The sequence below is a fragment of the Muntiacus reevesi genome, chromosome 7 (assembly GCF_963930625.1).
Source record: "Muntiacus reevesi chromosome 7, mMunRee1.1, whole genome shotgun sequence".
Lineage (NCBI taxonomy): Eukaryota > Metazoa > Chordata > Mammalia > Artiodactyla > Cervidae > Muntiacus > Muntiacus reevesi.
This window is the reverse complement of record NC_089255.1, coordinates 64,414,120-64,485,972: the sequence shown is the minus strand read 5'-3', so window position 1 is coordinate 64,485,972 and position 71,853 is coordinate 64,414,120. Positions and strand designations below refer to the sequence as shown.

Sequence of the window (71,853 nt, the reverse complement as noted above, 5' to 3'; positions counted from 1 at the left end):
GAAATTAAAAGACGCTTGCTCCTTGGAAGAAAAGCTATGACCAACCTAGACAGCATATTTAAAAAAAGGCAGAGACGTTACTTTGCCGACAAAGGTCTGTCTAGTCAAAGCTATGGTTTTTCCAGTAGTCATGTATGGATGTGAGAGTTGGACTATAAAGAAAGCTGAGCGCTGAAGAATTGATGCTTTTGAATTGCGGTGTTGGAGAAGACTCTTGGGAATCACTTGGACTGCAAGGAGATCCAACCAGTCAATCCTAAAGGAAATTGGTCCTGAATATTCATTGGAAGGACTGATGCTGAAGCTGAAAGTCCAATACTTTGGCCACCTGATTAGAAGAACTGATTCATTGGAAAAGACCCTGATGGTGGGAAAGATTGAGGACAGGAGGAGAAGGGGATGACAGAGGATGAGATGGTTGGAAGGCATCACCAACTTGATGGACATGAGTTTGAGCAAGCTCCAGGAGTGTGATGGACAGGGAAGCCTGGTATATGCAGTCCATGGCGTCTCAAAGAGTCAGACATGACTAAGCAACTGAACTGAACATAAGAAAGTATATATAAGCAAAAGGTAGAAAATGTCTACCAGTTGGAGAAACCCAGTGACATTTTTGTATATCTCTTCCCTTGTCTCTGGAGGAATTCTCTGACTCCATAGCATTTCGGGTCACTCTTAAGAATTATGGAAATGGAACTTCCCTGGTGGTCCAGAGGCTAAAATTTCCCGTTCCCAAAGTATGCAGGAGGCTCAGATTCAATCCCTGGTCAGGGGAATAGATCCCACTTGCTGCAACTAAAAATCCCGCATGTGGCAACTAAGACACAGAGCAGCCAAATAAGTATTTTAAAAAAAGAATTATATAATTAGGCTCAGTTTTTCAGGTAATAAAAATTCCAATCTAATGTCAAAACTTCAACATCTTACTTTCTTTAAACTCCCTGTCTTCCCTGTCCTTTTCCTCCACTCCACCTCCTTTAGGCTGGGAAACCTGCAGCCACGGGGCTTGGGGTGTGGCCTCTCCCTCATTACTGCCTTGCTTTTCTCTGCCATTCACTAGTCTCTCTGGGCCCTTGGGGATTAGAGGAAAGGGGCAACATAAGGGAGCAGAAAATGACTTCTTATTTCTGGTAGAGATGTAGTCTGGAGTTGGTGCCCTCCGGGGTGGTCAGTGTCAAATACTAACTAACACTTTTCCCTCATGAAATGATTTTGTGGGTTCCTTACCAATTCCCCCAGTGGGGGCTTTGGCTACAAGGTACTTGACTCAGGTCGTCCTCCTAGAGCTGGTGACTTTACAACTGTCCCTTCCAGCTCTTGGCTTCTAGGAGTCAACATGTTACCCTCCCTTTGTTTTTCCAGTCTGGCATTTTTTTTTTTTAAGTAATTTATTTTTTTTTTCAGTGGGTTTTGTCATACATTGATATGAATCAGCCATAGAGTTACACGTATTCCCCATCCCGATATCCAGTCTGGCATCTTGAGCAGGGTCCCTGGTTTTGTTCCCTTCCTCAAGACCCATATCTGGCCTATAAAAAACATGTGTATTTGCTTTGCTGCCGTAGGTGAAGCAGGAAGGGGGTTAGAATTAGCTTCTTCTGACCTCAGGGTTAGCTCTCAGATCTAGCTCTGCATACCTCTCTGATCTCATTCTCTCCTGTTCTATCCTGCTACATCTGAGCCAAGCTGCTTTATTTTTGTCCTCCTATAATAGCAAGCTCAGCCTTTCTCACTTGCTGTAGCTTCTTCTTGGGAAGATTGCCTACTCCCTGTGTCTACTCCTCACCACATCCCCTGCAACATTCCTGTGGCTGAACTCTTTTTTTCTGAACAGAGTTTAAATGGTGCCCCTCACCGAGGCTTTCCTATCACCCTTCCTAAGGTGGCAACACATTCACACTCACATTCCATCTGTTCCCATTCTTTGCCCAGCACTTAACCACCATGTGATATTTTTCTAATTTATGTAACTGGTCTGATGAAGGCGTCTCGAATGGAATGGTATAGCAAATTTTTGGTTGTTTTTAAAAAACTGCTATCTGTTCCCTGTCAAGCCTCTCTTTTCCCCCCTACTTAGAAAGCTTCCTTAATGATATAATGTTTCCATAATATGTCAGTCCCTTAGTCATTAAAAGTGCCTGTTCTGATATTAAGATGCAGGTCTGTTCCTTTTAAAAATTCCATCTCAGATTTAATTTAAACCTCTGCACCAGCACAGGCTAAACTTGTGACTGGGGGTTGGCAGGGGGGGTGGGGGTGTGGGGAAGCACCTGGCCTCAGTCCTTCTGCGTTGCTGCTTTCAATTATCCCCCTTGTGTGCGAATGGCGGAGGGAGGAGACAGGCAAGATGTTAGCTTAAGTGCCTGCCCAGATCAAGCTGACTCTGTCCTCCTGGTTGGGCTTCTTTCTTTGAGCATCTTGTGATGCTGGTGGCTAGGTTGCTTCTGGATGTCTTTGCTTCTTTATTTAACATCAACTAGTTGTGGGTCCAAGAGCAGGGTAAGTATTCAGATGATGATTCTTTCCTAGGGGTCATCCTTTGGATTTTAAGATGACTTTTGGGGGTTTCTTCATGATAACTTTTTCTACAACTTTTGCTTTTACTGGATTAATAATGATCATTTCCCCCATTTTTCTTTTTTTTCTTTTTTTTTTTTTTAAATGTATCCATTGCTATCCCCTCCCCCAAATACCCCAATAGATTAATAAAATGCCTAGACCAATGCTTCCAAATGCTTCAGCAGGTAAGAAAATCTGTCAGTTCTCCTTTTCTCCTTGGAGCTCTACTTCCCCACCTCCCATTCTCTCTCTAAATCTGCACACACACTGGATGCTCTGGAGGCATGAGGCCAGTTGTTGTCCAGAAGTTTCCTGCTCTTGTTCATTAGTTGAAGCCCCTTGGTTAGAACCCACATATTCCTTATCTTATTAAGTCATTATGCTGAGGCTCGTGGCATATGGGAGGACAGCTGTCATGTTTCTGAAAGTGTTTTTCCTCCATACTCATTGATGATTTGTGGTTTGGCTGGTGTGCCAGATGTTTTTTGTTTGTTTCTCCAGAACCACTTTCTTCCTTTCCCCTCACTGGTCTCTGCCCGCAGGAGGCTGATCTTTAGGAACTACATCAACTGGTTCCCTTGCCTTCTGGTTTATTCTTGAGTTCAGCCAGTCTTTAAGGAGGATAGAGAGTGGAGGGAGGGTATTTATTCCCTCAGTCACCCCATTAGGGTTTCTTCTCCAGGGTATGGACCTCCATTGAAAATCATTTCTACGACTTTCCTGGCTGTCCATGCTTCCAAGGCAGGGTGCACAGGTTTGTCCCTGATCAGGGAACTAAGACTCCACACGCTGTGTGACCAAAAAATAAAATAAGTTAAGAGAGGAAATCATTCCTGTACACCATGGTAGCTCTTGCCACATGATGTGCTTTCTTCTGAATCCTGATAACCACCACCTCCTCTCCATCCTTGGACCTGGCGGTGGGAACAGCAAAGCTTTTAGGATTGCAGCATCGCTTCCCATTCTTTACTAATTAATAGTCCTTCAAATCTTCCTCAAGTCATTTGAATTTAGAGTGCCATCTCTTTTCTGGGTATTAAATTATAGGGTAGAAATCACTTTCCCTCAGAATTTTAAAATCATTGCTCCTCCACCTTCTACCTTCAATGTGCTGTTAAGAGTCTGTTGCCTGTTGAATTATAATATTTGACAAAAATATTAATTAGCAAGGAAAGGATAATCTCTTCAATAAATAATGTTGGAAAAACCAGATATTCACATGTAAAGGAATGACATTGGACCCCTATCTAACACTGCTTACAAAAATTAACTTGATGTGAGTTAAAGACTTAAATGTAAGACCTGAAACTATAAAACTCCTAGAAGAAAATACAGAGAAAAAAGCTCCTTGACTTTGGTCTTGGCAACAATTTTTGGATATGACACCAAAAAGTGTAAGCAACAAAATAAAAAATAAACAAGAGGGTCAACATCAAGCTAAAAGCTTCTGCACAGCAAAAGAAACAATTAGCAAAATGGAATGGCAGCCTACAGAATGGGAAAATTATTTGCAAACCAACTATCTGACATGGGATTAATAGCTAATGTGCATAAGGAAGGCTGAACACCAAAGAATTGATGTTTTTGAACTGTGGTGTTGGAGAAGACTCTTGAGAGTCCCTTGGACTGCAAGGAGATCAAACCAGTGAATCTCAAAAGAAATCAACCCCAAGTATTCATTGGAAGGGCTGATGCTGAAGCTGAAGCTCCAATAGTTTGGCCACATGATGTAAAGAGCTGACTCATTAGAAAAGGCCCTGATGCTGGGGAAGATTGAAGGCAGCAGAAGGGGACAACAGAAGATGAGATGGTTGAATGGCATCACCGACTCAATGGACATGAGTTTGAGCAAGCTCTGGGAGATGATGAAGGACAGGGAAGCCTGGCATGCTGTAGTCCATGGGGTCGCAAAGAGTTGGGCGCAACTGAGCAACTGAACAACAACCAATGCATAAGGAACTTATACAACCCAGTAGCAAAAAACCTCAAACAATTCTATTAAAAAATGGGCAAAGGAAATAATTAATTAAAAATGGGCAAAGGACTTGAAAGACTATTCTCCAAAGATGACACACAAATGGCCAACAGGTACAAGAAAAGATGCTCAGTATTACTAGTCATCTGGGAAGTGTAAATAGAAATCACGATGAGATATCACCTTGTGCCAGTCGGAATATGTGTGTGCTCAGTCATGTCCAGCCTAGCCTGCCAGGCTCCTCTGTCCATGGGATTTTCCAGGTAAGAATACTGAAGTGGGTTGCTATTTCTCCAGGGGATCTTGCTGACCCAGGGACTGAATCAGGGTCTCCTGCATTGGCAGGCAGATTCTTTACCACTGTGCCACCTGGGAAGGTGCCTGTTAGAATAGCTATCATCAAAAAGACAGAGGTAAAAACCATTAGCAAGGATGTGGAGAAAAGGGAACACTTGCGTGTGTTGGTGGAAATGTATACTGATATAGCTACTATGGGAAACAGTGTGGATATTCTTCAAAAAATTAAAAATAGAATTACTGTATGATTTAGTAATTCCACTTCAGTTATCCAAAGGTAAAGAAATTACTTTCCTAAAAAGATATGTGCACGCCCATGTTGATTGCAGCATTATTTATAATAGCCAAGGCATGGAAACCACCGAAGTATCCACTGATGGATGAACGGATAAAAAAATATCACACCACCCAGCAGAGTATTAGTCATCCATAAAAAAGAAGAAAATTTGATATTTTGCAACAATAGTAAGGGACCTTGAGGGCATTATGCTAAGTGAAATCAGACAGAGAAAGACAAAGAGTGTATGATTTCACTTGTGTGTAGAATCTAAAACAGCTGAACTCATAGACAGTAGAATGGAAGTTGCCAGGGGCTGGGGGTGGGGTGGTGGTGGGAAATGGGCAGATTTTGATCAGAGGATATAAACTTCCAGCTATAAGATGATTAAGATTTAATGCACAGCGTGGTGGCTGTAATTAATAGTACTGTGTTATGTACTTGAATGTATTGATGTACTGTTAAGAGAAAATGGTAATTATGTGGAGGTGACGAAGGTGTTAACTAACCTTATTGTGTTAATATTGCAATATATTTGCATCAAATATTCATGTTTTATATCTTAAACTTATGTATAAGTCAATAATATCTCAATAAAGCTGGAAAAAAGCATTTTAATATACATTAGTTTCCTTTCAATCATTTCCCATGTATTTTAGAAAGATAATTGTGTATAGTATGTATCCGATTTTATGAGTAATGTAATATATACATTTTCCATTAAAAAAGGTACTGTTTATAAATATAATTAGATACATTTATAATATTTTTCTGAGTGCATATGTCATGGTTTAGTTAACAATTCTTTTATTGTTGGGATATTTTGGTGGTTTCCAATACCATTGCTAGGGATATTTTTTGTGCACCCATGTTTTGGGTGATTTTCAAGAGGGTTATTATCCTGAGCTGGGATCCCAATGGCTATGGACAAGGGACCCTTGCCGACACAGAATGTTTTCATTTAAAGTACTACCTAATTTGATTTAATAAAATGGAATATCTTTATTTTCAAATTGGCTTTTTCTTTGATTACTAGAGAAAGCTGACTATTTTCTCATGTTTGTTAATCAACTGCAGCTGTAAACTGTGTGATACTACCCTTTTTCCATTTATCAGTTTGGGGTTTATTACTGATTTTAGAGAGTTTTCAATGTACTTATTTATCCTTTGTCTTTTTTTTTTTTTTTTAACTGGGAGTGTTTCAGTTTCCTTATTTTGGTGTTTTTTGTATTTTGACATTTTTATTTTATAATCGACTTTGTTGATTGGGTGCAGTTATTTGTGTGTGTGTATGAGATATAACTGACTGGTTTTGGTTTAAAAGATACACCAACGCCCAGAGATTTGACAGCCTATTTGTTCTCTCATTATTTTAAATGGTTAGCCTTGAATTTATCTAATCATATGGTATCAAGAGAGAATTTAAATTATTAATGTATCTCAACAATGATTTTAACATCACTAAAAATATTTTTTTCCAATAAGTTGGGATGCCTCCTTTAAAAAGTATTCAACTGTAATGTGGAACTGGATATTTTTCTGGAGTTCTAAGATATTGATATGTTTGTTGATTTTTGTGCTTCAATCATACTTCTGATTATTACAGCTTTGTCAAATGTTTTCAAATCTCATAAGGCTAATTTCTTTTCATCTTCTTTTGTCTTCAAATATTAGTTTGATATTTTCATGTATTCTTTAAGGTTAATTTTAAAATAATGTTCAAAATCTCATTTCATTACAACTGTGGTAACATAAATTCATCTGAGAGAAAATGACATCTCTTTAAACTTCAATCAAGGAAAATCTTTTAGTTAGGTCTTCTACTTTTCTTACTTAAGTGGTATCATTTTGGTTTTTTTTTGCTTTTTTGTTTTCCATATTGGTGGCACACATTCCTTGTTGAAGGTTCTGGGTATTTGTTTTAATCCATCTCTAGTCATGGGATTAATTGTGAGATCTCTCCCAAATGCTCGCTGTCAGAAGGGTCTGACCCAGGGATGGCTGAACAAGTGAGTATCACTGGACTGGAATATGGCCCAGGAACTGGAAGCACCTAGCTTGACCTGCAAGACTGAATTTTCTGGTTTTCACATCAAATGTGGAAGTTTGTTGATCATCTACCATGAGGGTAATAAAACACCTCTCTGTCTATTGCACTGTTAGCGCAGTTGAACTGCCTAGCCATTGATTTTGTTTATCTTTTCTCAATCTCACCACTTTGGTGTTCTCAAACTAACTAGACTTCCCCTTACTCTTGGATCATCTTGGCCCTTCTTGCCTCACAGCCACTCTCATGATAAATTCAGATTCAGTTCCCATTACAACCTTTTCAGCCTGGGAGTGGTAGTGGCTCCTGGCTATTTCTGGCCTCAGTGTATGGCACATCCCGTTTGTCTCCTTCAGCCCTGCCCACACCACTGCAAACAGTCCAGTGCATTGCAACATGGTGACTGTCTAGGTCGGCACCTGTCTAGGTCAGCACCTGCCCTGGCCTGACCAGGTTGCAGCCCAGCTTCCAAAGGTGACAGCCCTTATAACCCTGGAGGTGAGAGGTGGAATCTCATTATTGTTTTACCAGCTTTGGGCAGGGTTCAATCTCTGGGTTGGGAAGATCCCCTGGAGAAGGGAAAGGCTACCCACTCCAGTATTCTCGCCTGGAAAATTCCATGGACTATCCACGGGGTTGCAAAGAGTCAGACACAACCAAGCGACTTGTACTTTCACTTTCAGCTTGGGGCTCTCTTTGAGAAACAAATGGAGTTGGTCCAACAGAACTGGAGGAAAATGACTTCTTTTAAAGTTGTAAACTTGTTACTTTTAAAAAATTACAAAAGATTTCTATTAACAAAAGTGTATAAAGATCATGAGAGGGTACAGTTTAAAGATTAACCACACGAGTGTAAAATCCAAAGGTTAACAGATAAAGCAGGTACCAATGCACTCATCGGGCTTCCCTGGTGGCTCAGTGGTAAAGAATCTGCCTGCCAATGCAGGAAACCCAGGGTTTGATCCCTGGGTCAGGGAGATCCCCTGGAGGAGGGAATGGCAACTCACTCCAGTCTTCTTGCCTGGAAAATTCCATCAACACAGGAGCCTGGCGGGCTGTGGTCCACGAGGATGCAAAAGAGTCAGACACAATCTAGCAACTAAACAACACAATGCACTCGTTAGCCAGCCTAATTACCACATGTAGAAGCCCTGAGAATGGCGCTACACACTAACTGAGAAGTACCTCCGTGCACCACGCCTTGCTGTGTTATATCTGCAGTTTTGCTCTCTTTATTTTTTCCTCTTTTTTTTTTCCTGAGCCAGTGGAGTTACTAGACTCCCCACATCAGGTTCTGTGATGTTTTAGGGTCCAATGAGGTCGGCTTAGGATGACATGGACAATGCATACCCAAGCAGCCAAGCAGTGAACATGCTGAGCTTTTGACTGTTACTGAGTTGGAAAACCTTGCCATTCTTGTTTAGGAAGAGAAACAGACTTCCAGTGAGGAAAGTGGCTACTTTACTTCTGCTTAGATATGGTTTTGGTCTACTCATACTTGTGTTATTTATGGTTTCAACTTACCCTGGGATTCCACTTCTGGGTTCTGTCGACTGCTTTCTCTTTAGCATCTCTCCACTTGTGGCCTGGCCCTCTGTTGCCTAATGCCCTTGTATAACTCACAGTCACACTCCCAGAGACACAGGGTGTGTGTGTGGTACACTTGGAGATGTGGTGTTGGTTGGGTGGAGCAGCTCCCAGGCAGCAGTTCCAGGTTCCTCTACCTGCCAGTCTAACTATAATAAACCTCCCTAAACCCACACAACCTGGGCACGACCCTGTTCTTTGCATCTCCAATGGGCCTGAAAAACCATTCACAGATCCAACTGGGAGAACATCTAGTAAAGGAAATTTGAGAGCAATGTGTCGCATAGGGAGAAGGAAATACAGAGGGTGTTCTGATTACAACCTCTCCTCACCCTTGTGAAAGCTCTAATCACACTGAAGAAACTGCTGCGTGATCCTGGTGGAGAGGGTGACATGTGAAGATTTTGGGGGTTGAGAAGAGAAAGAAGAGAGAATAGCTAGACAGTCTCCTAAACTGGAAAGCGATCAGAGGTCTGTGGTTTTGCACAGTTGTGGGTACCTAGCACCTAGGCACTGCTCTGCCCAACTAGGGCAACGTCCCCAAGCAGACCCTGTCTCTCAGGAGTTTGAATGTGAGATATTATAAGGACGCTCAGCAACAGAGGTGAAAGGGTTCGTCACTCAGTTGTGTCTGACTCTTTGTGACCCCATGGACTGCAGCCTGCCAGGCTCTTCTGTCCATGGAATTCTCCAAGAATACTGGAGTGGGTTGCCATTCCCTTCTCTATGGGATCTTTCTGACTCAGGGATCGAACCCAGGTCTCCCTCATTGCAGGTAGATTCTTTACCATCTGAGTCACCAAGGCCACAAATGGAGAGGCACTAGAGAGAACGTAGTCAATAGAACGTTGGAGTGGAGACCTGTACCCTGCTCTGTGGACCCTGGGGAGGTGGTGATGTAATAGAAAGGGGGACCCCAGGATGCTGGAGGGACCAGAGTTTCTAACATGGGCAAAGATTCTGATACCTGCCAGTTTTGCTGCTGTGACCACATACATTTCCAGGACACTGGTGTGACAATGGGAAGGAAGATCCCCAATAACACCTGGTACAGAAACTTCCACTAATTTAGTGGAAGCAGAATTGGAGTTGGAATTAAGTGATTTAAAAGCAGTAAAGAACACAGCACCTTCTCTATGACTCAGCAATTTCACTCTTAAGTATTTACCTAGGAGAAATGAAAATATATGCCTGCAAAGAAAGACTTGTACAAGAATGTATATAGCATATTTATCCATAGTAACCCTAGCCTGGAAATAATCTAGATGTCTTTGTGATATATTTGTATAATGGAATAATACAGAGCAACAAAAAGGAATGAACTAGTAGCACAGCAATAACATTGATGAATCTCAGAAACATACTGAAAGAATCCAGACATAAGAATACATACTGTATAATTTTATTTTTTTTTTCATACTGTATAATTTTAATGGTAAGGTACTCTAGAAAAGGCAAATCTAATCTGTAATGACAGATCATCAGTAGCCTTGGGAGGCATTGGGAGGAAGGACAGTGGAAAACTTTGGGGATGTTGCAAATGTTGAGCACACAGATTATGGGTGGTTACCTGAGTGTATCAGTTCAGTTCAGTTCAGTCGCTCAGTCGTGTCTGACTCTTTGCAACCCCATGAACCGCAACATGCCAGGCCTCCCTGTCTATCACCAATTCCCGGAGTCCACCCAAACCCATGTTCATTGAGTCGGTGATGCCATCCAACCATCTTATCCTCTGCCGTCCCCTTCTCCTCCTGCCCTCAATCTTTCCCACCATCAGGGTCTTTTCAAATGAGTCAGCTCTTTGCATCAAAATATTGGAAATCTTTCAGCTTCAACATCAGTCCTTCCAATGAACGCCCAGGACTGATCTCCTTTAGGATGGACTGGTTGGATCTCCTTGCAGTCCAAGGGACTCTCAAGAGTCTTCTCCAACACCGCAGTTCAAAAGCATCAATTCTTCGGCGCCCATCTTTCTTCACAGTCCAACTCTCACATCCATACATGACCACTGGAAGATCCATAGCCTTGACTAGACGGACCTTTGTTGGCAAAGCAATGTCTCTGCTTTTTAATATGCTGTCTAGACTGATCATAACTTTCCTTCCAAGGAGTAAGCGTCTTTTAATTTCATGGCTGCAATCACCATCTGCAGTGATTTTGGAGCCCAGAAAAACAAAGTCAGCCACTGTTTCCACTGTTTCCCCATCTATTTGCCATGAAGTGATGGGACCGGATGCCATGATCTTAGTTTTTTGAATGTTGAGGTTTAAGCCAGCTTTTTCACACTCCTCTTTCACTTTCTTTAGTTCTTCTTCACTTTCTGCCATAAGAGTGGTGTCATCTGCATATCTGAGGTTATTGATATTTCTCCTGGCAATCTTGATTCCAGCTTGTGCTTCCTCCAGCCTAGCATTTCTCATGATGTACTCTGCATATAAGTTAAATAATTTTGCCTAAATTCATTGATTGTGCACTTGAAATGGGGATATTTCATTTTATGCAATCCAAACTTTAATAAAGTTGATTTTAAAAATGAATGAACTCCTGTAGAAGAATCTCAAAGAAAACCCCCCAATATTATGCTGAGTCCAAGCAGCCAGATGCAAAGAATATCTATAATACGACTCCATTTAATGAAATTCAAGGGCAGATGAAGGTAATCTACAGGCATAGAAAGTAGGAAAGGGGTGGGGACGGGCCATGTGGGAACTTTGTGGGGTGAAGGTCAAGTTCTCTATCTTGTTTGGGAGTGGTCATTACAAGCATGTGTACATGTATTAAAACTCCTTATACTCTTAAAATATGTGTTTTTCACTGCTTTAATATTTTACCTTCTTTATTAAAAAAAGGCACACATAATAAAGAATAACAATAGACATATTTTGCATACATGAGATTGAGTCATTTTTGCACGTTGATTCTTCTCATAGTGGTTGTATAATAGGCACTCCTAGGGCAAAGGGCAAGGTGGATGAGAAACCACATCTTGCCGGACAGCCTAATGCAGTCCGTTTGTGTGTGGTGGTTTAGTTGCTCAGTTGTGTCCAACTCTTCGACCCCATGGAATGTAGCCCACCAGGCTCCTCTGTCCATGGGATTTACCAGGCAAGAATACTGGAGTGGGTTGCCATTTCCTCCTCCAGGGGATATTGCCAACCCAGGGATTGAGCCCACATCCCCTACATTGCAGGCGGATTCTTTACCGCTGAGCCACCAGCAGTCTATTTGATGTAGCCTTAATCCAATGATTTAGAAATGTATGTGGTAAACAGAAAAGAACAGAACAGTCATCAGCTCTGCCTCATACGTAGCAGTTGGGAGTCAGACATCATTCTGGAGGGGCAGCAGCTGCATTTCCCCAAAACTGGAGCTGGGGGAAGGGATCCTCCTTGAAGCAAATGAAGAATCCATGAACAAACCCTGAACTCCGCCAACAAGAAGGAAGTGGGAATGGCTTGGGGGACAACCAATACTTTCTGTTCCACCTCCTGTTCTCCCCAGCTCTGGAGCTATTCTTTCCAAGGCTTCTGTCTCAGTCACATGTCCTGGTTCGGGTGCTACCCACAATCACCAGGTGAAGCTGCTTTCCCCCAAATACGCAAGCCTCTTCTGGAAGACTTGAACTACGGGCCCACAATTTCCTATGCTCATTACTCAGCGTAAGGGCCCAGGTCCTCCCACAGCATCGTGGGTTCCTCATGGTCTACGTCGCCTGGATGGCTTGTTCCCCACCGTGGGAGACCGTGAGCTGGTTGAGGACCAACTTACCATAGTGCTGGGCTTTCTCTTTACGTTACTGCCATGTCTTGACAGAGTCTACCCGCCTGCTTTTTACGGAGCGGGTGCGTGGTCTGCGAGCCTACTGGGCTGAGGCAAGAGGAATGTCTCCTTGGAAGGGCTGAGTGTGGTGCTGAGTGGAGCGGCATCACTCCCGCTCAGGGGTGGATGTGTGGAGACGGCCTGCTGTCGAATGGCAGAGTTCTCTATAGACCCCAGAGGAAAGGAAAACTGAGCGCCGCCGCCAAGTGCTCTTCAGAGCCTGGCAAGGTAGTGCTGGCTCCCATGGACACTTGCGGCTTCCAGGAGCTCACGTTCTCCTGACTGCTCAGCACCTCCTCTTCCCTCTTCCTCAGCACTGGCTTGTTTTACTTAGTCTAAGGGGCTGGCAAGTTCTCTCAGATTGTATCTGAACTCTTGAGATCCATTTTGATCCCTGGGCTGGGCAGATCCCCTGGAGAAGGGAAAGGCTACCCACTCCAGTATTCTGGCCTGGAGAATTCCATGGACTGTGTAATCCATGGGGTCGCAAAGAGCTGGACACGACTGAGCGGTTTTCACTTTCTTAGACTGCATGCTTTGTGTTTGTGGGCTTTATTTTCTAGCTCTCTGGTGGCTGACCTGCACCTACCGGTCTGGGCTGAGGGCCTAGGCAGCAGTAGGTGGAGTGGACACAAACTCAAGATGACTTGAACAAAGATGAGTCAGGGAAAGAGAGAGGAGGAGGAGAGAGAGAGTGAGCAAGCAGAAGATTAATCTGCAGTATCATCCAGGCCCATGCATGTATGTAAGGAGAAGTGAGAACTTAATTCACCATGTACTACAAAATTATTCCCATGGGCTAAAAAGGGTTAATGCAACGTCTAAAAAAATACTGAGATTTGTTTGCACTTACTGCTGATAATGGTCCTCCAAAATGTCAAATAAATCCAATCTTTTCCTCACATGCTGCCTTGTCTATGGTTGCATGATTGAATTAACCATTTGCCCTCATTAAAATGGGTGTATTGGGTTGGTCAAAAAGTTTATTCAGGTTTTGCCACAATTGCTTATGGAAAACCAAACAAACTTTTTGGCCAACTCAATATTTTCTAAGCAATTACACTTGTGTACTGTTGTCTGAAGCAGTGCTCTCCAATAGGACTTGATGTGATGATGGAAATAGTCTGTATCTACGTTGTCCAATAGGGTATCCAGAAGCCACAGCAGGCTATTGATTACTTGAAATACAGCTAGTGGAGCTGAGGAACTGAGTTTTTAGTTTTATTCAATTTTAATCAATTTAAACAGCCACATATGACTAATGGCTCCTGTATTAGCCAACACAGGCCTAAAGTTTACCTGTGTGCTCTGCTAAAATGTGAAGGGAGCCTCACACTGCCCCAGCCTCTGAGTGAATCAGTCAGCATTTTATTTGACTTCTACCTTCTCGGGTGATTTGTCCCTTCTAGAACTGAGTCCTTGGAAGGCTGTCCACTTTGTGTGATAAGGTGCTCGACATAGTTACCAGGCAAGGGAAAGATACATTTCACGTCATGACCTGAAATAGCCCGCCAGCTATTTCTTTAGCAAAGATGAATTTATTCCGGATCAGTAGAGAACTGTAATTCAGGAGCTGTATCCATGTGCAAGTCGTCCAACTGGCAAGGGGAGAACACTTTTATAAAGGGGGAAATGGAAGTTGGGAGCACTGTGGCAAGCATAGATCCCAGGACTTTTTGTTGGCTGAGTCCTTGCCAGGAAAGAAGAGGAAGATATCTTCTTCCTGTAGGGCTCTGCTGTCATCACAGGGCAGGAGAGCTCCCCCTTCTGGTCTCCAGACCCTGTTTAATTCAGGTTTCCATTTATTAATTTTTCACCCAAGGGGGCAGGGGAGCTTGTTGCCAAAAGGTAGATCCTCAAGGTAAATGGTGATGAAACATCATTTTCCAAAATGTAGATTGGACTCATTTATAAAAGGTGGCTGGTTCTCATGGTTTGGCGTGGACAGTTTTCCTCACCAACTCTTGTTTCCCCTGACAACAGGAAGCTGACTGATCTCATTAGATCATGAGTTCTCCTGGCACAAGTATTGCCTAGCGCTGCATTCTGCCATGCTTCCATGGCTTCCATAGCCCGTAGTACCATATACATCTTTTTTGACACCTTCCTCTCTCTCACCACTGTATCCAGTCAATCAAGTCCTACTGAGCATTTCTCCTAAATATTATTAAATCTATCCACTCCTTTCTCTCCCAGTCTTCACAACTTTAGTCATAGCCACAGCAACTTTTGCCTGGATCATTCTTATGGGCTCCTTGCTTCCAATCTCTTGCTTCTCTAATTAGGGTCATCGTGTCAGTTGGGCTGCCAGAGGTGACTGGCCAAGGAGGTTAGTGGGACTGAAGAATAACCTGCATTCTTGTGCCCAGGTATGAAGCTCTGTTTATCTGGAGAGAATACCTTTATAATTCGCACCAAGGTGCCACATAATCCTGACGGCTATCCAAGACAGCAACCACTAGCCATATGTGGTTCTTTAAATTTTAATTAATTAAAATAAGTAAAATGTAAAGTTCACTTCTTCAGTTATACTAGCTAGATTGCAGCTGCTCAAGAGTCACTATATTGAACAGCGCTGATAAAGAAAACTTCCACCATTGCACAAAGTTCTGTGGACAGCACTGAACAGACTGCTTCTAAGCCATTCTCTATACATTTTGCTGGTGTGAGCGATCTTTTAATGCAAAGCTAGATATGTCCCTTTCTTGTTTAAAAGCTTTCAGTGATTTCCACTTCATCAGCAGCAATCATTTAGCAGGGGGGTGAGCCAATTTTGTGGATCTCAACCAATATTAAAAACAAAACAGCAAAAAAGAATAACAGGACAGGTACTCGCAGATATGTAGTCTTGTTTTGTGAAATTTTTGTTATATCTGAATTTCTTTGTCTCTATATCCAGATGTCCATCTCTCGATAATTCAACGTGTGTGATGTTCTATTGTGTTGCAGTGAAAAAGTCAAATTGTGTATGGTGAGCTGATTGAAAAACATGGGCTTATGGGATATGAAGTGTGAGCTCCTTAACTGGCATATCCTTGTACAATATGATCTAAACCCTAAGGGACCCCTTTCAAACTCTCAACACTGTCTTAACCACTAATTTAGAACTGCTAAGGTGGTTTCACCTTAGACGTTGAGCTTTTTTTCTTACTTTCATCTCTGCCTTTGCTTTCGTTGAACCGTCTCCTTGGAAGGCTAATTCTATAGCCTGGACAAATATGCCTGGACAACTTCTACCCATCATGTTAGCTTTAGCTTAAGAAACACCTACTCCAGGAATCCTTTCCTGGACGCTCCAGGGCGGGCTGGTTGCTCTGCTCTGACCTTTCACAACGTGCCACAGGGTTATAATACGGTAATGATTTATTTGCATATTCATTTCCGGCATTATACTAATGTCTTTCCGTGCAAGGATTATTTTACTCTTCTTTGTATCTCAAAGGAGAAACACAGTATTTGGAAGATGCTGGGTACTCATTCAAAGAACATTTTTGTTCAAAGAATAAATAAGCGAAGTAAACAAAATAAATCAATCCGCTATGCAAACAATATAAGTGCATGGCGAACTCTGGCCACCCGAGGGCGCCTTGCACCGGGACCGGTGCGCAGGCGCACTGGGAGGGCAGGGGCCGCGGCGGCGGCGGAGGCGGTGGCAAGCGGCTGTGTGGGCTGTGGCCGCGGGAAGTGAATGGTTTTACCCAGAGGGCCCTGCGCGGCCTTTCTCCGCTGGCACCGGCGCTGCTGCCTTCTCCCCGGCCATGGCGTTCACGTTCGCGGCCTTCTGCTATATGCTGGCGCTGCTGCTCACCGCTGCGCTCATCTTCTTCGCCATTTGGCACGTGAGTAACCGGGGCCGGGGCAAGGAGGGCGAGGTGGCGGCGCAGCCTCTTCTTGCCCCGGGCCCGTGGTCTGGGCGGCCACGGTCTTAGGAGGTCGGCACGCCGGGGATGGGGCCAGGCCGGGGCGGTGCAGGCCGCGCGGCCAGGGGTCTGCGCGCCCCTCCGTCCCCGGGTCGGGAGCTGCAGGTCCAGGAGGAGTCGAGGCGTCGGGCGGTTGGCTGGCTGCGCCCGGGTGTCCCGGCGCAGGCCGCGCGCGCCGCTGCTCTTCCCGCGCCGGGTGGGGCGGCCGCGATGCTGACGGGCCCTGCGGGATAGCGCTTAGCTAACCCTCTCCGCATCCCCGAGGGCTCGCATCACTCCGCAGGATGTCAAGGGCGCAGAGAGGCGTGCTACGTGCTTAGCTGTAATGAAGTTTGTCTAATTATTGTTAATATTTAATACTGATTGCCTTTGTTTTCGGGTATTCACAGGAGTGTGGCCCAAATGAGATAATTGTAATCTACTTTAGATAAATTTCCAACTCTGCTTTTCAGCACTTCAAGTAAAATCACTTTTTCCTCCCCGGATTCTTGTTGCCCGGTGAACTTTGATGCAGGTTGAATTGATTACTTTGTTGACCTTAAATCCGAACTTTTCCCCTAAATCATACTTTGACCTACAGAGTTTCTCCAGAGACAAGTCTTCTTAGCCACCTCTGTATTCGGAGTAGCTTGACGGAGTAGAGATAGTTTCAATTTGATTTTGAAAATGCTCAGAAAACTTAACGCTTCTCTAGGACAATTTCCCCCCCTTCTTTTACTCATATCATGTTGCAGTACAGAAGCACATCCTTACTGGTTCCTCTAAGGAACAAGTTAAGTTTTCTGTGAAATAGTTCTGCAAGAGATCTTTACGGATTCTTGTTTCTCTGAAATAGTTTTGCAAGATATATATATATATATATATATATATATATATAGCTTAGTTGCCCTGCCGCATGTGGGGTCTCTGGACCGGGGATCCAACTGGTGTCTCCTGCATTGCAAGGCAGAATATTAACAACTGGACCACCAGGGAAGCCCTCTTCAAGAGATTTTTTTAAGGATTCCTGTTTCTCTAACATAAGATTAGAAGCAGCCTTTTGGAAATCAGCATTCATTTAAAATTTATCTTATGTTTGTTCTGCCCTCCATACCTTCTGGAATATTGGTCTTAATTTGGATGATGGGGCAGGTTCACTCTTATGCAAATCTTAAGTCAGGTTTCATCATGTGCATAGCAAGGATTTGTTATGGAACAGAGGAGCAGAATGATTTAAGTGGCAGCAGTGTGCAAAAAAAAAAAAATCTAAATCCATTCCCTTTTGCTAAAGAGTGTGATTATGTTTATAAATATTTGAAACCTAACTGCTTGTGTAGTGGGGAATGCTTATGTAGGCTGTTAAGTAACTGTTCCCTGGAAATGCTTTTCTGTAGGAACCCATAACTTGAAGAGCATTTTGGACTCTTCTTTGACTCTTCCTTAATAAATAAAGATAATTCGGGATGCAAACTAGCTCTGCCTTAGTAAGCCTCTGATGAAACTGAAATGTGTGGTTCCCTGCCATCTGTAGATGAGGATTTAATCATTTCCTGCTTCATGGGCACTTGTTTTCTGATGAGCTTATGAGGATTCTTAGAGCTGTGGATGCTTACATTTTGAACTAGATTGTGTTTGATTTAAAGAAAACCTGGAACTGCACTTTTAAAAAATGGGCAATTTAAATGAATATGTGTTTGGGTGAAATAGGTATTTGCGGGGGGGAGGGTGGATTTCCCAGGTGGTGCTAATGGTGAAGAACCCACCTGAGGATACGTGAGAGACACAGGCTCGATCCCTGGGTTGGGAAGATCCCCTGGAGGAGGGCACAGCAACCTACTGCAGTGTTCTTGCCTGGAGAATCCCAAGGACAGAGGAGCCTGGTGAGCTTTGGTCCATAGGGTCGCAGAAAGTGATATGACTGAAGTGATTTAGCATGCAGCTCGCACAGATAGTTCTAAGTCTTGTTATAGAATTAAAAATTTGTTTGCACTCAGATTAGTGGAGATCTTATGTCCTTAGGGATTTCTTAGTAGTTCAGAGGATTATGTATCCTTTGGGAACAAATTGAAAATTCTAAATAAAGACATAGTTTTAATTTTTCTGTTATCTGTGTAACCTTCAGTTTTCTTAGGTAGTTTAAGTATCTGTGAGAAGACTCATCTGGAAATTTCAAGTATAAATTAAAAAAATCTCCTTTATGTTAACTGTTCTATGGAGGATTTTTTTTTTTAATGCTGATGGTTACATTTGTCAGTGTAGTCCTAATTCATGTGCTTTTTGGAGAATAGAGCTGGGGAGCACAGGCTTGTTTGAAAGCTAAAAATGCAGAAGTCATTCCCCAAAGATGTGCATCAAATTATTTATTTTTATTTTTGAGCTTCTGTGGAAAATTTTGTGAACATCCTTGTTCAGACCCACAGTCACAAAAGATTTGAAAACCACTAGTTTAAGAGTCTCTTCAGAAGAGTTTTGACAACTCTAGCTTATAGCACTCAAACAGAAACCCATTCAGCAACAAACTCATTAAAAGATCCTTTGAAATGACCTGAAGAAAATGTCCAGTGGGAAAAAAGTTTAAGCACAAGTGTTGTACTTTGCTATTAAATTGGATCTTGTTAAAGGGAAGTAATTGTATTTGTGATCATGGTCCTTGTCTTAAAGCTTATGGTGGTGTTGGTTTAGTTGCTAAGTTGGGTTCGAGTCTTTTCAGCTCCATGGACTGTAGCCCACCAAGCTCCTCTGTCCATGAAATTTTCCAGGCAAGAATTCTGGAATGGGTTGCCATTTCTCTGAGAGTATATCACAGCTGATATCAGATAATTGACTGATAATATCTATCAGTTCAGTTCAGTTGCTCAGTCATGTCTGACTCTTTGCGACCCCATGAACCGCAGCACGCCAGGCCTCCCTGTCCATCACCAACTCCCTGAGTCCACCCAAACCCATGTCCATTGAGTCAGTGATGCCATCGAACCATCTCATCCTCTGTCGTCACCTTCCCCTCCTGCCCTCAGTCTTTCCCAGCATCAGGGTCTTTTCAAATGAGTCAGCTCTTCACATCAGGTGGCCAAAGTATTGGAGTTTCGACTTCAACATCAATAATATCTATAAAAGATCATAAATTTATATCTTTAATTGTACACTTATGTTTTTAACATGTATGTGTGTTATGGGCCATTGAAAGTGAAAGTCACTCAGTCGTGTCAGACTCTTTGCGATTCCATGGACTATAGTCCATGGAATCCTCTAGGTCAGAATACTGGAGGGGGTAGCCTTTCCCTTCTCCTGGGCATCTTCCCAACCCAGGGATCAAACCCAGGTCTCAGGCATGCAGGAGATTCTTTACCAGCTGAGCCACAAGGGAAGCCCAAGAATACTGGAGTGGGTTGCCTATCCCTTCTCCAGCCCATCTTCCCGACCCAGGAATTGAACCAGGGTCTCCTGCATTGCAGGCGGATTCTTTGGGCTATCAGGGAATCCCAAGGGAAAATGCCTTTTGGTGAGTTCTGTACTTTATTTTAAGCATAGGGTTATTTTTTCCCCTTTCCCCGCTTTTATTCAGTAAATATTGATTGAACACTTAAGTATGTGCCAGGTGCTATTTTAGGCCCTGGAATAGAGTAGTGAACCCAGCAAAAACCTTTGCTTTCGTGGAGCTTACATTTTAATGTTTAATTAATTTCCTTCCATTTCTGTTTGCATTAGAATTTTTATTAGGCCAGGTTGGTGAATTTTATAAAAATTCCAGAAATCAAATTCGTCTTTTTATGAAGCTAAGGGTTTTAACATGATTTAAGGATTAAGGTTTAAGGATTTAAACCAGCATATTAAAAGGTAGAAATATATGACTTAAGTGATTTTTGGTAATATTGAGTAGCACTGTCTCACATATAAAGATACTGGTCCTAGCCCACCAGGGGAAGGGCGGATTGAATTCTTTGTCTCTTGGGTGATTAGTGGCAGCAGGTAAAATAGCTTCCCCGTAAACCTGGGGCCTTTGACTTCTTCTTGTGACATGGAACACCACGAAGTGTTGTGTCACCCCAATTTGATTTTTTGTGCATTTTGGTTTTGAAATTCTGTGTTCATTGACCCTAAATGTTAATGCCACATTTCTTTTCAGAGTTTGGACAGAAACATTTTTAGCCCCCGTTGACGTATTTTTTTAAATTAACCTTTTTATTTTGCATTGGAGTATAGCAAGTTAACAATGTTACGGTCGTTTCAGGTGGACAGCAGAGGGACTCAGCCATACATATACACGTATCCATTCTCCCTCAAACTCCCCTCCCATCCAGGCTGATGCATAACATTGAGCAGTGTTCCCTGAGCTCTACAGTAGGTCTTTGTTGGTTATCCATTTTAAATATAGCCGTGTGTACCTGTCCATCCCAGACTCCCTATCTTTTCCCCTCCATCCTTTCCCCCTGGCAACCTTAAGATCATTCTCTTGAGTCTGTGAGTCTGTTTCTTGGACAGAATAATTTGTGATTCTTTCCGTGGTTTTTTTTTTTATGGTATGATTTAAAAAAATGTATTTATTCATTTATTTATTTATGTTAAAGTTGATTTTAGTTGATTTACTCTTGCCATGTATTTTAAGTGAGTGAGCTCTTTCCCCCCTTACCCCGTATGTAACGGTTTCACTTATCACACCATGAGAAGCTGGCCTTAACCTGGGCTTTACCTTTCTTTAGTCTTTCGTTTGGTGACCAGATGAAAGGACCTGCACGTGGTAGGAATATGCTGAGGACATGAAACAAGGTCGGACTGATCACTTTTGTAGTGGCCTTAAACAGGCCTACTCTTTCCTGGGTGGTGCCTTAAGGTGAATTAGACTAAGATGCCCCTTGAGGCAGAAGGACTGGAAAAGCCCTCCCTCCTGAACAACCCCTGGTGCAAAGCCCACGCCAGGGTGTTTGGCAGCAGGAGCCTGCGATGGCATTGTGTCCCACCTGGCCTTGGTCCTGTGCAGAAGCTGCTATGCTGAGGCCATTTCTTGAAATTTCCAAATGAAAGCAGGCCCTTGAAATATATGTGTTTGGACACAAATGGGAACAAATTGAAGCATGAGAGTCATTTCTGGTGTCCTGTTGAACACTGTGATGAGGTGGACATGCACAAATGATTGAAAACACTTCACCCTGAGGGGCACCGAGTCTGGAGGAGGGCATAAACCTGAACTTAAATCCTCTCCTCTAGTATGAGAAATGCCAGCCTGGTAGCCTTATAAAGCCCTGTGCTATGTGGAGATTATAGACAGGCATGCAGTTATTTCTGCCCGAGGAACTCAGGGAAATCTACTGGGAGGGGTTGACACAGGAAGAGTGTTTTTTAGGATGATAAAGAGGGGTTTCCGTAAATAATTATAGCTGAAGGAAAGACCATTTCAAGCAGAGAAAATAACTTGAGTGGAGGCATTGAAAAAATTGGAAATTGAAGATATTTATCATTTTAGTGATGATGATGTACATGTTTTCAGTTCTTTAAATGTGATTCTAGTTGTTTGTTAATGAGCACATACTGTGTTTACTGTAAACTGGTACATGTAAAGTTAGTACACTTCCTCATTAACTTTATTCAATTATTGCTTGATGGGGCAGGTGTGTTGCCACTTTTTGTTATAGTGAGAAATCCTAATTATTTTATTTTTATTTTAGATTATAGCATTCGATGAGCTGAAGACTGATTACAAGAATCCTATAGACCAGTGTAATACCCTGAATCCTGTAAGTTATAATATAGGATATTTCTCTAGATTTTTAAACTGTTTTTGCTTTTAACTTGATATAATTTGAAAATGGCCAGTATTCTCAGTAGCATGATAAATTTGTACTTTTTTTAAGTAGGCAGAATTTTAAAAAATATTCTTTTTCCTGTCCTGCTTGACTATTCTGACTATTATTAATCTGCTGGTGATCTTGTCAGCTGTCATACTAACATTCTTCCAATCTGCTTTTTACATTGTCGGCCAAAGACAGTTGAAAAGGTCAAAAAGATTAAAAGAGTCAAAATTGCATTAAAGGTGTGTACTGCTTTTTAGTTTAATGTTTTACTGCTGCATTCATTTCATGGGGAGGGCTAGGCATTTGTATTTGTAAACTGTTCTGTTCAGTGTGCTTGTTCATATGCCTGTTGAGGTTTCTGATTTCATGAAATTTCATATTTTATGCAAATGTTTGCTTGCTGGCCCAGTCAAGTAGGGAAAGCTGTTAAATGCTCATGCATTTTAAAAAATGTTATAGCTATAGGCACTTCAATATTAGATTATTAGGTACAGTGTTTGAAAGTTGGTTAACCTGAAATGACTTTAATAGGTGAGATTATTATTCTTTTGTGACTTACTCTGAGATAGTCTGTAGGTGGAGCCTTTAGTAGAATATCTACTTTTGTCTTTGGTTCTGGAATTTATTTACTCTTTCAGCTGCTGTTTATTCAGAACCTTTTACATGGGTAGTTCTGTTCTTAGGTTCTGAGATCTTGGAGTAATGCTTACCCTTCGACTCATGCTGTCAGAATTTTGTGGTTAACAATTTATATACAAATGTCTACATAGTTATTTCTAGTATATCCAGTCTAAGTTTCTAAAACAGAACTGTCTTACACTAAGTTCTGAGCTCTTCTGGATTTAGTTGTAATGTGGCCCCGTTGTGCTTGGGGCCATACGTTTATTTTTACTTCATTTAGTTTGCTCATTCAGGGAGATTCTCCTTTAGACTGTAGGTTTGATTTTTGTTGAGCTGGTCAGAAACCGAAAGGTTGTTTGTAAGAAAGCAGTGTGTATGTCTTCAAGAAATAGACTATTAATTCATCTTTAAAAATTACTTAATGAAGATGAAAACATATAGATTTGAGCTGTGTAAAACTGAAACACTGGCATGCCAGAGGGATTTTATCTGGAAAGGGTCTGTGAAGTTAATTTGCTTCTTTATCGTTTCCTAGATAAATAGGCATGATGGAATACATTCCTAGTTTGTCTTTAAAGAACTGATACAATAAGACTTGATGTAGGTACAGTTAAAAGTACTAACTGTTTCTCTCCTTTTATGAAACAAAATATAAGATAAATCTGCTTTCTCATTGGAAAGTAGTAGTGTTCATTGTAAAGTGTCTTAACTTACTGAAATTTCTCCTTTGATGGTTGTTTATTAGTAGTTTCCTATTTTCATTGGCTTTTCATTACTTCAAATAACCAAATGATGATGAAGATAATAATAGCTGAAATCAGATGAGGGCTGTCCTGGGTGCCAGGCTCTATGCTAAACATCTTTACCTGAGTTTTTTCATTCAGTTTTCATGGCAGTCCTAAGAGGTGGGTATATCATACTCTAAAGGAGAGTAAACTGGGGCTTAATGAGGTTCTAGCACTTTGCTCAGGGTCACACTGCTAACATAGAGTCAGAATTGGAACTCAGCCTGATTTTTAGCTTCAGATTCTTCTGTTTTCCTAATTTACTGTAAATCTAAGATGGACTCATTTCATTTTAACATATAGTTTGTGATTTCTAGCTTTTTTTATTGGAAAGAAATTCTCACTTTGTGCTTGGGACCTCCAAATGCTGCAGTGGGTCAGAGGGAAGTTTCTACATCAGCCTAAGTTGTGTTTTGGATAGGGTGCCGATAATTGGCTCAATAGCAGTGCATCTGACAGTTTTCCCTATTGAAAATTTGTTTTGACAATTCTGCCAAAGTATGGGGGAAGACAAATACAATTATTTTTTAGAATGTGAATCTTATCTAGAGAATATTATGATTTGCATGTTTAAGTACTATCATTTCAGCCATATTTGCATGAGGTGTTTTTTATGAATACTAGTTTTTGTGTAAATGTTGGTTCCTAAATGGAATAATTTTGTGCCACTTATGGGGAAATTTCTTTATTGAGGAATGAAGAGTGCTGGTCTTTATGAGAGATGTATAATACAAGTTTCTGGATTGCTTTGAGGAGAAGGGAGGGAGTATGGCATTTGTTTCATACTAGAACTGGTAGAATTGCAGATGACCTTTATTATCAGTCTTATTAAAGAAGACTGTTTAAAAGCAGTAGGGAGCATGCTTTTTAAAGTCATTTTCTCCCCATACATTAGTCTGTAAGTGTAGAATGGAAACTTGAATGATGATTTGTATTGTTAGATCAGTTGGTTTTTAGAGAACTGAAATAGGCTTATTATATTGTAAAGAAAAATCTTGTAATTTAAACTAGTATTATAAACAGCAGCTCTAGTGGAACTCCTAATAAAATGTATATTTTTCTTGGTTTGTGCTGGTTGTAGTCCTTGTGTTTCAAAGACTTCCCTGTAGACGTTTTCTTGTTTTCTTACAGATGTTTAACTTTGATCTTAACTAAATGCTGATTTAACAGTTCATGTTATTTATATTTATATGTTTATATATATGTGCAGAGTTTAATCTTCTTATTATATTGCTTAAATTTGTGGAAAATACAGATTAATTGGTTTTGCTGGAATTTTATTTAAAATAGTATTAATTAAAAACTTTGCTTTACAGCTTTGAATGGGAAGGATAATTTGGGAGTACTAGGAAATGTATAAGTACTTGAAATGTATAAGACTTGAATAAGTAGTATAATTATATTATTTCTACAGCTGTAGTTTTCCCTCAGGAAAGATCTGATGGTAGAGTACAGGCACATTTGAGAAACTGGCTTTGCAGCTGTGACTTACTGTAGGAAACTGGCTGAAACTTGCAATGAAAGGTTTTGGTATTCATATTTAACAGAGTCATTAGACTGAAATCTTTAGGATGAGAAAGATAATTTAAAGCATGAACTCTTGGTCATTTATAAAAAGCATTTTCCTTGGACTAATTTTTCTTCACTTAATACTGCTTGCTATCAAAAGGTGTATTTTGTTTTTGAGTTCTGAGCCATTACTGGTCCGCTGTGTTTGTAGCCCTTCCCTGGAGAAAGCAGGCCGAAAGAAGCAGAAAAGCTGTGTAGGGATGGGAGCTCAGGAACGGGGAGAATTCCAGTTTTATGGTCTAGATCCCAGTCTTTTCCCTCCTACATTGCAGAAAGCACATTGTTTGCATCTGTGCATTTTAGTGTTCTTCCACTCCGACTGTGCTGAGATTATTGGCTGTTGGCTTTCCATTGAAAAATTACTTTTGTGGTAATGTGTGTTTTGCTAAATATTGTATTTGTAGCACCCTGGTTTCTGTTAAAGACTTAAAAACACTAATGTGTCAACTTCTAAAGGGAGCTTTGTTCTTGTGAATTTTTTTATATCATGTTGCATGTGATCAGATACTTCATTTTTATATTTTTATCATTTTTAAATAGTGGAAAGAAAAAATATTCTAAGTTATTCTAAGTGATTAGCAAATAGTTGTGTCTGAACAATCTGGGTGGTAACTTTGTATAATTAAACCTGTTGTTGTAAGAATTTGGGTTTTAAATTTTGAGTCACATATTGTTTTACTGCAAGCTATAACCTCTGGTCAGTTTGCATATAATCCTGCTTTTGGTCAGAAGTTAAATATGAAAATAAAACTCAGTAGCATTTTTCATTTCTGATTCTAAGAAAACAAGTGATTTTTCACTGTGGAAACTTAGTTGCCACCTGCTCTGCAGATTAGCAGTTGACTCAATGCCAAGGCGCCTGATCCCCGGTGACGGGTGTGTTCTCCCCGCAGCTCGTCCTCCCGGAGTACCTCATCCACGCCTTCTTCTGCGTCATGTTTCTTTGCGCGGCAGAGTGGCTCACGCTGGGTCTCAACATGCCCCTCTTGGCATATCACATTTGGAGGTAATACTGAGATACACTTCTAATACTTCTCCTAATTAAGTTTTAATTATACTATGGTTGATACGATTATCTATCTTAACGTACTAGTCACCTAAATGAAAGTGGTGGTGGTTTAGTCGCTCAGTCGTGTCCGACTCTTGCGACCCCCTGGACTGTAGCCCACCAGGCTCCTCTGTCCTTGGGATTCTCCAGGCAAGAATACTGGAGTGGGTTGCCATTTCCTTCTTCAGGGGATCTTTTTGACCCAGGGATCAAACCTGGGTCTCCTGTACTGCAGTCAGTTTCTTTACTGACTCAGCTACCAGGGAAGCCCCTTAAATGAAAGTAGTTGGCATTTAGTTTTTAAACCACATGGATGAGCAAATAACTGCTTTAATACCTCTTATGGAGCTTATGTTACTATTTGTTAAAGGGTTTTTAAATATTAAGCTATAGCTTACATGCAGTAATGTGTGCACAGTCTGAAGTGTACGGCTCAGTGGATTTTTATGTCTGTGTACACTTGTGAAACCACCACCCAGACCAAGATATAGGTTAGTTCCAGCCCCCAGAGGAGTCCCTCGTGACCCATCCCAGCTGCCCTCTAACTTCCTCCGGAGAACCAGTGATCTTTTGTCACTTAGGTTCGTTTTGTCCGTTTCTGAACTTCACGTAAATCAGACTGTACAGTGTGTGTCTTTCTTTCTCCTTGTTTACTTTATGACTCTAAATTTGGTTATTTATAAAAGATTTATATTTCATAACTTCTACATGTTTTGTTTCAGATAGGCAAAGTCTCATTGCCCTTGATTTTAGGAAGTACATGTATAAGAAATACTTAGAAGTAAAGTGGTTTCACATCTGTAATGGGCTCTGACATGGCTCAGAAAAAAGCGTTCATGTATTTAGAGAAAGGAAAGAGAAGGACAAAGCCGCGTGGTTAATGTGAACATTTGGAACATCTTGGTGAAGGCTTCTTTATGTTAAAGTAGAAAGTTGAAAGGAAAAAAAACCGTCTTTCCTTTTTACAGTTATTTGTAATTCTCTTGGATTTCTGCAAGTGTAGAGGAGACCAGATAGGCCTTGTTTTAACTGCTCTGTTTTCCCCTTTAGGGGCTCTAGTTTTAAAATTAAGATGATAAAAGGAAAGAACTCCACCTAGAACTAAAAGTATGCTTCTCTATGTGGGCCACCTCTCATTGTAACCAATATTATTTTGAGAAGAATGCTGCTGTCCATCTTGAAGGTTAGCTTCCATTCTGAGTGGCTAATCAATTGTGCTTATTACAGGTATATGAGTAGACCAGTGATGAGTGGACCAGGACTCTATGATCCTACAACCATCATGAATGCAGATATTCTAGCATATTGTCAGAAAGAAGGATGGTGCAAATTAGCTTTTTATCTTCTAGCATTTTTTTACTACCTATATGGGTAAGTTTAAAAAATGAAAATACCATTTTACTTTGCTGCCTGAAACATTTGCAGGCGTTCGGTCTGAACACCTTAAAACCCACTTGAAGAGTAACTCACGTCCTGAATGGTGGTACTGGTAATGGCGCAGTGCACGCTGACAAATTCACGCACTTTGACTAAACTGGTAGTTGTCAAGGCAGCCAGCTGGTGTGCAGTCAGAGGCAGAAAACTGGGGTAGGGATGCTGCTTCCAGAGTCTCATACAGCCAGTGAAGGATAGTCCTCATTTTCCATGGCAGAGCAAGAGCATGTGGTTGTGTGCATTTGCAAAAGTTTTTGCTTGCCTCAGTGTCTGTCTCAAGGTTATGTTTAATTTTTTAAAAAATCATTCTCGTTTAACTATATGTTCTACCCTTTATTTTCTGGTTTGCATGCGCTGTATGGCATGAAGGAAAGAAGAGTTCTGTCATACAGGATGGTGCAGTTACTGATTTTCATCCTTTTATACTGAGATGGACTCATATCATTCCTCTTGATCAGGGTTTCTTGACCTTGGCACTGTTGATGTTCTGGGCAAGACAGAATTTGCTGTGAGAAGCTGTCCTGTGCATTGTAGAATGTTCGGCAGCATTCCTGGCCTCTACCCTAGATGCCTGTAGCAGCCCCTGCCCCAGTGATAATAACCAGTAATGTCTCTAGACGCTCCCAGATGCTCCCTGTGGGGCAAAATCGCCCTGGTTGAGAGGAAAACAGCTGCTTATTAAAACTAGAATAAAACTAGGGCTAGAATACAGTTATAATTTTTCTTTATATAAATACATCTCTCTCATATTTTATTGATATGTATTCAACTTGGAGAGAAATTTCCACCCAATTTTCAAGATATGAGGAAAATTGTATTAGATGAAATTATTGCAGTAATTAAGGTTCTCTTCCCTCTCCTTTTTGTTACTTGAAGACTTGCTTAGTATTAAAATGGTAGACATGTTAGTCATATTTCTTGTTCATATTACTTTCCATTATGGAAGAGGGTGAAGTGCTAGACTAAAATTTATGGAAAATGAATTTTTAGGCCTTTAGAGGTTATATTTGTGAAAAATGATTGTCTGTAGATGTTCATACATGAAACAGAGTGAAGAGGTTTTGAAAAGTGAAATTCCATGTGTCCTTTTAATTTCTGTTAATTTTCATATTTTAGTTTCTATAATAAGTGAAACAGCGCTGGCGTTTAGTAGACACTTAAAACATACTTGTTGAAAGAAGGCAAATGAATGAATAAAGGATAGAGTTGTGGGAAAATGTTCACCGGAAGATGGTGGTGGCACTATGTTGTTCGTTTTACTTGTTTTTTAAATTTTATTTTCTTTGGCTGTGCTAGGTTTTAGTTGCTCTGTGAGGGCTTTCTCTGGTTCTGGCAAGCAGGGCCTACTCTTTGTTGCGGCGTGCAGGCTTCAGTAGTTGTGGCTCATGGGCTCTAGAGCATGGGTTCAGTAGTTGGTGGCATATGGGCTTAGTTGCTCTGTGGCAGCTAAGATTCCGGACTAGGGATCAAAGCCTTGTCCTCTGCACTGGCAGGCGGATTCCTATCCACTGCGCCGCCAGGCAAGTCCCATTCATTTATTTTAAATTGTCTATCAAGCTTTGCTCACCTCCTGCTTTGTATTTCCATTTAGACACACATGCTCTTGAACCATGCTCTCTCACTTTGCCCTGCATGTAGGATCAAATGGTTATTGCTTTTTATTTTGCTTTTTGGTCTCCTTTTCTTTTTTAAACTTGCTGCTGTTGCCTAGAGCCTTTCTCTAATGGGAAAGTTCCTTGATCATTCCTGTCTGTAAAATGGGGATAATAATGGTAAGTACCCTACCTCCTAGGACCTGGCAGGAGGCCTGGCATGAAGTGAGCCCTTGGAGGTGCTCACTCCTATTCTTAGATACAGCTCTGGAGCAGTGTGCTGTTTTGGATTGCTTTTCTAAGCTCTGATCCCCCATTAAGCTTTCAGCTGTGCTGTTCTACTTGCTAAAATTGGAAAGGAAATAGGGGACAACTCAGCCCATGTACTGAACCAGTGGTACCTTAGGCAAAAGTCCATAAACGCAGATTAAAATCGTATCGTGAACTTGTCATTGGTCTTAACCATTTTCTGTGATGTTGTGATACCACAAACTAGTTTACTATATAAAGCAGACTCAACTTTTTGGTACTGTTAGTTTTTATAGTTAGAAATGTTTGAATTAACAGTAGCCTTTTTCTTCTTTTCAGCATGATCTATGTTTTGGTGAGCTCTTAGGACAACGCTTAGAAGAATTGGTCCAGTTAAGTGCATGCAAAAAGCCACCAACGAAGGGATTCTATCCAGCAAGATCCTGTTTCCAAGAGTAGCCTATGGAATCTGATCAGTTACTTTAAAAATGACTCCTTATTTTTTAAATGTTTCCACATTTTTTGCTTGTGGAAAGACTGTTTTGATATGTTATACTCGGATAAAGAATTTAAATGGAATTACGTATAAATTAATATAAAATGATACCTCTGGTGTTGACAGGTTTGAACTTGCACTCCTTAAGGAACAGCCATAATCCCTTGAATGATTGCATTAATTATTGACTGTCCTTAGTCCATTGGAAGCTTTGGTTTATAGGAACTTGTAGGGCTCATTTTGGTTTTATTGAAATGCCATTTAATTATAAATTAGCTGTAGATATCAGGTGCTTCTGATGAACTGAAAATATGTATCTGATCTGTGGGAAACTTCATGGGTTTCCTTATCTATCATGTAGGTGATTATATATGGATGCATTAAAAAAATAAGAGTGGGATTTTTTTCCCCTTGGACTTGAAATACTACCCCTGTATATTGCATGAATGAGAGATTTCCCCATATTTCCACCAGAATAATATACTTGCTCTAATTCTTAAGCATAAGTGAACATGATACAAAAATATATGCTGACTTACTTGTGAAGAATGCATTTAAAGCTATTTTAAATGTGTTTTAATTTGTGAGACTTTACTTATTAAGAAATTGGTTACTAAATGTTCTAATCTGGTGGTAAAGGTATTCTTAAGAATTTGCAAGTACTTTAGATTTTCAAAACCGAATGAGAGAGAACATTGTATAACCATCCTGCTGTTCCTTTAGTGCAATACAATAAAACTCTGAAATTAAGACTTATTTTCAGTGCATTGTTTTAAAGATTATAAATAGCTATTTCTTAAACTTGCTTATTCCAAATAAAAGACATATCACTGTCAGTTTTTTAAGAAGATAGTAGAGTATTACTTTTTTGTTTTTTAATACCATGCTTGGATCTAAAAAGGACAATTTTTAAATGGTTAAGTACATTACCGTCTGTTGTCACTTGTCAAGATTCATAAACACTGATGGCATAACATCATTTTTCTTACTAATTAAAATTATTGTGAAACTTAAAAGGTTTAAAGTATTTTTTTCCTTTTTGAAATAGCAGGGTTTTAAGGTGAAATGAGTTATACATTTGTTTGGGTTTTTTTTGCTGCTGCTTGAAAGGCAGGTGATTTATGGCTTGCATATTTTCGTAAGCATTCTTGTGGTTTATTTGAGAGGAGTAAGTTAAGGCAATTGAAAATAGTGTAAGTGGTTCAAAGTTTCTTAAAGGATCAAGGGAGAAAATCATATATGTAGAAATTCCACGTAATGACCAAGGGGATTTATGGATGTGTTTGTGCAAGCCTTATTCTAAGTAGCCCTTGAATTAGATGCCGTTTTAGCTCTGCTAGTGAAGAAATGCTTCCCCACCTTCGGGAGAAGGTTACTATTTTGAGATTGGGTAATAGGGGTAAATACATTGAAGAAAAGGATATAGAACCAGAGAGTGAGGAGAATCAAACCATTTCATAACGAGAGACGCTTAAAGACCTTGCATTTTGTAGTCTGGAGCACACCTCAGGGGATCTGACTGTTCATTAGTTCATGCAGTAAATTGTTTATTGAGCCCTAGTTAGGCACTGTAGACTCGTGATCTGAGTATAAGCAACCACTCAGCTTCTAATCCACCCAGTTGTACTAGCATGCACTCATTTTTCTTTCTTGTTCACAAGAACTTTTTATCATGAGAGACTTGGCCAAGTCTTCTGTACTTCAGACAAGTTTTCTGGGGTACTTACTTTTGTATTCCCATCAAAGTATTTTCATGAGCCCTTCCTATCTCTTAGCAAACACCACATTCCTTTATGAATTTTAACAAACATCCTTTTAATAATTATTTCACAGTATTCTCCAGGATTAATGCCAGTTTATTGGTTACAATTTGTGGAAGCCACCTTCACATGTTTCAGAAGTTAGATATGTAGTCCTTAGCTGATACCTCAAGGATGATTGACAGTCTGTGGTAGGTTGTTAGGTCCTAGGCATGTAGATAATTAGAGTATTGGGTAACTGGATGCTCTCATAATATCTGCTCTTTACCTTCACCAGTGTTTTAAGAAATTAAGTCACTTACCAAGAAAAAGCAGAAACTATTTGCAGTTGACAGTATGCCAGTGGTTCTTTTCTTTGCTCTAAATTTAATTTGTTCCCCTGTTAATCTGGTTTGGGTGGTCCTAGCCATATTTCTATTATTTCTGCATGTCCAGCTGAAACAATAGTGTGGGTTCATAATCCTTTCCAGCTTTAGTCAAGACACAGCTGTTTATTTAGGAATTCTTTTTTCCTTTGTTACAATTACTTTTGCTGTTGTGTTTTAAGAGCTTTCTAACTCTCTGAAATCATTCCTGTAACTTACTGTGGTGTTTATCTATATCAGCAGCTTGCTATTATTGGTACTACAGATTGCCCTGCATTAAAAATATTATGTAACAAATATAGTCTATTTAGTTGTTATTCTATTGAGTAATAATGTATCATGGCAATATGTCCTGTTAGTGCTAAGGAGGTATAGGGGTAGATTCTCTAATGCCTGAATCTAAATTTTATTATTTGATAATTTTCACAATATTTAACTGATACTCCCCACTATCCATCCCAGAGTAGAGTAGAGTTGGGTAACAGGCTGCACATAAACTACTCATTTGTTTGAAGTTTGAATTACTTTTCATGGGAAGAGGGTAGTGACAGGAAATGACCAGATAATCCACTTTTGATGTGTATCAGATAGTACTAAAGCATTTGAGAAGCCTCATACCATGAATGGTCAGACCTATAGTCAAGTTCAGATACCCAGGTAATAGTCTCACACAGAGCAACAGAATGCATAACAGTTTGCAGTATGTGTCTTTTAAAGCTTCTTCAGTATTTTTGGCTCGAGGACCACTTATGCTAATAGTGTTCATAGAGCTCTCTGCAGATAACATATTTTGAAAATATGTAAGATAATTGCATAGAAAGGAAATAGAGATGTAGATATAGTTTGAAACTAGCAAATTATTTTCCTTGCTACACTTCTCTTTTCCTCCAGTATATATTTACAGACAGAGTTTATGGAATATTACTGCCATAGTACAAAGAATGACTTTTGTGGATTTTTTCTTATACTCTGCAGGAGGGCCAGCTTTCATTTTGGGTGTGGCTGTGTCACACAGCAGTGTGATAATATCAAGCCCATTAAAATGATCTCTATATAAAAGTACATATCTAATTTACTTACTTAAAGTTCAGTTGGTAAAGAATCTGCCTGCAATGCAGGAGACCCGGGTTTGATCCCGGGGTCAGGAAGATCCCCTGGAGAAGGAAATGGCAACCCACTCCAGTACTCTTAAGGACAGAGGAGCCTGGTGGGCTACAGTCCATGGGATCACACAGAGTCGGACACGACTGTGCAACTAACTTTCACTTTCACCACTCACAAATGTGCATTTGTTGATAATCACTTGTATAATTGTAAATCCGAAGTTTTGACAGCCAAAATATTTGAAACAACACTTCTCAAAGGGGACAGACAGAAATACTGATACCTTGTCTAGCATTGTTCATGAAACTATGAAACTTCATAGTCATTGTTTTAGGAAACTATTAATAATGTTAATCTCATAATTTAAGCTCTTTTGCTCAAGCCAGGCATTGATCTGTGTTAGCTAATTAGTGACAGTAGCTAATTAGTCTCTGGCACTAGTATTACAGCTCAGCAGATAGTTCTGAACTAATGCTGCAGGATGATGCCAAGAGAGAAAATGGGGTTCTCTTTCGGGATATGTTGAATAGATTTCTTGGAACAATTTTGCTTTGATTAAAATTAATGGTTTTAAAGCTAAATGTCTTAAAAAGAGTAAACAGCTCTGCTGCTTGTTCGCTTGGTTTTGGAAAAACAGTATTAACCATTAAGGTGATCTGTGGGATCGGAGTGAAGGTTTTACCCTACATTAGTTTTATTAATGTATATTGTGGAAGATGTAGAGAACATCTTGACATAGAAAAGAATGAATAAGTTAACTTATCATACAGTGCTTTTCCTAAACATTTACATTTGTTTGTTTACAATGTTCTTGTATTATGGAGAAGAAAAATTTCTTAAATAATAAATTGATGCTAGGTAGATCATAAAACTACTAAGGGAAACACAGAATGTAGTTAGCTGTCTGTGTTCATGGTCTGTTAAAATCTAAGTTAACCTTAATGGTGCTGTACACCATCCAAAGACAATGTCCTTATGTTGTCCTGCCTTCTCTGAGCTTGCCTGCTTTATTTTGCTTTTGTATATTTAATAAAAACTGTCTCAAATGTTTCCTTGTGTAGTTTGTGGATAATGGTTGAGTTTTGTGTGTTATTCTATTTTAGCAACTAACTGGCTTCTGTATGACCAGGATTCCAGCAGGTCTCTCTGCCTCCCTTCCCTCACTGTTTTGAGGGCTGTCCTGTAGATTAACCAGAGAAAATTCTTTTGCAAGAATGTTGGAATTACATGTTATTAAACTTTATTGGATAATTATATTTGACTAGTGACATCCCATGTTTGTTATGGAATAATTGATGTTTTTCCTTATACTTAGTAAAATAGTCAAGCATTTCATTGTGGAAGGCTTAACTAGCACTTGGCAGTGGAAATTGAGATGCATGTACTTTGAAAATTCAGTTGATTAAAGGATTTGATTTGTCCATGTTAATATTTTTCCTGCTATTCTTAGATATTCATGAGTAAGCTATGTATTGGGAGAAAGCTGATAATAAGAGTTGGTAATGTCAATTTCAGTGAGTGTTTAAAGCTTAATGGAGTGATTTTAAATTGTACTTGGTTATAACAACAAAATCATGAGAAAGGTCAATCTGTTACTGCAGCCTGTACTTAAAAAAAATAACTTCCTTGTTATATAACTTTTGGCATTTATTATCTTCGGTCAGAAATCCTTAAGGATATGTGATTCTCCTGTCTTCCTTAAGAGTCTTAGAGTGAAAACCTTAAGTTCTAAAGTATTAAAACACTGATTTTTATATTATGGTACATTCTGAGTCTCTGGTCTGAAGTTCCCAAACAGTGCTAGTAAATGTTTTAAAGTATTCTTTAATGAAATTAAAGTAGCTCATCAGGGCAAGAAGGGTGAGAGACAATAAGACTTTTGGTAATTAAACGACTGTTTACAAATTAAGGGTTGATGTGGTGAAATCTGCTTTGTTTGTGTGGAAGTTCCTCCTCCGTTGGTCACCTTCGTGACTACCAACAGCCAAGAGAGCCATGGGATTCTGCAGCAAACTTTGACTCACAGTATGATCCTTGTCTGCAAATGCTTGCTTTTGGTAGCTCAGCGTGAAATTTAAAGACAAAGACACAGGTAACAGAGAGTGAAGTGAAGGAGTGAGAAAACCGGAGACTTAAACTTTAGGTAAGTGCTTTATAAAATAAATGTGAAAGAGGTATTAAATTCATTCCATTGTAGTTCCTAGGGTTAAAAAAACAATGCTGTAAAAAATAGCTGTCTGAACCAATGAATTCCTCATCTCAGAAAACTTCAGCAAATGCTGAATAAACACATGTTGGGGATGATCTGGCATTGGGAGGGAGGTGACAAATGCACAATTCAATATATCTATGAAGTAGAGAAAACAGTGGGAGAAATTTTCAGAGGAATAGAGGGTAAGAGTTATTTAAATAATTTTAGCCTGGTGCTTGTAGCAATTTTCATATGTGTTACTATATATCATGCCACTCAGCAGTTACCAATAAAACTATGAGGTAAGAATGTGGTAAAAAAATAAAAACACATTTTCCCATATGCTCTTTTTCAGCATTACCTCTAGGTAAAATACAGCAGAACAGCTGGTGTATTTTTAAAAGGAAAAGAGTATTAGCAGTCTTTCTATCTCCTATATAAGATACGAAAGAGACACAGTGAAATTTGTCAGTAAAAGCTTTAGGAATATCTGCACATGTACATTCATTACATTCAGTTTGATAACACTAGTAGTTTCAATACAAATACTATTAGAGAACTCAAATTTCAGACATGGTCATATATATATGCTATTTGAAATTCTTTTATCTAGATACAGATCTTGATAGTGAATCTCTTGATGAAAGGTGTGCAGCTAGCTTGTCCCGGAACTCATGAAGATAATTATATTGCTGAAAAAAGTAAAGATACACTGAAATACATTGTAGAAAGCTAATTGCCAGAGTAGTAATGATACTAGTTGGAATCAAATCAAAATAATACTTGGTAAAAATGATTCTACATCCTTTTGGGTAAGGAGATATTTACATCTTGGGGAAGTTTTATCTTTCAGTGAAGCTACATACAGGGCTTCCCTCGTGGCTCAGTGGTAAAGAATCCACCTACAATGCAGGAGACCCGAGGTCGATCTCTAGGTCAGGAAGATCCCCTGGAGGAGGGCATGGCAGCCCACTCCAGTATTCTTGCCTGGGATATCCCACGGCCAGAACAGCCTGGAGGGCTACAGTCCATGGGGTTGCAAAGAGTCGGGCACGACTTGGTGACTAAACAACAAGAAAAGCTATATATAGTGTGAAAAACTTGCTTTAAAAATCTCTAAAAATTAGCAGGTATTATGAAATACAGATGAACATTTTATGTCTGTAAAATCATTTCTCCCTTTACTGGCAGGAGCAAATAAGATTAAAAATAACACATGAAGTGAAAGTGAAAGTCAATCAGTCGTGTCTGACTCTGCTACCCTGTGGAATTCTTCAGGCCAGAATACTGGAGTGTGTAGCTGTTCCCTTCTCCAGGGGATTGTCCCAACCCAGGCATGGAAACCAGGCCTGGTATGCTATTTCTAATGCATTTTCTCCTGGGGAGTAAGTCCACAGGGAACGGCACTGTCTGCAGCAACTAACAGTATATTCAAGAAAAATCTATTTCTTGGTTTACAGAAGCCTTCGTTGTCTGCTTTTTGTGATGATAAAATCATTTTGGAACAATTTCCATAATAGAAAATACTGAAATAAAATCACTAATCTCAACAGATAAGCAAAATAGATTCTTTAATTAATTCATTTGGAGTTTTAACAGCTGCCTAGAGGATATTCTTACCCTGCCCAAAATCTCATTTTGTATTACTATTGAGAAGTTGGGCTTGCATACTGCTAACTTATATCAGCATAGGGATGGAAAAAACATGTTTGCCCCAGAATGCTGAGGTGATAAATGAACAGCTCATATTAATGTGGACTTAAGGTTAAAGATGCAAAACATGCATACACACACACATATACGTGTTTGTCCATGTAATTTGTTCTTGTCAAAGAGACACTTGGGAACATCTTAAATTTGAAGCATCATTTGATTTTAACAGGTAACAAGAGGGAGCTTCTGTTTTCAGAACCTGCTCCTCTGACTTAGTCCTAAAGCTGAGACCAGGGAACTGAGAAGGGAAGGCAAGTTAGCATTGTTGTTCTGTCACTAAGTTGTGTCCAACTCTGCAACCCCATGAACTGCTGCATGCCATGCTTCTCTGTCCATAACTATCTCCCTGAGTTTCCTCAAACTGATGTCCATGAATCAGTGATGGCATCCAACCATCTAATCCTCTGTAACTGCCTTCTCTTGCCCTCAATTTTTCCCAGCATCAGAGTCTTTTCCAGTGAGCCAGCTTTTCATATTAGGTGGCTCAAGTATTGGAGCTTCGGCTTCAGCATCACCCCTTCCAGTGAATATTCAGGGTTGATTTAGGATTGACTGGTCCAAGGGACTCTCAAGAGTCTTCTCCAGCACCACAGTTTGAAAGTGTTAATTCTTTGGTGCTCAGTCTTCTTTATGGTCCAACTCTCACATCCATTCCTGACTATTGGAAAAACCATAGCTTTGACTATACAGACCTTTGTCGCAAAGTGATGTCTCTGCTTTTTAAAACTCTGTCACTGCTGAGTTTTCCAAAGTTTAAAAAAGCTGTGTCTAGGTTTGACATAGCTATTCTTCCAAAGAGGAAGCATCTTTTAATTTCGTGACTGCAGTCACCATCTGCATTGATTCTGGAGCCCAAGAAAATGAAATCTGACACTGTTTCCACATTTCCCCCATCTATTTGCCAGGAAGTGATAGGCTCTCTTACACCGTCATCAAGAGGCTCTTTAGTTTCTCTTCACTTTCTGCCATTAAAGTGGTATAACCTGCATATCTGAGGTTGCTGGTATTTCTCCCGGCAATCTTGATTCCAGTTTGTGATTCATCTAACCCAGCATTTTGCATGATGTACTCTGCATATAAGTTAAATAAGCAGGGTGACAATATACAGCCTTGATCTACTCCTTTCCCAATTTGGAACCAATCTGTTTTTCCATGTCCAGTTCTAACTTGCTTCTTTCCAGCATACAGGTTTCTCAGGAGGAAGGTATGGTGGCCTGATATTCCCATCTCTTTAAGAATTTTCCACAGCTACTTGTGATCCACAGTCAAAGGCTTTAGCATAGTCAGTGAAGCAGAAGTAGATGTTTTTTTGGAATTCCCTTGCTTTTTCTATGATCCAGTGTATGTTGGAGATTGGATCTCTGGTTCCTCTGCCGTTTCTAAATCCAGCTTGTACATCTGGAGGTTCTCGGTTCACATACTGCTGAAACCTAGCTTGAAGGGTTTTGAGCAAAATCTTGCTGCAATATGAGATGGGTGCAATTGTATGGTAATTTGAACATTCTTTGGCATTGCTTTTCTTTGGGATTGAAATGAAAACTGACCTTTTCCAGTCCTGTGGCCACGGCTGAGTTTTCCAAATTTGCTGGCATGATGAGTGCAGCAGTTTAACAGCATCAGCTGGGATTCCATTACCTCCACTAGTTTTGTTTGTAGTAATGCTTCAAAGATCCACTTGACTTCACACTCCAGGATGTCTGGTTCTAGGTGAGCACACCATTGTGGTTATCTGGGTCATTAATATCTTTTTTGTATAGTTCTTCTGTGTATTCTTGCCACTTCTTCTTAATATCTTTTGCTTCTGTTAGGTCCATACCGCTTCTGTCCTTTATTGTGCCCATCTTTGAATGAAATGTTCCCTTGGTAACTCCAGTTTTTCTTAGAGAGATCTCTAGTCTTCCCATCTTACTGTTTTCTGCCATTTCTTTTCATTGGTCACTTAAGAAGGCTTTCTTATCTCTCCTTGCTATTTTCTGGAACTCTGTAGCTGGGGGTATTTTTCTGTTGGCAGTACAGATCTACAGATCAGTAATATCCTTGGGGCACTGCTACCCAGTGTTTTTGGTTTTAAAGAGAAAGTAAATGGAAAGATGTCACTTTGGTTAGTCACAGCAAAGGATAACTAGAATGACTTTACATTTTTTTTTTTTTCTGTTAGAGTCATTCATCTGTGTTTGTTAAATGTTTAATGATACCATAAGAGGATCTTCATGAGCTACTTTTCGGTCAAAAGTCTACCCAGGAAACTACCAATTTTATAGTAAAAGTTGCCTCATTTTTCCAGGTGACAGAATTCTTTCCCAGAACTGAATGGGCAAAAACTGAAAAGGAATGGATCCTGGAAGAATAAACTGGAAAGTTCATAATTTTTCATTATTTTGTTTGGAAAAGTGTAACTTACTTAAATGTAAATTTAAAAAGTCAAAATATAAACAGGTGAGACATGGATAACAGGATGCTTTGGAGTTTCATGGCCCCTTTGAGGACGTGCTGCACTGTGACAGTCCGTCCCTAACCACAGCCTCATGAGAACAGTCACCATTCTTACCTTTATGGTCTGTATTGCTCCAGATCCTCTCAGGTCCCTCAGGCTGTCGATGGCTTGCTGCGGTGACACTGTGTCAGACAGGTATAGGAGGAGACAAGCAGCTACTAATAGAAAAGAGAAAAAGCATATGTTATGTATATTATAAATTGATGATGGGGTACAACAATTCATATTTAGTTTAGACTTCTGTTGTGCAGAAGACTGAGTTTGCTATCATTGTTTGAAATGAATTAAAAGACTAAGACTTTTAAGTGTGTGTTTTTGACAGTTAAATTATGAATTTAAATGACTGCAGTTGAATTAAAATTTAACATTGGTTTCATTCTTTTTTATTAAAACTGCTTTATTGAGTAATTAAAATTCATATCCCACAATTCATTCATCAAAAGTGTACAATTTAGTGGATTTTAGTGCAGCCATCGCCAGTTTTAGAATATTTTCATTATCTCAGGAAGAAACCCTGTACTCTTTTGTTATCATCCCCCATCACTCATCATCCTGTCACCCCTCCCCTAAGCAACATTTAATCTACTTTCTGTCTCTATGGATTTGCCTAGACATTTCAAATAAATGGAATCATATGTTGTCTTTTGTGACTGACTTCTTTCAGTTAGCATTATGTGTTCAAGATATTTACATATGGTGGCATGTACTTCATTCCTTTTTATAGCTGAATAATATTCTACTGTATGGCTATACCTTTTGTTTATCCATTTGTCAGTTGATGTGGACATTTAGGCTTTTCCATTTTTTGGCTGTTATAAATAATATGGCTATAAATGTTCATCAGTTTTGTATGAACATGTTTTCATTTCTTTTGGATATATACCTAGGAGTGAAATTGCTGGGTCGTATGGTAACTCAATGGGTAAGTGGGAGGAAGTACTGCCTGGCTATTTTCCAAAGCAGCTGCACCACTTTTCATTCCAGGCACAGAGTGTTACGTTTCCAGTTTCTCCACACCCTTGCCAACTCTTGCTTTCCATTTTTTGGGTAATAGCCATCCTAATGGGTGTTAGGTGGTATCTCATTGTGGTTTTGATTTGCATTTCTCCGATGACTAAGATGTTGAGCATTTTTCCGTGTGCTTATTAGTGATTTGTGTATTTTGTTTGGATAAGTGTCTGCTCATATCCTTCGCCCAGTTTTTAACTGGGTTATCTGTCTTGTTATTGAGTTGTTAGAGTTCTTTATGTAGTCTAGGTAAGTCCCTTATCAGATACATGGTTTGCAAATATTTTTTCCCATTCTGTGGGTTGTCTTTTCATCCTGATAGTATCTTTACACAAAAGTGTGTAATTTTGATACTATCCAACACTAAAAGGAATAATTGTTACTCCCACTGTGTTATTTCATTAGCTATTTTTCCAACATATTTTTGAAAAGTTTAAAGTTAACATATGTAACTAAGGTTTTTATGCTTATGTTACCCATGGATATTTAGAAGTTACTGTATCATAATACCCGCATAGGGAAGACATTAGAAAATAAAACACAAGAAGGTAGGTGCTAAGATATAAAAATTGTTTTACCGAATCCTCTAAAACAATGCTGAAAACACCTTCCACTCCACCCTCACCCAAGATTTCTAAGGAATACTAAATGTAGGGTCTTAAATAATCCTTTGGGTCTTAGTAGATATATATTATGTTTTGTCTGATTTTCATACAAAGTGAGCATATGGCCCGGAAAAATGAGTTTTCCTACTTTGAGGTAAAAAACAAAAACTGAATAATGGAAATATATTTCTTACCAAGACAAGATCTCCCAAGTCCTCCATAACAGCTGAAAGGGAAATACAGTTTTGAAGTTTGAACATTCTTATTCCATCCCAACAATTATAACCAGAGACTTGTTCTTTCTGCCTTCTATTTCTAGTCTAACACCTAGCACAGTGCCTTGCACCCACGGAGATTAATAAGTATCTTTGAATGAATCAGTCAAGAGCAAAGTATGCTTATTTATTTGCTGGGAGGTATTCTGTATACCTCAAAAGGCCAAGGAAAGCAAAACCTTTTTATTGACCTCTTTCAATATCCGGTAGTTCAGCTGGTAAAGAATCTGCCTGCAATGTGGAAGACCTGGGTTCGATCCCTGGGCTGGGAGGATCACCTGGAGAAGGGAACGGCTATCCAGTCCAGTGTCCTGGCCTGGAGAATTCCATGGACTACAGTCCCTGGGGTCGCAGAGTGTAAGCCACCTTCACTTTCAACATCTCAGGAGTGTAACATGTTACTAAGTTGATAGAAATCAGACTAGTTTTACCACCTGCCTCTTTATTTTTCTCTAAACAAAACCTTAGTAGTTGTGAGACAGGTTCACATAAATAACTCTTCAGTCATGTAATAAGAGTACAGAGCTAAGTGTATCTTGTAGGTTTAGAGCTTGGGCTCTGGAGCCGCACCGCCTGGGGTTGAGAATCATGACACTTATTAGATGTGTCAGCCTACGTTATTTAACCTCTCTGGGCTTCAGGCTTTTCACCTATAAGATGGGGACAGCAACAGTATCTATGTCATAGTGAGGATTGAATGGGGTAACATTTGTAAAACTTACAACAGAGCTTGGCACAGAGTAAGAAATAAATGAACATTAGCTGCTATTATGTAGCATTGTGAAGAAGTGAGCAGTTCTATATAACTGGATTTTCTAGGAAAAGGAGGATCAATTCTTAAAGCAATGAAAACATTCACTTTAATCAGTTTCAAAGATCCTAAAAAAGTGTATTAGACACTTCCTGACTTTTCTAAGAGAGTGTACTGATTCCGTTTAGGTGCGGACAACTCATCAAGTGCATCAATTACAGTGGTGTATGCGTAGACAGAGCTGTAGATATGTCTTGTGACAGGATGTGAGAAGGGGATCAAACAGGTACTGACCCCTGGGTAACTGTACAGTGTCCTGGCTATAGGCCTGTTTCAGAGATGAGGCTCTACTGTATAAAGACAGAAAGAGAATATTTCAGTGGCTTTCTGTAAGATTAAAACGTACCACTTATAGCTCTTGCTGCCTTTATCTTTCCTTCTCTGTTTGGTTGATTCCTACTTATCCTTCAAAATCTAGCTCAAATTTCACCTCCTGAAGCGCCTCTGTTCCCCGACAGAAACCACTGCCATCCTGTGTACTGCCGCATACATCTGCTTGAGGAGTGTTACACTTGTGTGATAGCGTCGTTAGCTGTGGTTTCTTTGAGGGTGGGAACTGCATCTCAGAGTGTGTGCTTTGTATTCATAATATTTCATATACAATGCTCCATACATTGGGTTGAACTGTGTCCCTGAAAAGATATGTACCTAATCCCTGGTACGATGAATGTGACCTTATTTGAAAATTCTGTTAGTGGCTCAGTTGTGTCTGACTCTTTGTGACCCCATGGTCAGTAGCCTGGCAGGCTCCTCTGTCTATGGAATTCTCCAGGCAAGAATACTGGAGTGGGTTGCTGTTCCCTTCTCCAGGGGATCTTCCTGACCCAATGATTGAACCTGGGTGTCCTGTATTGCAGGCGGATTCTTTACTGTCTGAGTCACCAAGGAAGCCCAGTCCAGTATGAGAGATGTCCTTCTAAGAGGAAATGCCATATGAAAACAGACACCCAGGGAGAATCATGTGATGACAGAGGCAGGGAGTGGAGTGATGCAGGTACAAGCCAAAGTATGCCAAGGATTGCTGGCCACCACCAGAAGACAGGAACAAGAGAGGAAGGAATCTACCCAGGGTCTCAGAGGGAGCATAGCCCTGTTGGCACCTTGAATTTGAACTTCAAGCCTCTAGACCTGGGCGAGAATAAATTTCTGTTTTTTAAGCTACCCAGTGTGTGGTACTCTGTTATAACAGCCCCAGGAAATGGTATAATACAATAGGCACTGATTTTAAAAAGGAACAAAAAAAGTCCCAGGAAAGCCAGTCAGGCAGCACAGATAGAACAGGAAAAAATAATTTACCAGATGCTGTTTCTGAGGAATAAACTCTAGAGCTGTCTAGCAATGTCGGCACTCAAGGATGGGAGAATGAATAGAAAATCTTTGTCTGAACAAACATTAGTCACTGTAGGGACACCTTTGAAAAGTCTAGGATAATGAAAATTTCCAGTCATCAGATGCTTTATTTTATGGGAGCCCGAAGCATTCGACATAAGCAAGACTGCCCATTCACCTTTCCATCCTGTTTGTGTTCAAACATCAGAGTGTTTGGTTTGCTGGAACCTGCTAGAGTAGAATTTGTTAAGCTTCTCTAATTGGAGCTAGTTTGATTTCTAGTAATCTTTCGGCAGAAGCTTTCAAAGATTTGGGGAAAAAAAATCTCAGAATTTGTTTGAAAAATGGGTCCCAAAATTGTAAATTATTTTTTCACTAGCTCCATGTATCTAATTCTATTTTACTTAGACGTATCAGCAAATTTATCATAGATAACTATTTATTCTAAAATTTTGTTTCTACAATTAGAACTAGATGAGAGATGATGGTTTTCTACAGAGTAAGTTTGGAAACTGTAGGATATAAAATGACTTCTAGTTTTTTCTCCCCTGCTTCACAGTTCGCTACATCAGGGTTTAGTTTGGTCATAAACAGATGTGTGTTCCCAAAGACCTCTGTACTAGGTTGGTTTGTTTTTAAAAACATAAACTATTGGTGTGAAGCCCCAGAACTCTTGATCTAAGGCGAGAGAAGCTGGCTGGGCTTGCTCTTTTAATAGGCGCCCTGAGACTATGTTATTTGGTATAGTTTGTATACTTTCTAGTCCATGGTAGTGACCTTAGAGCTTTTGAGGTATCACACTACTTAATGTTCTATGTTGCTCCAGAAAGGATTACACAGACTAAGATACCGCCCCTCCTGCCCCCAAAAAAGCAATCACAAAGAAGGACTAGTTTTCTCTCTGTAGCTGGTTCCCCTCTGCTTTGTGGGGCTCACCTCTGGCATAACTACGTTACCTTCCATGACACCACTTCGAGTCTTTGCAGTGCTACTATCTACTGCTGATTGTCACTCTCTTCCTTTTTCCAAGATTTTTTCTTCTCTCCCCTTTTTCTCCCTTAATTCATTTTGCTTTATTTTAAACTTTGACACCAGTAACTTATGTACAACCACCGACAAGAAATGCAAGTCTTTTTCTTTCAGGTAGCAAATTCATATCATCAAATAAAAGTTTCAACTCCCGTTTTTAGGATTGCTCATGGGTTAGGGATGATTCCTTTGCTGCTAATGTTTTAAAAAATGGACTTTCTTGCTGTTGGAAGAAAGTAACTGAAAGATCGACTGATAGTTAAGGTGGTGTTATATAACAAGAATGACACCCTGACCTTTTTGGGAAGGATAGTATCCCCAAATTATGAGTAAAGGTCTAAGACAAAAGGAAAAGGAAAAAAAAAAAAAAGCCTGTTACCCTATTCTAAAAATTTCCCAATCTACTCATTCATTGTCCTTACTCTTCAAAAATCATCATGGCAAATATCTGAGTGCTTGCTCTGTGCCAGGCATTGTGCAGGACTTTTCATGTGTTACCTCCTTTAAATCTTTGCAATGAAATATAAGGTAGGTAATAAGTGCATACAGATTCAATAATTTGAGAAATCATTTTTGACTGGGACATTTCTCACGTATTATATGGAGAAAAGGAGAACGTACTGTATTAAGGTTTTTCGGTTATTTTTAAGGCAAATTTCAAGCTCCTCCATAATTTCACAGCAGCTGGTGATGTCAGGAGTCCCTCCATCTGGAATTGGATGGTGATGAGTGATAATTCCACACTGATGGTAGAGATCCAAAAGGTTTGGAACTCTGTATTTTGACAGTTCCCCTCTGGTGCAGAAAACAAATATGTCTTGTATACCATAGCTCTTTAGTTCTTCTGCCAATAGACCGAGATACACAAGGACACACATAGACAAAACATTACAAATTTAAATACAATCAGGAGAGAAAATACGGAGTTAAGTCCCTAAAGCTGAACAAATTAAATAAATAACAAATGATAACCTGTTAACTTTGAAGTGCTTATTGATAACCTAAAACAATGCTGATCTGTCTTCAAACTAGGGTAAAAAGTAAGCACAAATAGGAATTAGAAACATCTGAACCAAAACATAATTAAAATGAGATCTGACTTTATAAGTCAAAATACCTTTTACTGGATTTTGAAATGTCAATTATATTGCTGCTTTGAAAAATAATTTTTATAATAAATACTGCTTTAAATTTTAAAGCGTCTAATATTTCAAAATAAGAAGGAATGATAGCACATTTTCCGTTTTCTTCTCACCAGATCAACCTTGTTTGCTATGTTTAAGACTATTTTGTTTCACCCTAAGCATTCTATATAAAATCTCCAGCATAGCCAAGGTGTCTGAGCTCCTGTATTGTCTCTTATATTTGCACTGTACCACACAATTATGCATTTAATTTTATGAACTAGGGTTTCAAGGAAATAAAAGCATTAGCTGTATGAAAATTATATGACCTAGTTAGTTTCAGGGTGATATGAACCAAGCAACAGTACTACACATCATTCTGTTTACTAGAGCTTCCTCATGGCAATATTCACTACAGAGCATTTGATTCATAATGAATAATTCTGGCTCATCTGATTCCTCTTTTTCTCTCCCCACCCACCAAATCCAAGGACATTTAGCTATTTAAGTACAAAGTACTTTTATCATGAAATGCTAAACCTGTACTTGAATTATGGCTAGTCCAAATTGAGATGTATTGTAAATGTAAAATACATATATGATTTCAAAGACCAAGTATAGTACAAAAAACCCCACTATTTCATTAATAATTTGTTTTATACTTTAAAACCCACTGAAATGAGTTAAGTTTACCTGTTTTTACTTTTTTAACATGGCCCCTAGAAAATGTCAAAGTATATGTGACTTCTATTTGTGGCTCCCAGGATGTTTCTAAGGACAGCTGTTCTAGATAATACAATTATGCTTTTGTACTTGTAAATGGTTTAACATGTAGTTGACATACTTAACCATTTTTAGGAGAGTAGGTAATTTCCTATTTGCCTTCTGTAGACATTGAATAATTTCTATTATTTAGGTTGGATTAGTAGATTTCAACTTTCCCAGAAAGAACTCTGAGAAAGGACACAGGAAGTGCTGCTAGGAGAGTCTAGGTCTGCCCCTTCAAACACTGTTGTCTGTTTTGTATGTTGGATTCCACTTAAGATTTCATTGGAAGAAAAAATGTTTTGGTAAAAAACTGGAAACTCCTCTCACAGAAGAGACTAAGTGCATAGGGCTTTCCAAAGTGTGCAAGATTGTTTCTTGAACAAATGATTTAAATATTATTTTGCTCATGAGATAAATGATTGTTCTCCAAATGGAAATTGCCTACCACGGTGGATATCTCTAGAGCAGAAAATCTTTACAAATACTGCAAGGGTCAACTAATCTATTAGTCTTTTAAGTCTTTTTGGGGAGGTAAATTAAAGAAAGTATATTAGCAAATTGATATTCTAGGATAACAAGGAAAGAACTTTGAGATTTATAAAATCTATAGTAATCAGAATCAAACAATATATACATTTTTGTTTTGGTTTATTATAAGGACATTGGTAGGACAAGTAAGCTTGAGATATTCCAGGTCAACCAGAAAAAAATGTTTTGAAAATCTAAATTTGTTAGTATCATGCAATATACAAATGCCAAATCAGGGTAGATTATCAGTGTATTTGTAGGACTATTAAATTTCAGGCTATGAATATCTTTGGGCATGTGGAGATCAGATCCTATTCTATCTTTTCTACCTATACCCTGGTTCTATAAATTTTCTATCTGGGATAGACAATTTCAATACTGCCTCTGGGTTCCCAACTCAGGCTTAATTTCCAATACAGTCAAGTCTGCAAAGAACAGTATATTCAAAGTTTTGGGCATTGCAATTTCAGTTTTCTATTACATTACTTTTCTCCAACTTATACATTCTAACCTCAAAAACAGTTTATATGTACAAAATGACAACAATTAGTGAAAACAGCACTATGTTTAGTACATAGAGATGAGTTCTCTTTGCTATTCACAAATACCTCTTCATATGTTAGAATAAGTCTATAGTTTGAGACTTAATGAAATACTGAACATTTTTGTGAAAATTCAGAAGAGACTACAGTTTGCTCTTTATGACAAAGAGATTGTCAGTATTATTTTTTAAAAACCTATTAAGATGGTTTTCTCATACTACACCTACCTGTATCTTTTTGGATATTTCTTCTAACATCTTTAAATTTACAACCTGTAAGTAATGACAAGGCAAGTCAAAGAGTCAGTTTTTGATCATAAATAACAAGTATATTTAAACACATATATAGCTACTGTATATAGCTACACCTGATCACATATATGCACCAATTCCATTTTGAATGTGAATTTCAATTTCTTATATTCTTAGGAATATAATTTCAGGGATTCAGATTTCTGTCACAAGAACCTGGCTGTAGTCCTTAGCCTCACGTTGTACTCCCATGTTATGTTTAAGATAGGTAAATCAGAAATGTAGATCTGTGAATGTGGATTTGGAAGGCTGAAGAATAGATGTATGTTCCTTTATCAATAGCCCACCAACAGGGTTTCCAGAACTGAGTTCCTATGCTGATAGTCTGTGAAATTCTCTTACTCCTCAGTACAGAGAACAATGTGCTAGCTGACACAAAAATTATTTCTAATAGATCAGTAGTGTCACCTACCTGGAAGAGCACATAAACCAAGAAACTGAGAACAATTCAGTCGTGACAGGGGTAGCCTGAAAGGAAGAAAACTTTATCAAGTTCAAATTAAAGTCATAGATGGACATTTACACAAACATGTGTGCTGGGCCCTGAACAAAGGTGTTTTAAAGTTCTATAGCAGTCACAAAACAAAAATTCACAGTTAAGTATCAATGTGTTTGCCGTAAAAAGGCTTGGAAAGACTAGGAGTTTTAAAATAGAGACTTAACATTTGCTTTGTTGAATTTAAGTCTTAAAAATGGCAAACTTATTTAAACTAACTTAAAGATAGTAACGCCAAGATTACCTACAGCTAGTATAAAGTGTACTTAAGTTACCCTGCAGCATGTTACTGAGATATTTTGTATTAGTAACCTTAGGTAATAAGCTGAAAATGAGCATTTTGACAATTTCATCTCCAGATTTCTGCACAGGACTTCCTTAAACAGATACAATTTCATAGAATAAAAACCACAGGCCACCTATTTTGTTGTAATGGGTTTTAGTTAAAATGAAATAATTTCAAGAAATCCTATTCCCAGTTTGTAGTACTCAGGGACAAAGGAGGCAGAGGCTCACTTTGTCTGCAAAAGAGATGAGTTTAGAGGAAAAGAGGGGGCATCATATAAATACTACCTGACTTTGAAAATTAGATAAGTTTTTGAGTCTAAAGGGGGTTCAGAAAGGGAAATGAAAAATAATTGCTATTTGATGGCAGAATAAAATAACTATGGGCCAACACTTTTCTCTTCTTCCTACAGCAAGGCAAATGATTAAAGAGAGAGATTATTACATTTACAGGAATAAGAGGAAGCATTTGATTGCTGGTTGTAGAGAATCTGGTGTAAGTCACTGCCAAGATTTAGAAGCTGATTTTTCTATAAAAACATTTGCTTTGTTATTGTATCTATGGTAATATGACTTTTATCTTTTTTTTTTTTAAATATTATTTTATTAGTTGGAGGCCAATCACTTCACAACATTTCAGTGGGTTTTGTCATACATTGACATGAATCAGCCATATAGTTACACGTATTCCCCATCCCGATCCCCCCTCCCACCTCCCTCTCCACCCGACTCTTCAGGGTCCTCCCAGTGCACCAGGCCCGAGCACTTGACTCATGCATCCCACCTGGGCTGGTGGTCTGTTTCACCATAGATAATATACATGCTGTTCTTTCAAAACATCCCACCCTCAGGTTCTCCCCCAGAGTTCAAAAGTCTGTTCTGTACTTCTGTGTCTCTTTTTCTGTTTTGCATATAGGGTTATCGCTACCATCTATCTAAATTCCGTATATATGTGTTAGTATACTGTAATGTTCTTTATCTTTCTGGCTTACTTCACTCTGTATAATGGGCTCCAGTTTCATCCATCTCATTAGAACTGATTCAAATGCATTCTTTTTAACAGCTGAGTAATATTCCATGGTGTATATGTACCACAGCTTCCTTATCCATTCATCTGCTGATGGGCATCTGGGTTGCTTCCATGTCCTGGCTATTATAAACAGTGCTGCGATGAACATTGGGGTGCACGTGTCTCTTTCAGATCTGGATTCCTCAGTGTGTATGCCCAGAAGTGGTATTGCTGGATCATATGGTAGTTCTATTTCCAGTTTTTAAAGAAATCTCCACACTGTTTTCCATAGTGGCTGTACTAGTTTGCATTCCCACCAACAGTGTAAGAGGGTTCCCTTTTCTCCACACCCTCTCCAGCATTTATTGCTTGTAGACTTTTGGATAGCAGCCATCCTGACTGGCGTGTAATGGTACCTCATTGTGGTTTTGATTTGCATTTCTCTGATGATGAGTGATGTTGAGCATCTTTTCATGTGTTTGTTAGCCATCTGTATGTCTTCTTTGGAGAAATGTCTGTTTAGTTCTTTGGCCCATTTTTTGATTGGGTCGTTTATTTTTCTGGAATTGAGCTTTAGGAGTTGCTTGTATATTTTTGAGATTAATCCTTTGTCTGTTTCCTCATTTGCTATTATTTTCTCCCAATCTGAGGGCTGTATGACTTTTATCTTAAACAGGGTCTGCTGGTTGATGCACTACTGTGGCAAGTAGTTCTAGGATTTGAATAAAGGATAACATAGACTATCTCATCCTATATTTCATACACTATTCCTTTGTCATGAAAGAATAAGAAGGTTTTGGTACTAAATGGGAGGTCATTTCAATCTTAACTCACTTCTATTATGGTTTTCTCAATGAATAAGGAAGGAACTCCCACCACTCCCACCTCCCCCCTTCCAAAAAATCTTATGCTGTCATAAATATAAAAAGATAAGAATTATATAATCATCAGAAGAGAATCATTTACAATATATAGACTAAATTATACAAAGATTTTGATGTACACCTCAAATATTTTAGCTCATTAACTCAGAAATGTTAACATACCATGATATCTGAATTGGAGTCTGTTCATCTTCAATAGGCTCTTCATCTGATGAGTCAAACTCACTTGTTTGCATTGAACTAGGCTTCAAAAGAAATCAATTATGTTAAATAACTAAAGAATATTTGCATATAGTTTTAGCAAAACTGATCCTTGCTTAAACACACACTGAGGCTTATTTGCAATTTATTCAACCTGGAATATCAGAGATCAGTAATATCAATAATAAACTATTGCTATTTACCATCCTATTAATAATTACAGGACTATGCAGTAGAAAGAGTGTTGCAGTGGGAACCAAGAAGCCTGTCTTCTGGTCTTGACTCTGCCACTTACTGTATAAGCTCAGACAAGTGATGTCAGTTTCTACTGGATCTCAGTTTTCCAAAACTATAAAGTGAGGATATTTATTCATTCCTTCACAAACACTTCTTGGACACTTTCATATGCCAAGCTCTGGAGATGCAAAGATCCATAAACTAAATAGCCTGCCTTCAGTATAGTTGGAGAGACAATGTGCACATAGATTCAAGAAAGTTAGAAGTGCTAAAATGGAAGCATAAACTATGACCTTCAGAGCAGAGAAGGTAGTGACTGTTTAGGGAGCTGGAGAAAGCTTCACATAGGAGAGATCCATTAGTTGGATTTTGATGGAAGAGCAGGAGGTTTTCAGGCAGATAGAGAAGTTAAGGCAATTAAGACAAAAAACTAAAACCACACGTGCTTGTGTACAGTATAGTTCCTCAGCATCCGAGTGGGGACTGGTTGGTTCCAGGAGCAATGCCCCCACCCATACACACACCATGGGTACCAAAATCCCCTGATGGTCAAGTCCCTTACAAAAAACAAAACGGTGCAGTTGGTCCTCTGCATCTGAGGATACCAAGGGCCAGCTGTATTCAGGAATTGTGACATCAGAGCAGAGGAGAGGAAGCTAAAGAAGTAGCATTCTCTTTTCTCTAAAGATAACCCCCATACAGCCTAGTAATTTGATTGGGGAGCAGGGTGGGAAGTATAGATGCAATAACCTGCCCCTAACTTTGTGAATGACTGAACTAGAGAGATTGAGATGGACTTTGTGTGCTAATCTAAGAAGCCAAAACTCAATCATGTGGGAAGAATTTCCATATGGAAGATGTGTTGTGTTATAAGACCAATAAAACACACACCTTTCTTCTACTTCCTAGTTGGAGTCAACTGAGAGATGAGACACTGGAGAGGCATGGAGATCAATATGTCAGTTTTATTACAGAGGGTCAGATGGAGGATGCGGCTTTAAAACAGGTCAAGTGGGCTTGTCAATTCTTCACTTCAGAATTGGACTTATCCACTCAGGCACAGGCAGTGATGGACAATTCAGCTCCCCTCCCCCACCCTGTGGCAGACAGCACCCTAGAGAGTACTATCTGCTAAAAGAAGGGAAGGAAAGAATGAGTTCCTTGAGTTCAGCTCCTCCCAAACACAGGAATCAGATCACTCACTCTCTCCCTCCTGGGGACAAGAGACAGCTGATGTCCCTCCACGTGGAAACACAGGGATTAGCAAGTATAACTGCCTAATGTCTTTTCTAGCTCTGCAGCTATATTGTATAATGGTCTTGTTTGTTACTACAAGATCACATTACAGAGCCTATTTAGGCTGTGGATTTGAGTTGCTTTGGATCTATCTGTATTGTTATTGTCAAGTCAACGCAAATGGAGACCCTTCAGGAGGTTGTCAACCCTGGTGGTAGGTGATATGAGTCAGGTGAGGTTTCTGGTCCTTAAGCCTGCTTTTTCTTTCTTTCTCTTTAAGGCAGTTTTGGTGATTTGAGTTTCAATTTGTGTGGCCCTTTCACTCAGGCTTTTCCAGCCAGCTTTACAAATTCTAACAGAGCTGGACGTTTCTGCTTCCTTGGGCCCAGAGATTCTGAACTCCAGGGAAAGGGAAGCAGTGCCTGGTGGCCCAGTGGTGTGATGACAGTCATGACACACCCACAAGCGCGTTTTGTTAATCATCTTTCAAGAAGTTTTCCCCGTCATTGGTGAGGACTGCTTCTCAGGGGGCCCAGGCATCCCGGGATGTACTTTGGAGCTGGGATATCAGGCTGAATGATGCACGTAGACACAGGCCCTCTACGCCTCAGTTGCCTTCTTAAAATGGGACTCAGCCCTTTCTGGCAGGGCTGTCGCGAGGCTCAGGAGACCCTGTATGCGACAGCTCACAGCCCTCAACAGGCGCGTAGCGAATGTCCGTTTTCCCCTGGCTAGCCACCTACCCTGTTTTGCTGCCATCCTCGCAGGTCCCGGGATAGCGCCACCTCCCCTAGCCTGGACAGTTACTGCGCGAGCTGTGCGGCGGCCAGGCCCGGGCTGTCCCCGGGCTCAAGAACTGGCCTCAGGACCGCTCCCATTCCTGCGGCTCCGTTCCTCCAATCCCCGGCCCCACTCACCGGTTTCATTGCGGGCCACCCCACGTCCTGATCGGCCACCACCTCCCTTAGGCAGCACCGGTATCTCAGCCTCCGCCCCGAGCCGAGCCAGTCCCTCTGCTCAGCTCATTGGTACATCCTTCTGTGAGGTGGGGCGAGGCGTCTTCTTTGAAACCAATCGGACCCCCACTTCCTGTTTCTTACCCCGCCCCCGGGCGCCCTGGCTCGGCCTCTAACCGCTCATTGGTTCGTAGGAGGCCTTTGAAAGACGCGCGGGAGGAGGGCCCTGCTGAATGTTGATTGGCTGGGAGGGCGCTCTCCTCCCGCCGGTTGGAAGCGTAGAAGGGGCTGGAAAAGGGGCGGAGCGATATCGTTTAAAGGCAGCCCGGGAGCAGTGGGGATGTTTGAAAGTGGGGCTTCCACTTGGCAGGATTTTAAGGTGTTACCGAGAACGGAATTTTGTTTATTTTCTTAATTTTTTTAAACATTTTTTTAAGGGCATGGTGGGGAGCATTGACCTGAGACATCTTGTGAAAACACACCGCATCCTATAGACTTTATAATTATGGTATGTCTAGTCCTACAAATACTGTGGAAATTGCCCAAACCCAGAATATAAACATACTTTGTATGTTTGATATTTTATGTTCCTTAGCATTCCAGGGTATAGACAGGTTAAGATGTAGATCAACCTTCCTGTTCATGAAATATGAATGAAATAGCATGTTATGAAGGGGAGATTAAAAGTTTCCAGATGGTTTAAGTGTCAATTTTTCTAAATAATTGGCTCTAATCTTTAAAAACCGTGTTCGATTATTCTCTCTCCCATTCTCCAGTCCCCATTTAATTGGCTGTGGGGAAGAAGGTCACCTGGAGCAGTACTACCGGCAGATCTGACAAAAATATGCAGAACTATCAGCGGCCTGACTCATGTTATGGAAACCAGTGGGAAGAGAGCTATTGAGGAGAATTCTTTAGTAAAGAAGGTAGCACAGTTTGACTTAGAGTCTGTATTAGGGTTCTCCAGGGAGGGGGGCAGGGATAAGGTATGTACATAAAAAGATTTATATTAAGAAATTGGCTCTCACAACTGTGCAGGTTTGGCAAGCCAAAAGCTGATGGGAGATGCTAGGGGGGATGGAGACTCAGGAAAACGTTGTGGTTGTGGTTTAGGGGCAGTCTGCTGTAGAACCAGGACTAGCTGATGCTGCAGATGAAGGCCAAAGCCCATTTGCTGCAATATGCTTACTTGCCTTCTTGTTCAGACTTTCAGTTGATTGGATGAGGACCGTCCACATTATAGAGCAGAATCTGCTTTCCTCAAAGGCCACCAATTTAAATGTTAACCTCATCCAAAAACACCCTCACAGAAACATCTCGAATACATTTTGAGCAGCTATTTAGGCACGATAGCCTATCCAAGTTGACACATAAAATTAGCCATCACAGATAGGTTGGACTTGAGTTATTCATTTATTCAGTAAATATTTATTGGGCACCCAGGTCCTATTCAAGGTGCAAAGAACACTTGAGTGAACTAAACAAAGTCTTTGATGTTTTGGGGGCTCACATGCTATTGGGGGAGACTGTCAGGTTGTGATATGTACTATGAAGAAAAATTAAAACAAGTGGAGTCTGATGAGGTTGCTAGATAGAAAAGTCAGGGAAGGCATTTTTGAGTTGTTACTTGAGAAACCCAAATGAAGAGAGAGAGTGAACCATTTGAATATTTAGAGGGAGAGTTTTCATTCTGTCTGAAGAGTGAGGAGGTGCAAAGGCCCTGGGGTGGGAATGTGCTGCTGCTGCTAAGTCACTTCAGTCGTGCCCTACTCTGTGCGACCCTATAGACGGCAGCCCAGCAGGCTCCCCCGTCCCTGGGATTCTCCAGGCAAGAACACTGGAGTGGGTTGCCATTTCCTTCTCCGATGCATGGAAGTGGAAAGTGAAAGTGAAGTCGCTTGGTTGTGTCTGACTCTTAGCGACCCCATGGACTGCAGCCCACCAGGCCCCTCCATGGCAAGAGCCCTCATGCCCCTTCCAGGCAAGAGTACTGGAGTGGGTTGCCATTGCCTTCTCCGGGGAATGTGCTAGGTGTGCTCAAAGAACAGCAAGGAGATGAGTACAGGAGAAGCTGATTGAGTGAGGCAGGCAATTAAGCAGGGCCTTGTGGGAGGCTTAAGAACCTCTTTTCTGAAGCATTCTGAGAGGGTTCAAGGAAAGATTGGGACCTGGGTTTCAGGTACTTTCGGGGTGGGCTTCAGGATATTTGATACTCCTTCATTCCCTAATACTCACCTTCTTTCCACTTCTCCCAGTGTTGTCTCCATAGATATCCATAATCTTCAACATCAGATGCTTCTCAGAACTTATCCACCCCCCAGCCCACCCTTGGAATTAGTGAAACCCCAGTCCTTTTGATCGTGAAAGGGCAAATTCTGCCACCTCTGGCCTCAGCTGGATATGAACATAGTCTCAATCTGTTCTAGCTCTTGCTGATTCTGCAAGAGGAGAGGATGAGCCCCAGTCCCATGATAGGAAGAGGGTGGGATGTGGAGAGCTGAAGTAAACTGGGAGTGTTTCAATTTCTGTTTGTTCTTTTCACCAGCAGGGCCAGTCTAGGGTTTCTCTTTACCCAAACACATCTCACCTCTGTGATGTAGGGTTTTCTTTTCTTTTTTTTCCTTTTTTCTAGTCCAGGGTTTGTAGACTATAGCCCATGAACCAAATCTCACAGGTCATGTCCTACTGTTCACGACCCCATGGATTGCAGCACACCAGGCTTCCCTGTCCCTCACCATCTCGTGGAGTTTACTTAAGTTCATGTCCATTGCATCGGTGATGCCATCCAACCATCTCATCCTCTGTTGCCCTCTTCTCCTTCTGTCCTCAATCTCTCCCAGCATCAGGGTCTTTTCCAGTGAGTCAGCTCTTCGCATCAGGTGGCCAAAGTCCTGGGGCTTCAGCTTCAGCATCTGTCCATCCAGTGAGTATTCAGCGTTGCTTTCCTTAAGATGGGCTGGTTGGATCTCCTCGCAGTCCGAGAGACTCTCAAGAGTCTTCTCCAACACCACAGTTCAAAAGCATCAATTTTTTGTTGTTCTGCCTTCTTTACAGTCCAGCTCTCACAACCATACATGACCACTGGAAAGACCATAGCGTTGACTATACAGACTTTTGTTGGCAAAGTGATGTCTTTGTTTTTTAACACACTGTCTAGGTTTGTCATAGTTTTCCTGCCAAGAAGCATCTGTCTTCTAATTTCTTGGCTGCAGTCACCATCGGCAGTGATTTTAGAGTCCAAGAAGAGAAAATCTGTCACTGCTTCCACCTTTTCTCCTTCTATTTGCCATGAAGTGATGGGACCAGATGTCATGATCAACTCCCGCTGTTTCATTACTATGCTAAAGCCTTTGACTGTGTGGATCATAACAAGCTGTAGAAAATTTCTAAGAGACAGGAATACCAGACCATCTCACCTGTCTCCTGAGAAACCTGTATGCCAGTCAAGAAGCAACAGTTAGAACCCTGTATGGAGCAACTGACTGGCTCAGGATTGAGAAAGGAGTTCAGCAAGGCTGTTTGTTGCCACCATATTTATTTATTTATTTATTTATTTTAATATTATTTTATTAGTTGGAGGCCAATCACTTCACATTTCAGTGGGTTTTGTCATACATTGACATGAATCAGCCATATAGTCACCCGCACTCCCCATCCCGATCCCCCCTCCCACCTCCCTCTCCACCCGACCCCTCAGGGTCCTCCCAGTGCACCAGGCCCGAGCACTTGACTCATGCATCCCACCTGGGCTGGTGGTCTGTTTCACCATAGATAATATACATGCTGTTCTTTCAAAACATCCCACCCTCACGTTCTCCCCCAGAGTTCAAAAGTCTGTTCTGTACTTCTGTGTCTCTTTTTCTGTTTTGCATATAGGGTTATCGCTACCATCTATCTAAATTCCGTATATATGTGTTAGTATACTGTATTGGTCTTTATCTTTCTGGCTTACTTCACTCTGTATAATGGGCTCCAGTTTCATCCATCTCATTAGAACTGATTCAAATGAATTCTTTTTAACAGCTGAGTAATATTCCATGGTGTATATGTACCACAGCTTCCTTATCCATTCATCTGCTGATGGGCATATAGGTTGCTTCCATGTCCTGGCTATTATAAACAGTGCTGCGATGAACATTGGGGTGCACGTGTCTCTTTCAGATCTGGATTCCTCAGTGTGTATGCCCAGAAGTGGTATTGCTGGGTCATATGGCAGTTCTATTTCCAGTTTTTTAAGAAATCTCCACACTGTTTTCCATAGTGGCTGTACTAGTTTGCATTCCCACCAACAGTGTAAGAGGGTTCCCTTTTCTCCACACCCTCTCCAGCATTTATTGCTTGTAGACTTTTGGATAGCAGCCATCCTGACTGGCGTGTAATGGTACCTCATTGTGGTTTTGATTTGCATTTCTCTGATGATGAGTGATGTTGAGCATCTTTTCATGTGTTTGTTAGCCATCTGTATGTCTTCTTTGGAGAAATGTCTGTTTAGTTCTTTGGCCCATTTTTTGATTGGGTCGTTTATTTTTCTGGAATTGAGTTTCAGGAGTTGCTTGTATATTTTTGAGATTAATCCTTTGTCTGTTTCCTCATTTGTTATTATTTTCTCCCAATCTGAGGGCTGTCTTTTCACCTTACTTATAGTTTCCTTTGTTGTGCAAAAGCTTTTAATTTTCATTAGGTCCCATTTGTTTATTTTTGCTTTTATTTCCAATATTCTGGGAGGTGGGTCATAGAAGATCTTGCTGTGATTTATGTCGGAGAGTGTTTTGCCTATGTTCTCCTCTAGGAGTTTTATAGTTTCTGGTCTTACATTTAGATCTTTAATTCATTTTGAGTTTATTTTTGTGTATGGTGTTAGGTAGTGTTCTAGTTTCATTCTTTTACAAGTGGTTGACCAGTTTTCCCAGCACCACTTGTTAAAGAGATTGTCTTTTTTCCATTGTATATCCTTGCCTCCTTTGTCAAAGATAAGCTGTCCATAGGTTCGTGGATTTATCTCTGGGCTTTCTATTCTGTTCCATTGATCTATATTTCTGTCTTTGTGCCAGTACCATACTGTCTTGATAACTGTGGCTTTGTAGTAGAGTCTGAAGTCAGGCAGGTTGATTCCTCCAGTTCCATTCTTCTTTCTCAAGATTACTTTGGCTATTCGAGGTTTTTTGTATTTCCATACAAATTGTGAAATTATTTGTTCTAGTTCTGTGAAAAATACCGTTGGTAGCTTGATAGGGATTGCATTGAATCTATAGATTGCTTTGGGTAGAATAGCCATTTTGACAATATTGATTCTTCCAATCCATGAACACGGTATGTTTCTCCAACTGTTTGTGTCCTCTTTGATTTCTTTCATCAGTGTTTTATAGTTTTCTATGTATAGGTCTTTTGTTTCTTTAGGTAGATATACTCCTAAGTATTTTATTCTTTTTGTTGCAATGGTGAATGGTATTGTTTCCTTAACTTCTCTTTCTGTTTTTTCATTGTTAGTATATAGGAATGCAAGGGATTTCTGTGTGTTAATTTTATATCCTGCAACTTTACTATATTCGTTGATTAGCTCTAGTAATTTTCTGGTAGAGTCTTTAGGGTTCTCTATGTAGAGGATCATGTCATCTGCAAACAGCGAGAGTTTCACTTCTTCTTTTCCTATCTGGATTCCTTTTATGTCTTTTTCTGCTCTGATTGCTGTGGCCAAAACTTCCAACACTATGTTGAATAGTAGTGGTGAGAGTGGGCATCCTTGTCTTGTTCCTGATTTCAGAGGAAATGCTTTCAATTTTTCACCATTGAGGGTGATGCTTGCTGTGGGTTTGTCATATATAGCTTTTATTATGTTGAGGTATGTTCCTTCTATTCCTGCTTTCTGGAGAGTTTTAATCATAAATGAGTGTTGAATTTTGTCAAAGGCTTTCTCTGCATCTATTGAGATAATCATATGGTTTTTATCTTTCAATTTGTTAATGTGCCACCATATTTATTTAACTTACATATAGAGCACATCATGAGAAATGCCGGGCTGGATGAGTTACAAGCTGGAATCAAGATTGCTGAGAGGTATCATCAGCTTCAGATATGTGGATGATACCACTCTAAAGGCAGAAAGTGAAGAGGAACTAAAGAACCTCTTGATGAGGGTGAAGGAGGAGAGTGGAAAAGCCAGCTTAAAACTAAATATTAAAAAAAGAACTAAGATAGTCTATGAGAGGAATGTAGATTCCTGTAACATGATTTTAACTCTGCTTCTTACAAAGAAAGAGTCCTGGTCTCATGCTAAACCATTCTCCTCTGCTCAGCAAGTCCTTTCATTATGGAGGGTCCTACATAAACTGATGAGGTCTCTGGTTGAACTATCTGGTTAAATGGCATTGTAGTAAACTTAGTTTCTCTTTAGTCCCTAAGATTCTGCCTGAAGAGGATAAGTGTGAGCTGAAGTTCAGCCTGACACACCTGTAGTCGTCAGTTAATTTTTTGTGTGTGATTCATGACTGTTAACAGAAATGTATGTGCTCAAAACAATGTGGAAGATATATCCAAACTATCAGAGAGAAAAGTGTTAACACATGTTCATAGACAGATGAGTATTTTTAGAAAAGCTCAAAGAGAAATGAAACATTATTACCGTCAGAGATTACACTTGGGTGTGTTAATATGTTTTATACATAAATCCATATTTTAAAAATATTTTATTATTAACAATAGTGGATTTGACACACATTTGACATGTGTGTTAGGGAGAGATCCTAGAGTTGACTGCAATTTGGAGAGAACGTACTTCCCCATTCTTGACACGTCATATTTAAAAATTTCCCTTATGATGACCATTGGGTACTGTTTATGACATCTATAGTAGGCATGTTTTGTTTTCCCATTGCTTCTCCCTTTGGTAAGTTGCTCTTGTCTCATTTCATGTGGTTTTACTGGGCATGTGACTGGGATTGATCCATAAACATACCCAAGTCCCTGCTTTTGAAATGTGCTGGAGAAGACTCTTGAGAGTCCCTTGGACTGCAAGGAGATCAAATCAGTCAATCCTAAAGGAAACCAAACCTGAACATTCATTGGAAGGACTGATGCTGAAGCTAAAACTCTTGATGCTAAAACTGATGTGAAGAGCTGCCTCAATGGAAAAGACCCTGATGCTGGGAAAGATTGAGGCAACAGAGAATGAGATGGTTGGATGGCATCACAGACTCAATGGACATGAGTTTGAATAAACTGCAGGAGATAGTGAAGGACAGGGAAGCCTGGTGTGCTGCAGTCCATGGGGTTGCAAAAAGTCAGACACAACTTAGTGACTGAAAAACCTCTGGTTACAGTTAATGGTTCAAGGAAGGCTTGTAACCCAAACTGGAGGATCCTTCCTTGTCTTGTGCCCTTCGGTTGCTGGTATTCTTATTTTCTTCTTTACCTTCCTAAGTTCTCTGTTTTACCCCAGAATGATACTGTGTTCTAATTTACACTGGATAACTGGAGTAGGTTGTAAAGCATATTTAAAATATTATTTAAATTTCAAAATGCTGTTGCATTTTATAATGGGAATGGATACAACAATTTCACTCATTTCGCCGACTCTTCTGCACTGACTTTGCCATTTTCCATCACCAAGTGGAGTATAATACTCTTCCTTTTACATATGGGCTGGCCTTGGGGACCAGTTTGACTAGTAGAATGTACCAAAGTGATAAATGATAAACTTGATAAAATTGCAACTTTGTGTATCTAGCACCCAAATCAGCAAACAGAATATTACCAGGCCCCAGAAGTCTCCTTTGTGTCCCTGTCCACTAACCACTTCAAAGGTCACCTCTGGTTTGACTTCTTAGACTATTCCTTAATTTTTCTTCCTTGCAAATTGTATACAAATGGCATTTTTTGTGTCTGGCTTCTTTGCTTAACTTTGTGAGATTTACTCATGTTCTGGTATGGGATTGTAGTTGTTCATTTTCATTAGAAGATGTTTGCTCCTTGGAAGAAAAGCTATGGCAACCCTAGACAGCCTACTAAAAAGCAGAGACATCACAGAGGTCCATATAGTCAAAGCTATGGTTTTTCCAGTAGTCATGTACAGATGTGAGAGTCGGACCATAAAGAAGGCTGAGAGCCGAAGAATTGACGCTTTTGAACTGTGGTGTTGGAGAAGACTCTTTAGAGTCCTTTGGACTGCAAGGAGATCAAATCAGTTAATCCTAAAGGAAATCAGCCCTGAATATTTATTGGAAGGACTGATGCTGAAGCTGAAGCTGCAATACTTTGGCCACTTAATGCAAAGAGCTGACTCATTGGAAAAGACCCTGATGTTGGAAAGACTGAGGGCAGGAGGAGAAGGGGATGACAGAGGACGGGAGGGTTGGATGATATCATCCACTCAGTGGACACGAGTTTGAGCCAATTCTGGGATATGGTGAAGGACAGGGAAGCCAGGCGTACTGCAGTCCATGGGTCGCAGGGAGTCGAACTGAGCAACTGAACAACTCTTGATAGACACTGGGCAGTTTCCAGGGCTGGAGTATTATAAACAGTGCTGCTATGAACATCCTTGTCCCCGTCTTTTGGTAAACATATTGTACATATTGCTGTTGGGTGTGTAATAGGAGTGGAAGCACATATGTTCATCCTTATTCAGTATGGCTAAATAGTTTTGCAGAGAGGTTGTATCACTTCACACTTTCATAAGTTGTGTTAGAATTTTAGGTCAACATTTTGGCCGACATTTAGTATTGCCCCTCTTTTTCATTTTAGCTGTTCAGTGGGTACTAATTTCAAATTTTCAAAAGACTAACACTAATTGGTTAGATATCAGAAAGTATCAATAGATGCCATTCTTTAAGAGGTAGAAAAATTTCCATAAATTTCAGAAAATGTTGGAAAATGTTTCTGTATTATGTGTTCGTTATCATGTGTAAATATTTTGTGCATTATTTTATAAATATCCACATCATTTCAATGTATATATTTTGGGGGTACATGGCTACTTTATACCATAAAACTATGATGTGAACTGAGTGGCCCCAAATTAGGGAGGTTCCCAACTTTAGGCACCATCAGTGAGCACCTCATCCATCAGCTTGGGGCTAATATTAAAATTACAGGAACCACCCTTTCTGGAATAATATTTCTCTGATTCCTAGTCTTTCTACTCTATGAAACCGCAGCCCCTCTCTGTTCCCCATACTAGTTCAGTGTGTGCTGGCGGATGATGTCCCATATGCTTGGAGAGGCAAGAGCAAGGCACCCATTGTCTTTGGCTCCTGTGCTCACCCTTGCTTGTCACTTTGGGTCATGGCTCAAACCTGGAGCAGCAGCTATGCTGACACCCACCGAAGGTGCTGGGACTACTGCTGACACTGACGTCCCACCCATCTGCGGTGCCATCCGCTGGAGCCACCCATCTCTTGCTGAAATTGCTGGCGCAGGACTTAGCTAACGCGTCATCTTCAACTTCCCGTGGAGATTTTAATGAAACAGCTCCTTTGAGTTTCACTGGCTATATAGGACGTTGAGGGTGGCCAACACTGGGCAGTCCTGAGAATTGTCCCTCCCCTCTTGCTCCGTCTTGATGTCATTGCCCAAGTTGTGTACTTTGACTTTCTCTTCCATTAGTCCTCTGGAACCCTCTGGCCTCTCTGGGAAACAGTCCTGGCAAGATTATCTCACCCTCCACCAGCTGTGCCTGGGCCTGTCTGAGTCCCAATGCTTTGTCTCAAGCTGGGGTGACTACATGACCGAGTGGCCTGGCTTTGTCCTGGTTTATGACTGTTGGTTGCCCCGGAGTAATTATTAATAGCTCTCTCTTTGACTTTCAAAAGTGTCCAGGGTGGGGTAGTAAATTATATGGACACCCTCTCTCTAGCCCATCTTTAGGAAAGTTTTTCAGAGGCAAAACCGCATCAAGATCACATTTCAGAACAGTCAAGAAATAGAATATGTAGAAAAGGGTTTTGAATCTGAAGGCTAACTTAGCTCACTGCCCCTGCTTTTCCTCTCAGCCCCAAGGCTGGCAGCCACTTGGCTCCACCTACAGGCCAGTTTCTGCTCTGACCTTAAGATGGTTTCTTCTTTTCACAAGAAGCAGGAATAAAGGCTCTGAAACTCATTTGGAGGTTAATACTTGTGGTTGAGGGTCCACCCAGCATGGCTTGGGCCCAATTTTCCTAATCTGGCTTTTGCTGTGTTCCTGAGACAGTTTCTATTTGATCATATCTTAATTTTGAATGGAGCCCTAATTATCTCTTGCGTTTTCCCCTGTTCCTGGCCTGCCCTGGACCTGGACTCTGGCTCCTGACCCTCAGTCACTTGGATTCTGCTGTCCATGGCCAGCGTTCTCAACACAGTCTGTCCCCCCCTGTTGTCTGCCTGCACCCCATTAGTGTACCTGCTCATTGGAAGCCATTTGGTAACCTCTGGTTGTCCTTGCATGCTGGGTTCCCACCAGGAAGGTGGGGTGCTCTAGCAGGAAGGGCGAGGGCCTTGAAGTCAAAAGACCTGGATTCAAGTCCTAGTTCTGCAATGAGCTGAATGAACTTGGACGAATCACCTCATCACCTGACTCATCTGCAGCATGTGGAATGAAATCGCTACTTGAAAATGACTGAATTGACTTCTGAGCTCAGAGTTTCCTAGTGAGTTTATTTGGTTATGAATCAGTTATCTGAAGCTGGAATAATCTTTGGGAAATCAGATTTCTGAACTTGAAAAATTAAGGATCAACATAAAAGAAGCCGGGAAGAGAGCCTAGAACAGTTGGCCAGATCTTCCATCGTCATGTTAGGAGGAAGTTTGGCCAACTCCTGTCCCAACTGCTTTTAGCCCAGAGAGGCCTTGGATCAGACAGCTTCTCACAGGGGAGCGTAACTAGCACCTTTCTCCCTTCTCATCTCTTTGATTTTGGGGAAATCAGTTTGATAAGTTTGCCAGGAATGGAGAGAAGTCTGATATTCTTAAATTTCTGCTTTTCAGTAACACTTAGCTCATTTTCAGTAGAATCTAAAATAAGGAGAAAGAACATTATTTTCATCACATCAAAGTGAACTCAAAATGGGTTGGAAACATGTATGTTATAAGCACCCATATAAATGACCTAAAATATGAAACAGAAATTGGCAGGGACAACCCTGTAACAGTTCTGTTCTTCCTGGAATGGGAGATGGCGGCTGAGAAAGGAAGGATTTCAGTACACATCTCCCTCCCATGCAGAAATCCCCAGTGTGGGCCTCAGACCTGATTAAGTGAGTCAGGCTTACGTTCATTACGGTATATTACAAACACTTTTCAGCATTCAGAAGTGACTGGTGTCTCTGTGGATTTGCCCGATTCCTGGCAGTTATGCACTTGGCTGCTGATGTCAACCAGTGTGCCAAGCGCCTGGAATGATGATCCAGATCTGAGTGGCTTTCAGTCTGGGAATGATGTTGTTCAAATACCATGCTCCTTCCCAAGGTGGCTAAATCCTGGTTACAGTTCTATCCTTTGAATTTATTTATCCTGAAACCTGACCAGAAAGGATATGGCCACATCCCTCGCCCCTTTCAGCTTCTGCAGCAAACACCTCTTACATGGGTTTTACAGCGTCTGTCTGCCGATTTGTCCTGAAGTAGTTTCCTGCCTAGTGCCTTAATCAGAAAATCACATTCCGAACATAATGTGTCAGATGGATTATTAGAAAACACTAATTCGTTCAGAGACTGTTAAATCTGGAGGCCTGACCAAATCCTGAACTGAATCGTGGCATTCTTTCTCTGAGATGTCCTTCCACTTTTGTTTGAATGAGTATTAACCAACCTGTCCTCCATCGTAGCTGATTCGCATTTGCTTTTGTGCTCCTGCCCTTTATTAGGAAGAGAGGCTGTCACATGGCCCGTTCTGTAAAGGAATGGAAGCTCGTGAAAGAAACTAACGCTTTTTAGGAACTTGAGCAAGGACTACATTGGCATATATGGAGAGGACAAGAATATGTGTTCTCTGAGGCAGGGATTTTTGTCTCTCCAAGAACTGTTAACAGTATCTAGACCAACATCTGGCTCAAGATAACCACTCAGTAATTATTTGTTGAATGAATAAATAAGTGAATAAATAATTATAAGCCCCCCACTTCTTAATTGCACAGCACATATCATCCTGTCTATTCCTTACTCTCTTTTGTTTTCTCACTTTGTTTCTATTCAGTTTAGATAGAAGGCATTTATAAGCATTTCTCTACCGAATGGGGCATGTTGAAAGTAAATATAGCTGCCTTGGAGGGACCCTGTGACCACTTGTCAGCCTTTTCTCTTATCCCCCCTGCCGCTCTTCCTCCCACCTTCTGCACCACTTTCTTTGAGAAGCAGCCTGTGGCCTAGCCTTCCTTTGCACCTGTGACTTTATGTGACCATGACAGTGCTTACCTCCTTTTCTCTAGTTTGAATGAGGCATCTCTTATATATAAGACAGACCCCTTCCCTTCTGTGGAAACTTGAAGCATCAGTTATTTCCTCTCTTCTGCCTTCTCCTTGAGATTGAATTCTTCAGAGCTCAAAGAAAAGCTCGTCTTTCCAGTGTTAACACACACACATCCCAAAACAAATACTCCTCTCAGTCCCTCCATATCACTTTTATCCTTACAGCCTGGTTTTTCAGTAGAAGGATCCATATTCAAAGATTCTAGTTTCTCACTTCTTTTTAATTGATTATTCTTTGCATAATTAAATAAGAAAAAAAAGTTCTTTCAGAAGGAAAATACAAAATCAGAAAATATGTCTCTCTTTTAAGAAGAGAAACAGATTTTTTTCCTCTCTTGCTATCTAGATTTCTCAGGATAAGAGCCCAAGTCCCAAACCACCTTGCATTTTGTCATCACAGATCTTTTTGTTGGCAAAAATCTCTTGGCAACAAAAGAAAAAAAATACAAAAACAATCTTTTATTGTAAAATTTGTTTATAATCCAAGAGACAATATATCTTTGAACCCCTTGTACTGAAGTTTGTTTTCAGGTTGACGGACTGACCAGGTGAAAAGAAATAATGGTTCTTCAATTGAAACATTTGATATAGAATAGAATGAACCAACAGGATGTTTGTTAATCTTTTTTTCTTAAGGTGCATTATTGAAAAAGGTGTAAAAAGGCCATGTAAACTCTTTCTGGTTAAAGGGAGCAATTCTAAATGCTCTCTTCCTCCCATGGTAGAGTCCTTGATAAAGTAATTTCTGACTTTCCCCCCTGGATCCTAAACACAACACAGTGCCTCGTTTGAAAATCACCTTCCATGTCAGCCATGCTCAGAATTCCAGCTTACACATCTGGAGTTCTTCTGATGTGCTCTGTGCAGGTCCCCTCTGATGACATCCTCCTGTCACAGGCAGCGGACATCGCAGATGACTTCTCTGTGGTCTTTGATTTTGATGACCCATCCCCTTGTGAAAGCCCCTGTTCCCTCGGTTCTGTAGGAGAGGGCTGTCCTAACTTTTCCAATTCCTCCTCTGTTCTGGGTCCTTTCCCCAGGGTCCTTTCCTTGGCTCTCTTCTAATTCCCCATAATCACCCTTGATGGTCTTAGTCCTGTGGCTTCCCCTGCCAATAATCCTGTGAATTCCTAATCTACAGCCTGGCCCTTATCTCTCTTCTGAACTCCAAACCCATGTGCACAATTGTCTTCTACCTTGATGGCCCCCAGGCAGTAAAGCTGAATAGGTTGGAACTGTGATCTCTTCCTCAAATTTGTTTTTCCTCCCATTCAGTGTAGCCCCATACCTGAGGGTCACTCTAGCTCTCCGACATATTTAATTGGTGGCCCAGTGTTGCCTTTTCAACTCCTTACTACCTTTCTTCTTGGCCCCCTTCTTTCTGTCCCCACTGCCACTGCCCCAGATCCGATCTTATCAGTCCTCACCTGCAGCGTGGACAGAGTTTCCCACCTGCTTACCTCCTCCTGCTCATACACCTCACCAGTGCATTCTCCACCTGGATCTTTTTTTTTTTAAATTTGGCTGCGCCGGGTCTTAATTGCAGCACATGACATCTTCAGTCTTTGTTATAACATGAAGGATCTAAGGATCTTTAGTTGCAGTTTGTGGGATGGGATCCGGTTTCCTGACCAGGGATCAAACCCAGACCCCCTGCCCTGGGAGCGTAGCTTCTTAGCCACTGGACCATAAGGGAAGTCCCTCCACTTGGATCTTTCAATGATACCAGGGAGATCATTTTAAGATGCATATCTGATCATGCTACTTCTTTATTGAAGAAGAGAAGTCGCTCAGTCGTGTCCAACTCTTTGTGGCCCCACGGACTGTAGACTACCAGGCTTCTACGTCCATGGGATTTTCCAGGCAAGAGTACTGGAGTGGGTTGTCATTTCCCTGCTAATCCCCACTCTTGAGAGTGTCAACTAAAAAATGTTACTTGATGTCCGGCTCTACAAGAATCAGGTTATTAGCCACTATAGCTGCTGACTTCCAACATACCCTGAATGGAATTCAGGGTGGAGATTAGGAAAGAAGCACTCTGTGCTCTGGGAAAAACTGGCAGAACAGGCCTTCAGATAGATATTTTCAGGAGAAAATTTTATGAATCAATTTCTTGCATCTTCTCATATCTAGAAAAGCACTAAAATCATTAACAGAGACTGCTCCCTCATGACTAGCAATAGCCCTCTGCCAAAATGTGTGTTTGATTGCGTATACCCCCAGCTTACCAGAATCGTATCTAAACTGACCTTCCCCCAACCTGCTCAGAGCAGTTCCTCAGCCCTGTCTGAGAGGCAGTCTCCCAGGTTATAGTCCTCAGTAAGCCCCAGATAAAACTGGGCTCACAGCTGTCACATTTTGTGTTTTAACACCCTTGAGCATAGCATGAAAGATTGTTAATTGGCCCCCTTGCTAAGTTCTGCATTGTAACTTTCTTGGACGAGTCTCAGACTCAGAGGCCTACAGTGGAAGGAACAGTTGGGATCAGGTTGGGGTGTTGTAAACTGGAGAGTTCACAACCCCATTTTGAGGAGACATTTTTTGGCCCCAGCCAGTTGTTGCCAGGTGGAAATTTGGGCCCACCACAGCCAAAATCAATCTTTTTCTTTTTAATGTTAAACTTTCTGTTTATTAAGTATTGTTGTCATTGTTTAGTTGCTAAGTCATGTCTGACTCTTTGTGACCCCATGAACTACAGCCTGCCAGGCTCCTCAGTCTATGGAATTGTCCAGGCAAGAATACTGGAGTGAGTTGCTATTTCTTTCTCTAGGGGATCTTCCTGACCCAGGGTTCAAACCTGCATCGGCAGGCAGATTCTTTATCACTGAGCCACCAGGGAAGCCCTTATTAAATACTAGAAGATAATTTAAAAAATTAAAAAACATCGTGTGATAGTTCATTATGAGAGTGAAAAAGAAAAACATATGATCTGTGGACCATGGTAAACACATCTGTACAAGATGGTGCAGGATTGATGCCTGTGTCTGTAAGTACCCCCTGTATTCTGTATCTTAGATGCATACAACTTCTTCCAGTGCCCTAAATGTGTCTTATGCCTCCTCCCCTTTGTTTCTGCTGGCTTGTTCTGTTTGAAATGCCCTCTTTTCTCCCCACACTCCTACTCACCCCCATCTTCTTCTAAAGCAATACTAAGGAATTGGGGATTTTTCCTTGTTAAGACTCCCCTCATAGGTCCTTTCTCTCTGAAGCATTTCTTGACATTCCATCACCCTGTTTTAGGGAGAACCAACTGTCTTTCCTTTGCACTCCAAAAGGTCTTATGAAATTTTGTTTTTGTTTTTATGATACAATCTCAAGGCTGTAAGCTCCAAAAGGACAGATTTCATGTCTAATTTTTTCCCCCCTATGAGCCGAAGGTGCAAAAAACTGAGGGCTAGAAAGATGGGATAGTTAGGGGCAGAAGTGAGAGGATCAAGACCTGCCTGCTGGTTCAGTGGTTAAGACTCCTGACTGCCACTGCAGGAGGCACAGTTTCGATCCTTAATCAGGGGACTAAGATCCTGCATGCCACATGGTTAGCCAAAAAAAAAAAAATAAAAGAAGTGAGAGGATCAGACACTGCTGTGTTCCCAGAGAAAGGAACAGCTGCTGCCTTCCACCCCCTTTTTGGAAAGCATGTGCTGGGGGCAGGGTGGCAGGACCGGGACATTTGGTTGTGTAAGGGGCTATGAGGAAGGAGGTAACTTGTGACTAGGTCCAGGGTGGGGTCTGAGGAAGCACAGCAGACTCTGGAGCTCCCTTTTGCACTGGTGAGATGTCCCAGAGGATATGTAGATAAGGCAACAGAATGTGTCAGCACGTAGAGGGCCTCCATAGCTTGCCTGCCCGGCTTCCTGGCCGAGCCTGCCTTAGGAGAGCAGACACGGTTTCACATCATTTGAGAAGGGTTTGGAAGTTCGCCAGGAGGCAGAGAGAAAGCAGGTGGGCCGGAAGGGGTCTCTTGGTCAGAAGACCAGCCGTGGTGAGAGTCTGTGCCATGCGCCTGGGGACCAGATGGGATTTCAGCCCCCTCAGCAAATGCTGGCCTGGAGGGTCATCCATCAGAGTTGAGGACCAGATGGGGCTGAACATCTCAGCTGAAGCCAGTGTAGGGCAGACGATGGTGCCAAGGGACGGATGCCTTCTCCAGGTGTCATGATGCTGCCTGAGCCCCATGAGCTTGGAAACCACTCAGGGAAAAGGAGGGGGCGGATAAAGTCCAGACTGAATTTAAACTTGAAATAACTAAATGTCTTTGGGAGCCAGGAGTATGATTTCTGCCAGCAGGTGGAATTGAAGCTTGAGATAGAGAATACGCGGAGAAGACTTACTAGTCTCTCTGGACCTCTGTCTTTTCATCTGGCAAAGAGAAGGGCCATTCAGAGTCCCTCCTTCAGAGGGTTATTGTGAGGGTTAAATAATTGATAGGTGCACAGCACTTAGAATGGTGCCTGCCATACAGCCAACCACAAATGTTAGCTCTTGTTATCTGCAGAATGCACATGTATGCACATCCATACCTCAAGCAAACAAGCTGAAAATCAGAAAGTGATGGGAACATAAAGACAATGCTTGCCACCTTTTTCTATTGCAGGGCTGTGCTTCTGTGCCAGTGAACCAGGAAATTGGAGTTCCTGCCCTTTGGAGCTTTCAGTTTCAGAAGCAATCAAACTTCTGACAATTCCTACTACTGTTGCTCAAGCTGAATTATCAGTCAATATTGACTGCATGCTAAATGAATTCGGACAGTGGCACTGACAAGGCTGCTGGCATTTCAGGCATGGTTTTTAGGGTCTTTGCATGTGGAGGTTTCTGGGATCTCCCCCTCAACTTTGTGCCTTTATGGGCTTAACTTTATCAATATACCCACATTGGGTAGTCTTCCTCTGACCCCCTCTCTTACTTTTTCTCCATTTTTCTCTATTATATATCACACATAAAAATATTTCCTGTTCAGTCAACCTTTTTAGTAGTTTAAAAGATTTATCGGTCAATTTCATAATACTGTATCATTGTAAGTGTTATTGCTAGGAATCAGTAGCCAAAATATGTGATAAAGTTTTCCTTGTGGCTTCCTGGATCATTCCTACTTTGCCCATCCTAACAGTTTTAGGATTTCTAACCCTATTATTTTTTTCACCTTTCACAATTCTGTAGTCACAGGTAGTGTTTATTAGTGTCTATTATAATCCTGTACTATTGGCTTTCAGCCAGCTAATTACTGTTGGAGTGATGTGCAGAAAACTGGCCGCTTTCCTGAGTACTAGCTGCAGGCTTTGCAATCATCCTGCTTCCCTGTTCTTCATGATTTTCAGGCAGTCATGGTTTTCTTATTTTGTACTCATTATGCAGAAGTTTAAAACTTAGCCCTGTGAAAGGAGCTGAGTGCCTGGTCTGTTTTCTGCCACCCAAACCAAATAAACGTATAAACATATAAAGTCTTTAAAAAAAAAGTCCACATTACATTGGGAAAAAACTTTTCCCCCCTGATACTGCATCTTCTCTAGGAAATCACCAGACTGGAGACCTTTGAGGAGCTTGAGTTAGGCCCTTATTCATTAGGATGGTGTTGCACTGATTTGGATAGTGCATTACAGAGTCCAGATGCTGCTTCTTTCTGTCTTAATTGGGTGTGTGTGTGGGGGGTGGGCGGTGAGGGGAAGATCACCCTTTCTTCCAAAATACTCATGTTTTTCTCCCATGTTGAAATTCATTCATGACTAAATCATTATAGAGAAGCCTTTGGAAACCTTTTTATTCTGGAGAGTTCTGGGTACAAACACATCCTCCAATGGCCATGAATACCAGGCTCCTGTGTCCTTCAAGGGAGAAGGATGCACTGGGTAATGAACCAAAAGGCGGGACTCTGGCAGGCTCTTTTAGCTCAGACAGAAGCAAACACAAGGATAGGAAGAAGCGCTCCAAAGGCCGTGGCAGGTTGCTCTCAGGAAAAGAGAATCAGTCATTTATTTTTAAGCCTTCTATCAACGAACCTCTATATTATGGTCACTTCCCCCCCCTGCCCCCAGCTTTATTGAGATATAGCTGTATATATATATTTTAAGCTGCTTGTGACTCTCAGCACTGGGTAATGGAAATGAAGTTACAATTAAGTCCA

The 71,853-nt window shown here is 40.6% G+C and overlaps 2 protein-coding genes across 9 annotated transcripts; one reads left to right on the top strand and one right to left on the bottom strand.

The window, feature by feature from the left end:
• Window positions 1–16,248: 16,248 nt before the first annotated feature.
• CNIH1 (cornichon family member 1) lies at window positions 16,249–32,462 on the top strand. Its single transcript, XM_065941890.1, has 5 exons — window positions 16,249–16,400; window positions 22,121–22,189; window positions 26,115–26,227; window positions 27,497–27,640; window positions 29,884–32,462. Exons 1-5 carry the CDS (start codon window positions 16,320–16,322, stop codon window positions 29,909–29,911), a joined length of 435 nt encoding a protein of 144 aa, XP_065797962.1. The 5' UTR covers window positions 16,249–16,319; the 3' UTR covers window positions 29,912–32,462.
• CDKN3 (cyclin dependent kinase inhibitor 3) lies at window positions 17,438–53,382 on the bottom strand. Of its 8 annotated transcripts, none has more exons than XM_065941884.1 (8): window positions 53,263–53,382; window positions 50,834–50,916; window positions 48,410–48,465; window positions 47,914–47,958; window positions 45,346–45,568; window positions 41,475–41,506; window positions 39,722–39,825; window positions 17,438–19,565 (listed from the first exon to the last, which is right to left on the bottom strand). In XM_065941884.1, the coding sequence occupies exons 1-8, from the start codon at window positions 53,269–53,271 to the stop codon at window positions 19,515–19,517; spliced, it is 603 nt and encodes a 200-aa protein (XP_065797956.1). In that variant the 5' UTR covers window positions 53,272–53,382; the 3' UTR covers window positions 17,438–19,514. The 8 variants fall into 8 exon arrangements, with proteins under 8 accessions (XP_065797956.1, XP_065797954.1, XP_065797961.1 ...); XM_065941882.1 differs by lacking the exon at window positions 17,438–19,565 and adding an exon at window positions 35,078–36,152; XM_065941889.1 differs by lacking the exon at window positions 17,438–19,565 and adding an exon at window positions 35,078–36,152 and having other exon boundaries at window positions 45,346–45,433.
• Between the last annotated feature and the right edge of the window lie 18,471 nt (window positions 53,383–71,853).

Excerpts from the sequence above, each read along its gene's own strand:
- CNIH1 (XM_065941890.1), top strand. The coding sequence starts at position 16,320 with ATGGCGTTCACGTTCGCGGCCTTCTGCTATATGCTGGCGCTGCTGCTC. Across the intron at positions 16,401-22,120 it reads TCTTCTTCGCCATTTGGCAC|ATTATAGCATTCGATGAGCT; the intron begins GTGAGTAACCGG and ends TTTTTATTTTAG. Across the intron at positions 22,190-26,114 it reads AGTGTAATACCCTGAATCCT|CTCGTCCTCCCGGAGTACCT; the intron begins GTAAGTTATAAT and ends TTCTCCCCGCAG.
- CDKN3 (XM_065941882.1), bottom strand. Across the intron at positions 48,466-50,833 it reads ACTCCAATTCAGATATCATG|GCTACCCCTGTCACGACTGA; the intron begins GTATGTTAACAT and ends TCTTCCTTTCAG. Across the intron at positions 45,569-47,913 it reads AAATATCCAAAAAGATACAG|AAGAACTAAAGAGCTATGGT; the intron begins GTAGGTGTAGTA and ends GTCTATTGGCAG.